Genomic DNA, 72,089 nt, shown 5'->3' with positions numbered 1-72,089 from the left:
TCTGTTTTCATACAATGCATATCATATATGAAAATTACATAACTTCTCCTACAAAACCTAATAACTGTCTACAATCAAACCATACATAAAATAACTTCTTCTAAAGTTACATAACTGAACCTAATAACTGCCAATCATCACACCATACATTAAATAGCTGATCCTAAAATACATAACTTCCTCTACAGATCTGCCACAAGGCAAATTTCGATGTCCTACACCTCTTTTTAAAATAAACCTTCCAAATGGGAGGTTTCTTTAGGCTTGGATCTGCCAATGGATAGAGTGGATCAAGTTTCTGAGCTCCATCAGATCTCCATGGCAAATCCTTGATTCCTTGTTAGGTTGCATTGTAGGCTTTTTGGGTCACATGTCAGACCAAGCCGAAAATTATACAAGCAACTTTATAACAATTCTTCTTCAATAGTATTCTCCCCCCTTCATCAGCATGGTTCTTCAACTCAGCAGCTCCACAATTTTTCCTTGGAAGGGCACTAATGGGTACCACTACCAGTTCTAACCCCATCCAAGCAATGCCAAAACTTGCTAGCTAGAAGAGCTTTGGATTATATTTGCTGGGTTCTCATGAGTAGAAATTTTCTGCACAACCGTCATACCCTGTGATATAATATCTCCAATGAAGTGATATTTAACAACAATATTCTAGGTGTACTCATGTACATTGTGATGTGTCCAGTTCTTTTAAAATCTAAAGCCACCTCAATATCACAAACAAACTGTTGTCTTCTTTATCAATCCAAAATCACTCATTAGACAATAGACCATACAAGTAGCCTCACCTTTACCCTCCGCTAGAGCCACACAAGTAACAACATGATTCAAATCACACTTCAAGAGAATTGAAAAGCTCAATTTTTCAACAGCATTCAATTAACCAGAAAGTAGGTTCTGTCTTGCTAAGTACATAAACAATGATATTACTATATTTAATTTATCTATAAGGCTTTTGTTAACTAACATATACCTTAAAAGTTTCAATTTTGATTCCTTAACCTATGCCCTAAGGGCATGCATTAAAAAAAGTTGATATGTAAAGATAAATATTGGTATATTTAATTACTCAATGTCAAAATTACATTAAACACAGATGTTTGTGACTTTGTATATATCTGCACCTTTCACCTTTTACAAGAAGTTAAAAAATTGAGGGGAAGGAAGGGACATGCCTTTTCTCTTATTATAGGCTTCTTCAGAAATTTTGTATTTTTCGACCAATGAAGTATCTTCCAGCCAACCACCCGATGTGACAGATGACGGATCAAGATCTATAACATGCAAACGGAACCTGCCACAGGAGAATAAAAAAGGTAACCAACCAGATTGCTGACTGCTTCAAATAACAGTGAATGCAAATCTAGAGAGATGCAGAAAGCAACAAGTTGCTGCTTCTATAAATTCCATACCGCAACATACAAGTCATGGAAAACCACACAATAACACAACTCTCAAAGTACCATTTTATGCATTACACCAACAATTACAATAGCAGAGTCACTCATTTAAAAAGGAAGACTCCTGATATGTAAACAAAGCAGCAACCATTAAAACCCCAAGCCACTAACCAAGCTCAGCAAACATTTACTCAGAAAATGAAAAGACAAATTATATAAGGTTAGATTAGCAAAGAATTGGCACAGGCTTGATCATCGACCCACGCCAACATTCAATTTATACAATTTCACCCAACGGGACACACACACACACGCACCAAAAACGAAGTGTTAATAAAAATTAAAAACACACTTAAGGAAAAGCAATTAAATTTTTCAGTTTTGAACTTCAAAAACACACATACATATTCAGTGACATACACTTAGAATATATAGAAAACGCAAGAATTATTAAAAAAAAGTGATGAAAGTGAGTAGTAACCCAGGGAGCGGCGAATAGAATCCGAGGGGTTTAGAATTATCGGTGAGATCAGCAATTTTTTTGCGAGCGTCGTCGTAGAGCTCAAGCTGCATGGAGTTCACCGAAGTGCCGCATTTCTTCCAGATCTTCTCTTTCACAGCTTCCACCGTCAACTATGAGAAAATGAAGAACTAAAACTTTGGAAGATTCGTTTGGTGTAATAAAGAAAGAGAGAGAGAGAGAGAGAGAGACCTGAAGCGAGAAGCGAATGTCAGAGTTGAAACTTTTGAGATTGGAATGAGTAACACGCAAGAGAACGGAATCATCGCTTTCGATCTTCTGCAAGCTTGATGCCATATCTGCCACTACCACTCACCAACTGAGCAAAGATGGGAAGAGCCTACACAACTCACTCAAAATGCCTTTTAAATCCCACTGTTCATTCACCCAATAAAAGCTCTATTTTTTATTCTAACTAGTAAACATACCCAAAGGATCCACGGTTTGTTTTTTTTTTTTTTTTAATTATTTTGTTTTAAAATAATTTTAAAAAATTATTTAAAAATATTACATAATTTATATTATAAAAAATAATAAATATTTTTTATTTTTTTAAAAATAAACTAATTTAAATTAAATTAAATAGTATATACTTTATTAAATTAAATATACATATTATATTATTTGATGAATAAAAAAATTATTAGTCAAGAGAAATTTTAAAAAAAATTAAATATGTTAAGTGATTTATTAAATTACATATTGTACAAGTTTATTTATATTTTTATTAGTTTAAAAATAAATTAATTTACAAAACAATTATGCATACAAATCCAGCATATGTAATACTTTATTTTCATTTTTAAGGTTTCTTAATTATTAAATGGTTTGAAAAAATTAAATATAATCAAATTTTTAGTTATTTTTTTATAAATTTAATAATTATATATTAATTATAATATAACTTATGCATATAATATTTAATATAAATATAAATATGTAAGATACTAAGTGACGATTTTTAGTAAATTATACGTAGATATATATATTAAAAATAAATTAAATATGTTAAATAATTTATTTTATATATATATATATATATTGTACAAATTTGTTTAAATTTTATTCAAGTATTTTGTTTAAAAATAATTTAAAATTATATCTTAAATATAAAGAAACATATTTTAAATAAAAATCATAATACATTTTTTATTTATTTTTATTAGTTTAGAAATATATTAGATTACAAAACTATCATGCATATAAATATAATGTACATGTAATTTTATTTTATTTTGTTTTAAAGGTTTCTTAACTGTCAGATAGTTTGAAAAATAAAATCTAATTAATTTTTTATAAATATTATTAATTATAGATTAATTACAATTTAGCTTTATACATAATAATATTATTTGAATATAAATATGAATATATAAAACACATGATGATTTTTAGTGAATTATATATGGATATATAGATAAATATATTGTTTGCTCAAAATAATTTTATAAAAAAAAATAAAAAAATAATTCTAAATGTAAATTTAAAATATAATAATTCATAAATATTTCCATAAATCAGCAAATAAAAATATGATACATATATTTTGAATATACATATTACTTTTATTTTGTCAATTTATATATAAAAATTATATTAATTTTGTCAAAATTTTTAAAAATTACATATAAAAATTAAAATTAAAACATTATTTTTAGTATTTTTTATTAATTTATATGTAATATATAACTAAGTATTTTATAAACTTTATTTTTTTATGTGTATTTTTTTATATTAGTTCTCGTTAATTTTATAAATTGTAATAATTCTAAAAAAATATATCTAATCAATTGTCAATATTCTTTTTTCAATTTATATTTTAAAAATATCATTAGATATAAAATAAATATTTTTTATCATATTTTAAAATTATTTTTTATAAATTAAGTTCAACTAATTATCGTTATTTTTATATTTTTCAGATAATTTTTTAAGAAAAATAGTAATTACAAATTAAATAGATAAACAAAGAGTTTTCATTTGGTAAAACATAATCACCAGACTCTTCTATATTTTAACAAGTTTTGGTGAAGTGAGGGAAGGGCAAAGAAATATAACTTTTAGTAAAAAAGGAGATGATTTTGTAATAAGTTTTTGAATATGCTATGAAAGAATATGATGGCCGAAAAAACTTGCCTTTTAGTAAAAAATTGGACGTTTTGAGAGAATTTCACAGATTTTATAATGAAAGATTATTGATGAAAAATGCAAACTTTAAAATAGTCAAAGTTGGTCGAAATAGAATATTCTGACGTATTTTTTAAAATTTGTCAAAAGTTTAAGTGTAAAAACTTCTAAGTCTTGATGATGAAAAAGGTATATAAAAAAATGATGGATTTATGTAAAAAAAAAATTCAAATATATTAGGAGTGGTTGCTAGTGATTACTAGCAAGTGTAAGAATAAAACACATGATAAATATCGTGTACAACATATAAGAATGGTTATAAGAGTATGTTTTCAGCCGTTATTAGAATTACATCTATAAATAGTTTTTCATTTTACTTGTTTGGAGTTATGACTTTAACACAAACATTCACACTCACTCATATAACATCCTTCTTTATAATTTGAAAATTTTCCTTTACTAAATATATAAATATAGATAAAATTTGATTGAAATACTAAAGGACAAGAATAGTTTTGGAGAAATTTACATATATACGAATTTGGAACCAATAAAAGTTAACAAAGTTTAAAACTTTTTATATACATAAGTCTCATTCATAATAGTATAAAATAACTTGCATCTAAGTTTATAATTAGAATAAAACTAACATTATAAATTTTAGCATCTTTCCTAATTCATGTTACATATAGATAAGTTTAAAATACAATTAATACTGCTTTTTGAAAAATTACATCTTTTAACAAAAGACAAATGTAAGTTGTAATTAAAATAGCTGACTACAAAATATTACAATTGCATTTCAAAATTATTATTTACAACAAGGTTTATCAAAATACTATAATCTCTAAATGAAAACTTAATCATTATTACTACATTCATCAAAATAAACTAGATTATATTAAATCACTTTATTTCCTTACAATCGACTACGAGTATGATCATAAAACAGATCCATCTTTTCTTATTTTTTCATTACCTGAAAAATGTTTGTAAGGGTGAGCATGCTCTACTCCATAAATTTTCATTTTTATAATACAATCAAAGTAGTGTGGGGAATATTTTCTAATATATTATGCATCAAAATATAAATAATTCATTTTTGTACAATATTAACTACAAAAACCATCCATACACATCATTTCACACTTAATCAAATACAATCATTTAATACAATATGCACTAAGATAATACCAACTCATATATTATATTAACAAGTGTTACAACAGATCAAATAGATTATCAATGATATTATCAGTACCTTTTAACATACACTATGTTCATATCATTTCATGCATTCTCACAATATCATAATACACGTGTTATAACCATATTAAATAATGCATTACAATACATGTATCATGATTACATCCGTTGATGAATTACAATACCTGTATTATAATCACACGAATCAATCTATTATAACTCACCTATTACAATCACACATCTTCCAATTTTACAATTATTGCCCAACGATCCCTTAAGGTCTTCCATAAGTATAGATAGTTGCTGGTTAGCAGCATCAACACGGATATAACGTATGCTGAAGGCCTCTTTTAGCAAAGGCATAGTCAGGAATCTCGTCAGAAAATGAGTGTGTGGCCTGTGAATGTTTTCAGTTTCAAAAATTCATGTGCACCCACTTACAAATAGCATTTGTCACCCTCATTTTTCTAAATTTTTTCTGAACTCTATACTCCTAGTGTATTTCTATAACCATCAATATATAGTCTTAACATTTTTTATGACACTTACTATAAGTATATATGTATATCATTAATGTTATAAAAATTGTAAAAATTTAATAATTTTAATTTTTGATTATTTATATTTTATTAAAGAAATCTCTTAAAATATATAAATATATTAATGACATAAAAATTTATTATTATTTTCAATATTTTAATTTTTTTTATAATTTTAAAAATATGAATATTTCTAATATACCAACTCAATAACATAATTCTATTTAATTAAAATTTATATTATTACATGTTGGATTAGTTAACAAAATGTTGACTAATATAATTCACTTAAATTAAAAAAAATTAATATACAATGTCACTTAAAAGTAATATATATTTATATTTACGTGACATATACAAAATTAAATATTTTAATATAATTTAAGAAAAAAATAAACATAAAAAGTATATGTATTTACTTGTTCAAATGACTCTAAAGAGTTTAAATGATTGTGAATTGCAATAATAAAATAAGATAATACATTTTTTTGACAAATTATAAAAAATTATATAAAAATTACTTATATAAACAAAGACCTCTTATTTATGATATAATAGAAAAATAATAATAAACATAATAAAAGAGGCAAATTTATTTTAATATTGTAATTTAAAAAACAATTTATTGGTTTATAGATCATTTGAAACTATTTCCCACTCTGGAGTTTTTCGGGCTACGTGGTAATCAGTTTCTCCATTTTGTTTGGCAAATACATTTTTTATATTATTATTGTTAATGAATTTCACCAAGAGAGTTGCGAAATTAACAGGGATTTGACACGCGTCGCGACGCGTGTCAAATCCCTGTTAATTTCTCACATTTGATGGCAAAAATGTCTTCGTTAATTTATTTTTTTAATAAATTTCGCTACAGAATTGACGAAACAAACGAGAGCCCGATATGTGTCAACATTTTGCTTAATTTCGCGAGTTTGGTGACGAAATTTGCCCCAAAATTTTTGCAAATTATATGGCAAAATTTAAACCTATATATACCCCCTTCTCTCATTTTTCCACCGTAGACAAGAGCAAATTAGAAGAAAATTAGGTATGTTTAATTAATAATTTTATTTTTTAATTTTTAATATATTAATTTAGTTATTTTTAATTAAAAAATTGTTAAATTAATTAATGAGTATTGTTTATTTTATTTATGTTAATTATTGTAAAATTTAAATATTAAATAAAGTTTATTTGTTAAAATGCAGGATGAGTGAGATTGTTATTATTATATATTGGAATGGTAGAATCTATGAAGGAAATGAAGGAGTGAGTTTGAAGGAAATAAGAAAGTGATTCAGATAAAACGAGGAATAAGTTATGAAACATTGAAAAGAAAAATTCATTTGAAACTTAATCTTAACCATAATCAAGTTATTTCTAAATTAATTTCTTGTTTTTGATTGATGAAAATATTAGACAATATACAGCTTTGGATATATGTGATGATGAAGATATTGATTGCATGATAAGTGCATTTCAACAACAATCAAGTAGAAATATTATTGAGTTATATGTAGATATTGCTATTGATGGAAGTTCATTAATGCCCTTACAGACGATGAATTTAAATTTATCACTTTCACAGCAAAATGATAGGACCCTTGTGAGTTGTGATTATAATGAAGGTAAAATTATTTATGTTGTAATATCTTTTAAGTAATATATATAGTTGATTGAATTATAACTGATAAATTTGTTGCAATAAAGAAGTTAAAAATGATGTTGATGAAGATAATGAAAACTCAGATATGAGAGTTACACTGATAGAGATGATAAACCAAAGATTTCATTAGGCAGTTCTTCTTCTACTGATGTTGAAGGCGAGTTTCATTCCAACTTAAATCTACAAGTAGTAAAAAATGTAGCAGGTAATGTGAAATAATTATTAAAATTTTGTTTTTTGTAGTTATATATTTATATATTTATGCTAAATATAATGTAGGAGATACTGTAATTCTTTTTTGGAATGTTACTCTAAAGTATAAGTATATTAATTGGGAATATCCTGATCAAGAAATGAATGAAGAACATCTTCAAGAAATCAATTCATGGGTTGAAGGAGATCCTTTATTTATTGGCTTATTATTTGACAGTAAAGAAGATGTGAAAAATGCATTAAAACATTACGCAATGAAGATTCATCAAAGTTATTTTGTGGCTGAGTCTAAACCAACATGTTTGTATGCTAAATGCTTAAACTATACCTCTGGTTGTCCATGGAGAGTGAGGGCTTCATTGTTAAAAAATTCAAACAAGTGAAAAATTACTAGGTGGGGTGGTTCACATACATGTGTCAATATGAGAATTTCTCAAGATCATCAAAAGTTAGATTCTGATTTAATTTGTTTGTGCATTCTTGGTAAGACATGTCATTTGTTTTTTGTATTTTTACAATGACACTCTTATTAACTTGAAACTTTTTTTTTTTATGTACGAATGGTGAACGAAGAGCCGTTGGTACACATTTCATTGATACAAGAGCGAATATGTGCTCAGTTTAAATACAAAATTTCATATAAACAAGCTTGGAAGGCGAAGCAAAAAGCCATTGTTAAAGTATTTGGTGATTGGGATGAATCATACGCTACATTACCTCGTTAGTTAGAATACATGCAATTACATTCTCCTGAATCTGTTTATAAAATTGAAACAAAAGAGTATGTGGTTGGTCATCAAGTGGATAATAGGTGTAGAGTATTTGAAAGATTATTCTGGTCATTCAAACAATGTCATGAGACTTTTAAATTCTGCAAACCTATATTACAAGTGGATGGGACGTTCTTGTATGGTAAGTATCGTTATACATTACTCATTGCAACAACTCAAGATGGAAACAATTGTGTCCTTCCAATAGCTTTTGCAATTGTTGAAGGAGAAACCTTGTTAGCATGGGAATAGTTTTTAGCATTGATTCATTTGCATGTTACCAATAAATCAGGAATTTGTTTGATATCAGATAGACATCAAAGTATAAAAGGGGCTGTGTCAAATCCACACATTGGTTGACAACCTCCCAATGCGTATTATATACATTGCATTCGTCATATTGCCAGCAACTTTAATCACCGGTTTAAAAATATCATTGAAGAAAGAGCTCATCAAATTGGGTATGTATTGGATTTTTTATCTAGATTATTGTTAAAGTATTAGATAGGCATTGAATCCATCTATGTATCTTTTAATGTTTCGAAAATTGTATATGAAAGTTATACACCATCGAAGGTCATATTTCAGCAAAACTTAACTAGATTTTGCAATGAATTTGAAGATATACAAAAGTGGATTGACTGCATAGCAAAGGAGAAATGGGTAATATCTTATGATGATGAAGGATGACGTTATGGACACATGACCACAAATCTTTCAGAATCAGTAAATAAGGTGTTGAAAGGTGCTAGAAACTTGCCCATAAATGCCCTAGTTAAAGCCACCTATGGACGATTGGTTGAATATTTTGTGAAGTGTGGAGAAGAGGTCATCTCTGACCTTCACAATGGAAGCATGTTTTGTCGTAAAGTGATGTTACAAATTCAAAAAAATCAACAAGAAGGTTCATCACACCAAGTTCATCGGTATGACATACAAAGAAAAAGTTTTGAGGTTGAAGAAGCTTTTAATCCAATAACACAAAGGGGTGGACACAAATGGACAGTTATATTAGATAAGAGATTCTGTGAATGTGGAAGATTTCAGTCTTATCGATTTCCTTGTTCACATGTGATAGCAGCTTATATAGCTGTGAGTATCAATTTTTGGCAATATGTAGACCCAGTTTATTCAATGCAATATGTTGTAAATGCATACTCTCCACAGTGGTTCCCCCTTGGAAATGAATGCAACATCCTTACAAATACTGAATGGAAGTTAGTACCTGATGTTGACAAAGCAAGAGGTAAAGGCCGACCAAAGTCAACTTGTATTAGGAATGAAATGGACTAGGTTGAGTCACAAACTAGACAAAGATGTTCCAAATGTAACGAAGTGGGTCATAATCGACGCCATTGTCCTCAAAAAAACAATGTTGGTTAACCATTTCAATCAAGTTGGTGTTTGTATTTTTTTTTTGTTAAATGCATAATTTATGTATTTGTTAAATGATATTGTTATTTATCCTAAAACGCATTAATTATTATAAAGAATGCATAAATGCTAGATCAAGTAAAGGTTGATTTCTAATTAATAACTAGAAACAACATACAAGTCACGAACAAATAATATGTGATCTAAAATAAAGTACTACACATAAAAATGTCATTGCTGCCCTCCCCTATGTGCCTGATGATCATGATCCTCTGGAGTCAAGATGCGTTGCCTCTGTCTATCTCGAGCTCCTCGATGAAGGTTCCGACGAGCCTCTCCTAAATCAGCAACCACACCAAACTCGACATTAAGATCAATACCAGACTCTATAGGACACATGTCTGATGGTACAGGCTCGTCTGGTATGTATGGGGCACCTGGAGTCAAAAGGGAATGGTGCTCGTAAGGAGGTGTCAAAAAGAAATCGGGTCGTGGGCTATAATCTTCTGATCCTATAAATGGTGAAGATAGGGGTTGTGATGGATGATGGGTACCCTATGATGAATGGAAATAAGTCAGGGCAGTAATCAAATGAGACGAGGGAAAAAGGAACTATGATGGTACAGGGAAAACACCTTCAGGTCGCTCTGGCATAGTCAGGACAACCCACTCTGCTGCCTGCACTTGTCTTCGTCGACGTGCCAAACCTCTTTCTTCTCTTCGTTGACGAGGATGGTCTATGTGTAAGTCTGGATCGACGAGATTACCACTTTGTACTGGAGGATCTAAAGATGAAACAGGCTCTAATATACGATCCTGCTACTTCTTCAGTGACAGGAAAGTCTCAGACAAGTCCTTTAATTCATTAAAGGTAAAGCAATCTTGTCCATCAGTACTCAAGTAATGCAATCTCTCCATCACATCACCCTAAAAATATAAAATGTAATCAGTAATGTAATTTTGTATATAAAAAAATACTAATAGTGAACAAAGTATATAATACTTTATCAACATACCGATAAAGCTAATAAAGCTGCATACCTGGTCATCCAATGATGAGTGTGACTAACATATCATCGCATGTACTCTAAATTTGAGCTCAACAAACCATACTAAGACTTATTAGTCATCACCCAAAGTCGTCTACTGTCCCAAATTTCTAACATAGCACTGAACTTGGCTGACCAATCTTCTCCAGTCTTCCTTCTAAGGGTAAGGTCATGTAGCTGGTCTGGCTGGTAAGGAGCCCTTGGTATATGCTGAACCATACCAAACTGATGCATTACTCTATCAGGTTGATGCCACTCACATACCTGAAAACATATAAGTGGCACCACTGCCCTCTATAAATCCATACCATCTCTACAAACAGGTGATAATATATTGATAAGTTCCATATTGTATGGCACCCACACAATCTGTATTATGACATAAAGTATGATTAATAACAAATCAAAATTAAATATTGTAATAGACCCTATTATTTATATCATGTTATTTAAATAAGTAATTCAATATGAAAGTTGGCCATAATACCTCATCACGTGCTAGACGATCAAAAATATATTTGTAGTATTGTACATCTTTCTTTCCCTTTCTCATATCATGGGATAACCATCTGCAAGTAATTTTTACAATAGATCATGAGGTAAAACAAATAACATTATAGAAAACCTAGAAATGCGTACTCAAACAGTCACAATAACAACTTACTTAACACCGTACGGAAGATAGGGACATGTATAGGAATGATTGGTAGGTGCAATCTGGAGAAATCTATCCCAAGCCCAAATCACAATCAATGCAGCAAGTCCTCCAATAGTAACACAATCAATGTTAGTGGCCATGCATAGCTCTCGGTACAAATAACCTAGAACTGCAGAACCCCAACTATATTGACCGGTCAGCTCAAAATCTTGAAGCAATGGCAAGTACCTCACAGAGACTCTACTACTAGAGTGGTCAGAAAGCATGAACCCTCTAATAAGCCTTAATATATATGCCCTAGCAAACCGAGTAATCTGTAATGGAGTCTGATTATGCATGGCAATATAAGTGAAGTGCTCGTCCAACTAGCTCATCTTTAAAAAAACTCCCTACAAAAGCATTTGATCCTGGTCTGATACCTAGGCTGTCTTCAACAATTTGTGCCCAATCACCTCTAGTGAGTGTTATAATAGGTCTCTTATCTATGCGTAATCCTAAGAGAATAGCAACATCCTGAAGGGTAATAGTACACTCTCTAGGGGGCATGTGGAATGTGTGCTTCTCGGTCCTCCACCGCTCTACTAATGCGTAACCAATCCCCATGTTTGGGTATGATTATTAGTGCCTAATGTTGGGTTGTGCAGGGGTCATTGGTTAACTTCATCTGTAAAATGGATGAAAACTAATTAATCAATCACATGGGTAGCCTTAGATATTTGTTATGGTAATTATTAATGGACTTTTGAAATGTTTGCCTAAAGGAGTATTAGATAGCTTTCTTACCATAGCCTTGGAAATCAGTTATATGAAGGGAAAGTCACATTTTGAAATCAATGCATGGCTATTATACTCTGAAATATTGGCAGTAAATTATAATTGTGTCCAGTGTTTCTATAAATACAGTTTACTAAGGAAGATGTTTTTGCAGGAAAAAAATTATCCTTGACAAATGTCAACTTTCCATAAAAAAAATTATTCATCCAAATTACTCTAAATATCCAATATATTTGTTTCTTCTCCATTCTTTCCGACCACTAAAATTGTAAATACACTGCGTTTTGAAGTTACTAACTAAAATCATCTGTTGGAGGGACATGTAACAAAGCTTTTGTAACTTTTAAAGCCTAAATTTTTCTTTTCAAAAGTGTTGTAATGTAAAATAATTATTAGACAAAAAAAAAATTGAAGACTTGAAACGTTTAAGATCTGTCATACGGTTTATTTATTTATTTTATCACTAAAAGCAAAATTATCACCGATCATGACTCTACTCCACTCTCCACAAAAATGTTGGATGGTAAAAATTATACTTCTTGGACTTCTAACATTTGTCTATGGTTGGTAGGACAAGAATATTGTAGAAACATCTTACTATAAAGGTAGATGATATATCAGAGATCAAACACTCTCAATGGAAAAAGATTGATGCTCAACTGTGTTGCATCATCAAATTCACATTTCTTCCATCGTGGAGTCCCATTTTTTGTGCACATGACATGAGACTTGTAATGTTGTTTAGACATAAGCAAATACCTTATACCCCAAAAGTATTCAACCTCTATGGAGTTTGTCATGACCTCATGACTATTATTAGTGTTTGTCGTGTTGACAATTCTATGACTAATTATTTGGGTAAGGTGTTTGGTCTCCTTTGTGACTTTAATGAGCTACTTCTTCCACCTTCTACGCCGACTTTTGAACTTGAACAGTGTCATCAATTTTTCATGATATTTGCTTTATATGATTTGCCTAAAGAGTATTCCCACACCTATGATCAGATTTTGGGTTTTGCCATAGTCAAGGTATACTCTTCTCAGTGTTCCATCCTAACACATCCTGAGATTGTTACACCTATCCTTATTGGCTCATTTGTTTTTATCTCTCAAGGTAACTGTACTCGATTTTGTACATCTATGAAATCTCACTTGAAATGTGATTATTGTCACAAGTTTGGGCACACCATTAACAGATGCTATGCTTTACATGGATGCCTTTCTCACACACCATTGGATAATTCTTTTGCTAGTATCTCACATTCCTCTTCTTCTTGTTCCCTAGGTACTTGATTTAGGGACTACTGACCATATAACTAGTAATCAATCCCTTTTTCCTACCTTTTTATATATGGATATTTACCTTTTGTCGCTATGGCTAATGTATCTCAAACTCAATCTAAAGGCATTGATACTATTCATCCTTTTTGCTTTTCTATTCACAATGTCCTTTACATTTTATTAGAAGTAATAATTAAAAATAAAGTGTTACATGGGTTATAAAGCTGAAAAGTTTTGAATAAATGCATGTTAGTGTGATTTATAGACCATAATTCCTTAGTTAAAGGCAATAATTTTTTGTTTGTAACCACTTGACATTTACAGAGCAATTATTCTTTGATGTAAGTTAAAAGTTATAATATCACTATTATAAATAGTGAATTATATTCATGTATTTGGTGTAACAATATAATAAAATCTTTCTATTATTATTATTATTATTATTATTCTTTTCTTTTATTTCTAGCAAAATGGTATTAAGAGCTCTGTTCGATATTAAGAGTTGAGAGGAACACTTTGAGAGTTGAGAGATGGCAAATAATGGCCTAAATTTATTTCAATTTTCATATCTCACTAGAGGAAATTATGATAATTGGTGTCGACACATAAAAGTCTTACTAGAATCTCAAGATGCTTAGGAGATTGTAAAGAAATGTTATGATAAGCCTCAAGATTAGGCTATTTTGTCACAAAATGAGAAAGATGCTTTGATAAAGTAAAAGAAGAAAGATCAACAAGTACTTGCTTTTATTCATCAAGTCTTAGATGAAGTCATGTTTGTGGTAGTGTCTAATACAACCATCTCTAAAGAAGCTTGGGAGATTTTGAAAACGAATCTTGGAGTTGACAAGGTAAAAAAATGTGCGTTTATAAACTCTACAAGGGGAGTTTGAATCCTTGCGTATGAAGGAATCCAAGCCTATTTCAGATTTCGGTACTAGAGTAATGGTTGTTGTAAACCAAATGAAATGATATGGAGTAAAGGTGAAAGATGTTTGCGTAGTAGAAAAAAATACTTCACTCATTAACCATAAAGTTTGACTATGTGGTTTGTGCTATTACAGTGTCAAAAGATTTAGATTCAATATCTATTGACCAGTTGATGGGTTCGCTTTAAGCCTATGAAAGATTTAATCGAAGACAAGAAGAGCTTTTGGAGCAAGTCCTTAAAACCAAAGTCTCTTTGAAAGAAAGTGGAGGAGAAAAAAATCAACGAGGACATAGATGTGGAAGGGGACGTGGTCGTGGTCAAGGAGGGGGAGGAAGAAGAGATTGTGAAAATTCTCATAACTATAAAGATAATTATCAACTCACCAGGGATCATGGAAAAGGAAAAGGCTGGGGAAATTTTGGTTAGACAAATGAAACGAGGTATGATAAATCTAATGTTGAATGTTTCAATTGTCACAAATATGGTCATTACTCTTAGGAGTGTATAACAAATGTTGAAGAGAAGGCCAACCTTATTAGAAAGAAAGAAGAAGAAGATGAAGAGCCAATATTTTTGCTAGCACTTAACAATGAAGAGAAAGGTGACAAATACTTATGGTATCTTGATAATGGAGTAGGTAATCACATGTGTGGTTACAAGGAAAAGTTTGTGGAACTTGATGATAAGGTGAAAGGAAATGTTTCCTTTGGAGATTCTTCCAAGGTGCAAATCTGAAGAAAATGTGCCATTTTAATTTCTTTGAAATATGGTACTCACAAACTTATCATGGATGTTTATTATGTTCTTAAAATAAAAAGCAATATTTTAAGTTTGGGATAACTTGTTGAAAGGGGATATGAAATTCTTATGAAATATTGTTGTTTGTGGCTTAAAGATAAAAATTCTAACTTGATTGCCTAGGTGTTTATGTTAAGAAACAGAATATTTATTTTAAACATTGAGGCCATTTAAGCAAAATGTTTGAAAACTAATACAAAAAATGAATCATGGTGTTGACATATGAGATTTAGGCACTTAAACTTTGTTGCACTTAAGGCTCTAGGAGATGAAAAGATGGTGATAGGGATACCTTTCATCAAACATCCTAATCAATTGTGGAAAGCATGTCTCATTGGCAAGCATGTAAGAAGAAGTTTTTCTAAAGAAGCTGAATCAAAAGCAAAAGAGCCTCTTGAACTTGTTCACACTAACGTATGTGGTTCAATCAATCTTGCATCATTTGGTAAAAATAAATATTTTTTTTATTGATGATTTTAGCAGAAAGACTTGAGTTTATTTTTTAAAGAAAAAAATCTGAGGCATTTGTAGCTTTTAAAAATTTTAAAGCACTTGTAGAAAAAGAGAGTGATTATGTAATCAAAGCTCTATGATCCGATAGAGGTGGCGAATTTACATCAAAAGAATTTAATGAATTTTGTGAAAACCATGAGATTCATTGTCTTCTAACAGTTCCTAGAACTCCCCAACAAAATGGAGTAACAAAGAGAAAAAATAAAACTGTTTTGAATATGGCAAGGTGTATGTTAAAAGCTAAAAATATGCCTAAGGGATTTTAGGTTGAAGCTGTTACTTGTGCAGTTTATTTGTCTAACCACTCTCCTACAAGAACTATAAAAAATCAAACACCATGGGAAGCATAAAGTGGAGTGAAGCCAAAAGTTGACCATCTTAGAGTCTTTGGGAGTATTACATATGCTTGTGTACCCGAACTAGGAAGATCCAAGCTTGATGATCGTAGTGTGAAGTATGTGTTCATTGGCTATGATGCAAACTCACACTTATGATTTTTTCCCATACTTTGAAGAAGGAGATCAAGAAGGAGGCCAACCAACGAATGAGTTTTCTACTCCACTTCTTGCACTAAATCATGAAATCTCATCATCTTCTAAAGAGAGTTCAAGTGAAAGGCCAAGAAAAATTAGAAGTCTCCAAGAAATATATGATGAAATTGAAATGATAAATGTTTTGTTTTGTTTATTTGTTGACAGTGAACCTATGAATTTTGATGAAGCTATGAAGAACCAAAGGTATTTTTGTCCTATGAAATGATAAATATATGAGGCTTATGTCCTATTACTTGGGATTAGAGGTAAAGCAAATAGAGAATGGTATTTTTGTCTCACAAGAGAGGTATGCAAAGGAAATTTTGAAAAAGTTTAAGATGTTTGATTGCAATCCTGTGAGCACACCTATTGAAGGTGGGTTCAAATTGTCAGAGTTTGATGATGGAGAAAAAATAGACCCCATTTTCTTCAAGAGCTTAGTAGGAAGCTTGAGGTACTTAACAAGTACAAGACCTAATATTTTGTATGCAGTTGGAGTTGTGAGTCGTTTCATAGAAGCTCTCATCTCTACTCACTTAAAAGATGCAAAGAGAATTCTTCATTATTTGAAAGGTACAATTAATATTAAATTATTTTATTCTCTTTATAATGACTTCAAGCTTGTGAGATTTTGTGATGGTGATTTTGCAGGTGATTTTGATGATAGAAAGAGCACTAATGGATTTGTGTTGTTTATGGGTGATTGTGCTTTTTCTTGAAATTCTAAAAAATAACCTATTGTCACACTTTCTACTTGTGAGACTTAGTATGTTCCTGCAACCTCTTGCACATGTCATGCTAATTGACTTAGAAGATTGTTGAAGAAATTTAATCAAATTAGAAGCAAAGTACTAAAATTAACATTGATAATAAATCTGCACGAACTTGTTAAGAACTTGGTATTTCATGACCGAAGAAAGCATATAGATACGAGATATCAAATTATGCATTGCCAAGAAAGAAGTGGAACTGATTTTTGTGAAGCCTCAAGATCAAGTTGCGGATATTTTTACCAAAACACTCAAGTTTGAAGGCTTTAGAAGATTGAGAGAAAGATTTGGAGTACGGAAGAATTTTTGAGAATTTTTAATTAAGGGAGGATGATAGAAATAATAATTAAAAATAAAGTGTTGCATGAGTTTCAAAGTTGAAAAGTTGCGAGTAAATGCGTGTTAGTGTGTTAATGGCAATAATTTTTTGTTTGTAATCACTTGAAATTATGGAGCAATTATTCTTCAATTTGAGTTGTAATATCACTATTATAAATAGTAAATTATACTCATGTTTTTGGTGTGATAATATAATAAATCCTCTTATTATTATTATTATAATTCTTCTCTTTTATTTCTAACACATTCTTGGATCTCCTTGATGAATCCACATTTTATTGGATTTTTACTTATCTTTTCAGTGTCTCTTGATAGAAAAAATAGACTTAGGAAGTGTAAATAACATAGAAATATCAATTTGGTCAAATATCATAGGTTTCTTAATTTTTTGTTAATTTACATTGATTCACATAGATATACTTTGCAAATTTGATCATTTGAATAATTGTGCAGAAATTTCTTGACTTATTCCATGGATTTTTAGCCCTTGAAAAAATTTGAAAGTGACCACTTTCAAAGTGATAATGGACACTACATAGACCCTAAATCTCAAAAGCCTGTGCATAGCTACTTTGAAATCCATAGTGACAACTATAGCAAGGGCCAAATTGATCCAGTGCTGTTCATAGACACTTTCAAACCATAGTAGCTACGCGTGCTATGCGTAGTCACTTTCAAATTCCATAGTGGCAACTCCAGAGAGGAATGTCAGGACTAGAAGGCTGCACGTAGCTACTATCGTTTTCATAATAGCTACTATGGGCGATGACCACTTCACTATAAATAGATTTTTTGGAAATTAGGGCAGAGAGTTTTTTTACACTCTTAGACTTTTGCCATTTTGGGAACACATGTAGAGCTTAGGTTAGCCTTGGGTGATAGCCAAGGATCTAACCTAGAGTTTGATTCATATTTCTCTTTAGTTTCCTTTGATTTTACATCTATGTCATTGAATTCTCTTTATTTCCCTCTTGTATTTGTGAGACTCATCCTCATGGAGGGCTAAATCCTTTGTAATCCTTAGTGAGTTCACTTGGATTCTTGAATTCATGGGCTATTAATGTTAATATAATTCCTTTTCCTTCATGAATTTCTTTTTTCCAATCCTTTGAATTGAATTAATGGTTGAATGAGGGGAACATTGCTTAATTAATCCTAATTTATTTTAATAAGATTCTTAAGTTGGTTTGCTTAATTCTAAGTTAATTTCTAAGGTTACATAATCTTGGAAAAAGGTGTTAGAGTCTATTGAATTTGCTTAAATTCATATAGAGTTTTAAGGTTAATTCTCAATTGTGAAAGAGGAAGAGTGTTAAATATTGAGAGGAATAGGGATAGAATCATGTGAATGAACTAAGATTGCTACATCTTATTGATTGAATTTGATAATCTCATTACTTGCTTTTTACATTGAATCTAGAAATCAAACAAACCCTTTTTTTTTACTTGCTTTTATAGTGAATGTTGGTAACATGTTTAATGCACATTTTTGACCAAAGTCATCAAAGACAACCTAGGCTTGCATCCTAGACTACACAAAATTTTCTGCATACTTTGATGAGGATTAGTGACAAATCTTTATGCAAATCTTTCGTTCATCAAATTGGTGCTGCTGCAGGGGACTGTGTTGTTAATTTTGCATTGAACCTGTCAAACACTCTGTTTTAGTGTTCTATTTTTAAATTTTCTGCATTTTGAATATTTTGGCATTGATATAGCTTCATAATAGATAGAATAGTTATGCATTTAGGTACATAACACTGCTATTTTTCTGCTGCACCTCTAAATTTTTTGCATTTTGCTATGTTTTGCTGCATAATTCTGCAAAATTAGTGAACTTTGTGCTGCGTTTTTCTTCATTTTACTGCACGTAGACGTTATTTTTCTACAAAATTGTTATCTGCACATCCTGCATTTTTGTTATTTTATTTAGTTTACTTCTTTTCACTACTCACAATTAGTTTCTAATGCATGACCAGATCAAATTCTGGAGACTTTTATCAACTTGATCTAGAGATTGATAGGACATTTCATAGTAACATTAGAACACATAGGCATAATTTTGAACATTTTAAGGAACCTTCATCTCCTTCATGTATCTATTCATCACCACATTCTTTAGATTTTGAATTGAACCAAATGGCTGACAATGAAAGAACATTAAAGGAACTAGCTGCACCTGACGTAACTTATCAAACTTTATGCATATTGTATCTTGACATTGATGCACCTTTTTTCCTTAAGACTGGACTGATACACTTGTTGCCTAGATTCCATGACCTTGCAGGTGAAGATCCACACAAGCACCTCAAGGAATTCCACATAGTTTGTTCGACCATGAGGCCACAAGGCATACTTGAGGAACATGTCAAATTGAAGGCCTTCCCATTCTCTCTGATGGATGCAGCCAATGATTGGCTCTACTATCTTTGTCTCAGATCTGTTACCAGTTGAGACAACTTGAAGAGACTTTTCCTAGAGAAAATTTTCCCAGCATCTAGACCTACATCTATAAGGAAGGAAATTTGTGGGATAAGACAGCTTGAAAGAGAAACCCTCTATGAATATTGAGAAAGATTGAAGAGATTATGTGCTAACTACCCTCACTATCAAATTAGTGATCAATTATTGATCCAATATTTTTATGAGGGACTACATCCCATGGATAGGAGCATGATAGATGCCACAAGTGGAGGGACGTTGGTAGACAAAACTCCGGTTACAGCCTGTAATTTGATTGAGAACATGGCTGCCAACTCCTTACAATTTGCAACAAGGCAAAAATCTTGTATTACTAGAAGTGTAAGTGAAATCCAAGTTGTTGAACCTAGCAAGCTGGAACACAAGCTTGATGAATTAGCATCCATGGTGAAGCAATTTGCTTCTATGCAAAAGAGTGCTGCTGCATCTTCACGTCCTCCACCATCCACTCCAGCCATGGTGTGTGACATTTGCTCAGCTATAGACCATTACACTGATAGCTGCCCCATTTTGCAAGAGTCTGACATTCTGGAAGGTAATCCTCAAGCTTATGCTAGAAATATTTATACTAATAAATTTCCATTTCAAAATTCGCAGCAACATCCCAATTGGGATATATCTTCCAATAGATACAACTCAGGTTGGAGGAACCATCCAAATATGAGATGGGAGAACAACTCACAACAACACAATTAGCAGCAAGGCAACCAATATCAAGGACATCATGTTGGATCAAATAGACCCTAAGAGTCCCAACATCAACCACAACAAGCCCAACAACATCACCAACCATCTTCTTCACTACTCAGTGCATCCCAGAAAAATAAGTCATCGTTGGAATAGCTCATCAAGCAATTGACCATGAACAACATCACTTTCCAGTAGAGAACCAAGGCTAGTATTAAGACTTTGGAGAATCAAGTGGGACAGTTAGCCTCCTCTCTGAACCAGATGCAATCTCAAGGTTTAAGAAATCTCCCTGCATAAACTGTTGTAAATCTAAAAAATGTGAGTGCAATCACCCTGAGATCCAGAAAAGTGATGCAAGAGCCCACAATGTCCGAGAAGAAAGAAGACTCAAGTTGTACTCCAATTACAACTGATCAAAATGGAGAGGAAAAATCTCAAGAACAACTAGAACCTACATCTGCCCAACCAAAGGTGGCAGAAAATGTTGAAAGAGTAGTTTCTCTACCATTTCCTCGAAGAGTCATCTAGCCAAGAAAGAAGCCTGAGGAAACTGAAAAAGAGATCTTAGAGACCTTCAGGAAGTTAGAGGTGAACATACCTCTACTAGATACAATCAAGTAAATACCCAAGTATGCCAAGTTCTTGATAGATTTGTGCACCCACAGGAGGCGTCTTAAGGGTAATAAAAAGGTAAACATGGGTAGGAATATTTCTACACTTTTTGAGAAACAAAGGTCCACAATGCCTAAGAAATATAAGGACCTAGGGACATTCACCATTCGATGCATCATTGGTAATAATAGGATTAAGAATGCTACGTTAGATTCAGGATCATCCATAAATGTCATGTCATTGCCAATTTTTACTTTACTTTCTCTTGGCCTTCTGCAGCTTACAAGTGTAGTTATCCAGTTAGCCAACAGGAGCATAACAAACCCAGCTAGGATTGTTGAAGATGTGTTAGTAAGAGTAAATGATCTCATCTTCCCAGCTGACTTCTACATTTTGGATATGTAAGAGGGAGAGTCAATGAAGAGTATTGCATCAATTATCTTGGGAAGACCGTTCTTGAAGACCGCAAGAACAAAAATTGATGTGCACACTGGGATACTCACTATGGAGTTTGGGGACAACATCGTGTGCTTTAACATTTTGGATGCCATGAAGCACCCATCTGGAGAACATTCAATCTTCCAAATTGATTTGTTTGATGCTTTGATAGATGAACAATTTTCTGAGTTTTTAGAAGAGGAATTTTCTCTTAATTTTTCTGAATGTATAGACACTTCTATTTGTGAATATTGTAATAATTTCTCTATGTATAATACTTGTATTTCTGACTTTTGAATGTAAATTCTGCAACCTCTGATATTGAAGATATTGAAAAATTTGCAGGAGAAGAATGTGATTTATTAAGTTTAGCAAGTACAATTGAATCTAACCCCTTTGATTTGAATGTTGCAGAAATTTCTTCTACTGAAAGTGCCAAATCATTTCTCTCTATGGAGCAACCTCCTATACTAGAGCTTAAACCCTTGCCAGAACATTTGAAATATGCCTATCTAGAGTCAGATGAAAAAATCCCAGTGATAATCTCCACCAAGCTAAATGTTGATCAAAAGAAGAGACTCCTTAAAGTGATAAAGAGGCATAAGAAAGCCATAGGCTAGATACTAGTCGATATTCTTGGATCAGCCCCTCTCTATGCATGCACAAAATATTATTGGAGGAGGGTGCTAAACCAATGAGGCAGCCTCAAAGGAGGGTGAATCCCATCATTTTGGAAGTGGTGAAGAAGGAAGTCACTAAGCTACTACAGGCTGGGATCATCTACCCTATTTCAGACAACACTTGGGTTAGGCCGGTCCAAGTGGTTCCTATGAATTCTGGACTCATTGTGGTGAGGAATGAAAAAGATGAATTAATACCCACCAGAGTTCAGAACAATTGGAGAGTCTGCATAGACTACCAGAGACTAAATCAAGCGACCCAAAAGGATCATTTTCTATTGGCCTTCATTGACCAGATGCTGGGGAGGTTGGCTGGTAAGTCTCATTACTATTTCCTTGATGGTTTTTCTGGTTATTTTCAAATTTGCATAGCACCTAAAGATCAGGAAAAAACCATTTTTACATGTCTTTTTGGCACTTTTGCCTATAGGAGAATGCTTTTTGGCTTGTGCAATGCTCTGGGCACATTTCAAAGATGTATGTTAAGCATTTTTTTCTGATTTAGTGGAGCATTGTATAGAAGTTTTTTTGGATGGTTTCACTATGTATGGCCTATCGTTTTCTGCATGCTTAGTTAACTTAGAGAAGGTTTTGAAAAGATGCATTGACACTAACCTTGTGCTAAATTTTGAGAAATGTCATTTTATAGTGGAGCAAGATGTAAAGTTAGGTCATATAATATCTGAAAAAGATATTGAGGTAGATCCTGCAAAATTAAATGTTATTGCACAATTGCCTTACCCCTCTTATGTCTGAGAGGTCCGTGCTTTCCTTGGCCATGTAGGATTCTACAGGAGATTCATTCAGAACTTCTTCAAGATTGCCATCCCTCTTTCTAAACTTCTGCAAAAAGAAGCTGAGTTCAACTTTGATGAAAGGTGCAAAGAAGCATTTAATATTCTTAAGGAAGCTTTAACCACAATGCCTATCATCCAACCCCCAGATTGGACTAAGCCATTTGAGTTGATGTGTGATGCATCTAATTTTGTAGTAGAAGCTGCCTTGGCAGAGCGGGTTGGTAAGCTTCCCCCAATTATTTTTTATGCCTCTAGAACTTGGACCTAACACAATGTAATTACACCATAATTGAAAAAGAATTGTTGGCTATAGTCTTTGCATTGGATAAGTTTAGGTCATATCTTTTAGGGTCAAAAGTTGTGATTTTTACTAATCATTCTGCCTTGAAATATTTGTTAAAAAAGACAGATTCTAAGCCTAGGCTAATAAGATGAATGCTCATATTTCAAGAGTTTGATTTAGAGATCAAGGATAGAAGTGGAACTCAGAATTTGGTAGCTGACCACTTGAGCAGAATAGAGGGAGTTCCTGACCCTATTCCACTTTTAGATGATTTTTTTGATGAGCAACTCTTAGAGTTGTATGCTTCACAAGCACCCTGGTATGCTGACATTGCTAACTTTCTTGTTGAAGGAGCCTTTCCAGTAAATGCACCAAGAGCTAAAAGGGAAAAGATTAAAAGTGATGCCAAACATTACGTTTGGGTATGACCCTTATTTATGAAAATTTTGTAATGACCAAGTCATCATAAGGTGCATACCTAATGAAGAGATTCCATCCATGTTACAATTTTGTCATGCCTTAGATGTAAGAGGTCATTAAGGACCCAAAGGACAACAAGACAAGTGTTAGATGTAGGACTGTACTGGCCTTCAATTTTCAAAGGCTCATGGCAAACATATTCCACCTATAAAAGATGCCAAAAAGCGGGAGGAGTAATTACTTGGAGCAAGAGATGCCCAAACAGCCCATCCTATATTGTGACATCTTTGATGTCTGGGATATTGACTTTATGGGACCCTTCCCCTCATCTTTTGGTTTTCTTTATATACTTCTTGCTGTTAATTATGTCTCAAAATGGGTGGAAGCTAAGGCCACCAGGACTAATGATGCTAGAGTTGTTGCAAATTTTGTCTGTAGCAACTTATTTTGCAGGTTTGGAATCCTTAGAGCCATTATTAGTGATCAAGGAAGTTACTTCTACAATAGGACAATGGAAGTCTTGGAGTTATACACAAAGTTTCCACTGCCTATCACCCATAGACAAATGGGCAAGCTGAGCTCTCTAATAGAGAAATAAAGAAAATACTTGAGAGAGCAGTGCAACCCCATAGAAAAGACTGGAGCCGAAGGCTTGATGATGCACTATGGGCACAGAACTGCATATAAGACACCCTTGGCAATGTCACCATATAGGGTGATTTATGGAAAAACTTAACATTTGCCAGTTGAGGTAGAACACAAAACATACTGGGCAGTGAAGACCTGTGACATCCATTATGACTTAGCTAGGGAGTAAAGGAAGTTACAACCGCAGGAGCTAGAGGAATTGCGTCTTGAGGCTTATGAGAACTCAAGAATTTACAAAGAAAAGACCAAGAGGTACCATGACAAGATGATATCAAGAAAAGAATTCTATGTTGGTCAAAAGGTCCTCTTGTTCAATTCTCACCTCAAACTCATGCTCGGTAAGCTCCAATCAAGGTGGATTGGACCCTTCACAGTCACGAAGGTATTTCCTCATAGTGTAGTATAACTCGAAAGTGACTCCACTAGCAAAAGCTCTTTGGTGAATGGGCACCGTTTGAAGCCATTCTTACAAAATTCAACCATTTTGGAGGAATTTGAGGAGATTGACCTGCACTCACCATGCATAAACCTCAACCACAACCCTTGGCCTGCATAACTCACTTCATACGTCAAGCTAGTGACGTTAAAGAAGCATTGTGTGAAAGGTAACTCACAAGTTCATAGGAGTTTCTAATTTCTTTTTGTATTCAATAAGAATTTTGCATTTGAACTGTAATAATTGCTGAATTCTTGGACAATTCTGCTGCTCAAAACTTCTCATTCTGCAGCATTCTTGTTAATTGACATGATTTTCTATATAATCTTTATCTTTGCAGTGGGAAATTGTGAATCTTGGACCAATTGCATGCATAAATTTAAGGAAATCCAAGTGCACAAAGGAATGATCATTTCCATCTCACAACATAGTCACTATGGGGAAGAAGTTTCGATTTCATCATGGGAGTGACCACTTTCATTTTTATAGTAGTCACTTTCAGCTAAGGTATGTGGTCTTACTCTCTATAGTTATCACTTTCAGTTTCATAGTAACCACTTTCAAAAGCTTTTGGGCTAACAAGAGAGCGCATAGCCACTTTCATTCTTATAGTAGCTACACACAGCTATACTGAAAAAAATTCCCAAGGAAGTGCTCTTTATAGTTGCCACTTTCAATTCCATAGAGGCTAGGCTGAGGCCTTTTTTTAGCAAACCTGTTGCGCGTAGCCACTTTCACTTTCATAGTAGCTACGCGCAACCCCATATTGCACTTTTGAAAAATTTGCGCTCTCTGTAGTTGCCACTTTTATTCTCATAGTAGCTACGCGTAGTGCGCGTGTCTACTATGATTTTGAAAGTGGCCACGTTCAAAGCCTATATAAACAGAGAGTCCCCACTTTCACCCTCACTTTCACTAGCATCTTCTGGGCGCTCTCACTATCGTCCCCAACCTCCCTGCATTTCTCCCCTTCATCTTTACTGTTTTGTGTTAAGACCTCTTTGTTTCTGCATTTTTGCATCAATTTTGAACTCTAATCCAAGTAATTTTTCAATTCTTCTCTCTCTGTGTTAGGGTTCATTATTGCACAAATAGGGGGTTTCGAATTGGGGCTTCATATATTGAAATTGCTGGATAAATTCTATCATTTGTAGTATAATTGTATGATTGAAGGGAATTGGGGGTGTTTAATTTAGTTAATTTGCTTCATCTTTCTCAGGACTGAACCCTAGGGTAGCCACCCTCATATGTAACAGTGATTGTTTTGTGCGTTTTGCTACAATGGTGCTTACCCTAAGTTTACTTTATGCAAATGGTCGTTACCTTGTCTTAAAATTCATCTTTCCATGGTTAAATTGCATTACACTTCACTCTGAATTAATCTACCATGCGTAGAAACCATAATGGTTACTACCATATATATACATGATCCCTTAAGGCTGTGAATTTTGATTTTAAAAAGCGTTTACTTTGGAACCGCATTGCATCCATAGACTGCTAGGTGTGATGTTTCCCTTAGTGCCTTATGCCTGACCATGTTAATTTGAAATCTCGCTGCTACAATGACCACAATCACTTGCCACACATTCACACACCTTTGTTCAAATTCTGCAGCTTTAGAGTACTCACTTTCATTTCCACAACTCTCACTTTGTTTGTGTGTGAATTGCTTTATTGAAAAGTAGCTAATCAGATTGTCTCACACTACTTACATGATGTTTGTGTAAATGGTTGTACACCCCGACCTGGAGCTTACATTTCCACACCAATTGCATGCATTTTGCCTGGACATCCTTCATTATAATGTTTATATTAGCTGCACAACTCCAATTTCCCACTACATATATACATATCTCTGTTTAAATTTTGCAGATTGGAAGTAATCATCCTTGCTGTCCGTAATGACCATTTTGATATTGCATTTTGAGTGATCTTTCTTGAATCTACAATTATATAGATGGTGGTCTGTCACATTACATTTGGGATCCTGCCGTTGTTTCCTCACTTTTCTACATTTCTTTGCACCTATGTTCATCTTGCTGCTGCATCACTATTTGTGTCAATTTTGCTACCTTAATGTTGTCATGCTTGAACCATAGAGTAGTTGCTTTGACACTATACTCCATCACAGCACATATTCTGGTTGACCCATTTCACTACCTGTTTGAACATTATTTTATCTAACATATACCTCTGTTGCATAATATCAGTGTGCATTCAACTCACTATTTCTTCTCTTCCTCCCTGCAGCAACAATGGTCAACACACCCAGGAAGACCCCTCCAAGACCCAAGAGGGCCAGAACAGCTAGTGCCTCCTCATCTAGACCTCCACCTGCACATGCCCCTAGATTCCGATCATTGGATCATGAAAGCTACTTCAAAACCAACATCCTCAGAAGATAATTGGTGCAGGACAGGAATTTCAAATTTCAAAATTCAAGAAGACATCTACCCTCAGTTCTAGGAGAAAATTCAGAGAAGAGGCTGGGACCTCTTCACTTCATGTGCTGGGAATGGGTGGAAGGAAATCACCCTAAAATTCTATGTGAACGCTATGAGGGTAAAAAGTGACACTCTTCCCCACCATCATAGCATGGTGCGGGGCAAAGAGATTGATTTCACACCCACCAATATCCAAAGGATCCTTAATATTCCAGCTGTGCAGAGACAAACTAGACAACTGGACTTAACCACATTCAGCCTCCTGGAAGAAAAGGACTACAAGCCTATCCTTCAAGCCATTTGCAAAGAGGGTGAGAATTGAGAGTTTGACACAAAGATGCAGCCCAAAAATCTAACAACAAGACATATTGTCAATGCAGCCAAAAGCTGGAGTGTTTTTATCCTTAGCTACTTCATGCTTATCATCCACTCATCCACCTTGGCAGTGAAGCGGGCAGAGCTAATATATGCCATCTTCACAAGCATGCCATTCATGTTAGAGAGGTGGTCAACAGTGCTATCATGGAGATTTTGAGCAGAAGTAGAGACTCAGTTGGTTTCCTATCCATCATCACCATGTTGTACTGGGATGCTGGGGTGAACTTTGGCGACTACCAGCAAAAAGTCAGAGCAACCCTTTCTATCTTCATAGTTATGGTGAGGAGCTATTCAAACCCAAGAAGATAGCAGATCTAGGATTATCACTACCAGCACAGTACAGGCAGGGCATACCACTGAAGATGGGAGAGCGGATAAAATAGTTTGCTTTGCAGCAGGATGCCATACATTTTGGCTAGAAGGCCTTCATGACTTTGATGGATACTATGCTGCTAAACATAGGAAAGAAGCTAGGGAAGACCACTGTACAACTCTATGATGCTCTCAACTTCAGTGCATCCTATCTTCGAGCAACGGTTTAGAATGATCTTCCACCTTTCACTCCCACTGCCCCAGGGAGCCTGATGTAGAGGACAACAACTCTAACTCTAGCTAAATGAAGATGTCATTTAGCTTTAGTTTCTTTTCATGTCATCTACCTTTCACTTACTTTCTTCTATTTCCCTATACATATTATTAGTTACCATTTCCATATAATTATCGTACATTATCGCCTTTATCTCCCCTGTTTTACTTTCATATTACTGCGTTTATGCTGAACAATTTAGAACATCTCCACTTTTATATATATCATTCGCACTCCACTTTCATATTTGCTCTCTATATTGAATCCTGTGTATATTTGTGCAGAAAATACCCTCAGTCCCATCAAGAGGAGTATGAATTTGACCCCTAAGTTGTGAATCTACCTTCTATGAAGGGGGTGATCTCTTTGCCTCTATTTCATGAGCATTTAGTCTAAATTCCTTGCACAGTAATAGAAAACAAGAATTTTCAATTGCTTTCTTAAATTAAGTTCCTGAAATATCATCCCACAAAGATTGTTTTCCAATTACTAAGAATTTCCTAATTTAATTGTTTAAGCTTCAAAGATATGAGATTAATTAAAACAAGAATTTATAAAATTAATTATAAACTAAGAGCAAGGAATACAATGCACGTCTTGATTAAACTTATCAGAGAGAAACCTAGGGTATATGGGTTTTCTCATTCAATCCTTTATGTTATTTTTCTGTTTAACTCTAAATTCAATTTCCTTGTAATTACCAATCATTCATACGAATACTATTAATACTCAGTGATCATGCAATATTAATATTCTTTTCTCTAAATTAACATCCCCAATGATCATGCAAGACATCAATTTAAGAGAGCTTAAAGAACCTATGAACTTGTTAATTTAATGACAATTAGAAGAAAAAGATTGGTTTGGTCCACCTAATCCTTTCTCTACTTTTACCCTATATATTTATTAATTAACCGATGTACGGTCACCTGACAGTATAATTAATTAGGATTAAGAGAAAAGTGCAATAGGATAAAATCTAATCACAGAACGGAATTCAAATTTAGATTCAAACATCAAAATCCCATAAGTTCATGAATAATAGTTCCCATAGCCCTAGCTATGGACTTAGTACTAAAACAATTATAAACAAATCCATAATCAAAAGAAATAGCAAACTAGAGTATGAGATGTGTTCCCGGTCTTCAAGTATGATCGCTTAAAACTCCAAGTCTCGTCAAGCATGTGCCAAGGATCCCGTGCAAGAGAGACGAGATGAGAAGTGTATCCGAAAGCCAAAGACTAGATGTAAAAAATGGTGTCCTTTACGATGCTTGAGATCTCGTTTTAATAGGATTTAAAAATCCTAAAGACTCTTGATAATTGGGTTTCTCGCAGATGAGCACGGCTATGCAAGGCCTTAAGCACGACCGTGCATGGGCTCGAAGCACCCTCGTGCTTGTTGAAAGGGTCTGGGCATGCTGATTGCTGTGAAGCTCTAATCTTCTATCAATTTAGGCCCAAAACACACCAAATAAAATAAAGGTCAAATATGAATATATGGGTTGTAAAATATGGCCTAATTATAGACTTATCAGTCCCGTTAAGAGGAGCATGAATTTGACCCCCGAGTTGTGAATCTACCTTCTATGAAGGGGGTGATCTCTTTACCTCTATTTCATGAGTATTTAGTCTAAATTCCTTGCACAGTAATAGAAAACAAAAACATACAAATACATTTCCCCTTTATTCTTTTGTTTTTAATTTAGTCCAGTTTTGTAGTTTCAATTTTATATTCTGATTACACTTCCCATTCAGCTTATAATCATTCTCTGTTTTGTATATATTTACCATTCCTACCATATTGAATATATTTTCTTGTAAGGTGAATTGTACTTATATGTTGCTAAGTAATTATCACCTTTTACCATGGTAGAGAATTGGGCCTTAAATTTCTTTTATGTGTCCACTTTACATGTATTTTTGCATCTATCCTCTAGAACTTGTCCTGTTTCTTAATTGAATATGCATTGTGCAATTTTTCATCTAGATGATTGAGACTTTCCTTCCACATACCCACTCACCTTAGAACACCCTTGCACCTAATTTTCCTTGTTCCACATTTCCTTCTTTTACCAAACTTAGTTTGCGAACATACTTTTCCTTACCTTAAGAAAGAAATTTCTTTTGAGTAGCACCAAGAGTGAATGCAAGAAACTAAGTTTGAGGTGCTGATCATGACTGTATTTGCTTGAGGACAAGAAAATTCTTAAGTTTGGGGTGGTGAGCATCATACATGTCAATATTACATGTAAAAAAAATGCTTGAATTTGAAGAAAAGAATGATTGCCAAAGTCCAATAAATCACAAAAATGAATGAATGGAAGTGAAAGAAAAAGAAAAAGAAAAATACAACAAGTTATTTTGATAGAAAAAAGAATTTTCAAATAAGGCAAAATAATGAAAAATATGGGGAAAGAATGCTTGAATCTCATTTGTTGCATCATTTAATGCATTCCACTCTAAGTTGTTGTACGCACTCACTCAAAAGAACTTCCTTCTCTTGAAAAACCTACTTGAGCTTTTGACCCTCCTTGATCAAAATTAAACCTAACCTAACCCATTTGTGACCAACAAAGCCCTCATGATAGGTAGTTCATTGTATCTAGACAAAGGAGATTAAGAATATGGGCAAACATATGGTAGGGTGAGGCAAAATGCATGAATTAAGGGAAATACTTAGCTTGAAACACTGATGATTGAAGAGTGAAACACCATCCTGTGAGTTAGATAATCTCTTCGAATTGTGTGAATTACATGAAACCTTGATGAATTTTTGTTTCAGTTTAGTGGGACTTTGCATGAAAACATTTGATATGAGTATGATTTCTTTGTTGAATGAATCCATAATTGGAAATATTGGGAGTGCCAATTAGAGTCTAACATTGGAATGAAAATTTTGAGAAATTTTTTTAGATAAATCCAACCCTTTTTACATGCAACTTTCTTGAGTTTTGATTTGTTTGAGGATAAGCAAAAGTTTAAGTTTGGGGTTGTGATGAATCCACATTTTATTAGATTTTTACTTGTCTTTTTAGGGTCCCTTGATAGAAAAAGTAGACTTAGGAAGTGTAAATAACATAGAAATATCATTTTGGTCAAATATCATAAGTTTCTTAATTTTTGGTTAATTTACATTGATTTACATAGATATAATTTGTAATTTTGATCATTTGAATAATTGTGTAGGAATTTCTAGACTTATTCAATGGATTTTTAGCCTTTGAGAAAAATTGAGACCAAAGTGACCACTTTCAGAAGTGATAGTGGACACTACAACAAGTTAGATCTAGAAGGCAGACCAAAGTGATCACTTTCAAAGTTATAGTGAACACTACAGAGACCCCAGATTGCAAAATGCCTGCTCGTAGCTACTTTGAAATTCATAGTTACAACTACAACAAGGGCCAAATTGATCTAGCGCTGCGCGTAGCCACTTTCAAACCATAGTAGCTATGCGCGTTGCGTATAGTCACTTCTAGATTCCATAGTGCCAACTCTAGAGAGGAATGACAGGATTAGAGGCTGCGTGTAGCTACTATGATTTTCATAGTACCTACTATGGGTGACGACCACTGCACTATAAATAGATTTTTTTGAAATTAGGGTGGGAGAGCTTTTTACACTTTTAGATTTTTGCCATTTTGGAAACACTTGCAGAGCTTAGGTTAGCCTTGAGTGATAGTTAAGGACTCAACCTAGGGTTTGATTCACAATTTCTCTTTACTTCCCTTTGATTTTTACATTTATGTCATTGAATTCTCTTTGTTTTCATCTTGTATTTGTGAGACCCATCCTCATGGAGGGATAAATCCTTTGTAATCCTTAGTGAGTTCACTTGGATTCTTGGGTTATTAATGTTAATACAATTCCTTTTCCTTCATGATTTTCTTTTTCTCAATCCTTTGAATTGAATTAATGGTTGAATGAAAGGGACATTACTTAATTAACCCTAATTCGTTTTAATGAGATTCTTAACTTAGGTTGCTTAATTCTGAGTTAATTTCTAAGGTTGCGTAATCTTGGGAAAAGGGGTTGGAGTCTATTGAATTTGCTTAAATTTGTATGGGATTTCAAGGTTAATTCTCACTTGTTGAGTTAATCTAATTCAAGGGAAGAGGAAGAGTGTTAAATGTTGAGAGGAATAGAGATAAAATCATGTGAATGAACTAAGGATTGCTACATCTTATTGATTGAATTTGATAATATCATTACTTGCTTTTTACATTGAATATGGAAATCAAACAAACCTTCCCTTTTTACTTGCTTTCATAGTGAATGTTAGTAACATGTTTAATGCACATTTTTTATCAAAGTTATTGGAGATAACCTAGGCTTGCATACTAGACTATGCAAAATTTTCTGCATATTTTGATGAGGATTGGCGACAAATCTTTATGCAAATCTTTCGTTCATCAAGGATAAATAGTTGTTAGATCCTAGATTATGCCAAATTGTATTTCTTTTGGGCACAAATTGCGTAGTTGGTTTCAATGAAGATGCTGAAGGTATTCTTCGATATCATGATCGAGTCTGTATTCCTAAAGGGGCTGAGTTAAGGAGAAAGATTTTAAAGGAAGGACATAAGGGCAATCTGAATCTTCATCATGGAGTGATGAAAATGTATCAAGATCTGAAGCAGATGTTTTGGTGGCTAGACATGAGTGGTGAAATAGCAAAATTTGTCAAAGCCTGTTTGACTTGTCAAAAGGCAAAAGCAAAGCGTCGTTGTCTTCCTGGAGAACTGCAAACCATGGAGATCCCTGAATGGAAATGGGACAGTGTAACTTTAGTCTTTGTGTCCCATTTGTCGAAGACTGTTAGGAACCATGATGTTGTGTGGGTCATAGTTGATCGATTGACTAATTATGGTCACTTCCTACCAATTAAGATGACCTATACCATGGAAAGACTTGCTAAGCTTTATATCAAAGAGATTGTTAGGTTACATGGAATTCCTGGTAGCATCATCTCTGATAGGGACCCTTGTTTCGCTTCTCAGTTCTAGCAGAGCTTTCAAGAAGCTTTGGGTACCCAGCTGAGGCTGAGTTCATCATATCACCCTTAAACTGATGGTTAGTCAAAGCGTACTATTCAGACCTTAGAGGACTTGCTGTGAGCTTGCGCTATTGATCATAAATGAGATTGGAAGGACATGCTTTCTCTTGTGAAATTTACCTACAATAACAACTATCATTCAAGTATAGGCATGGCACCATTTGAAGCCTTGTATGGCAAGAGAGGCCGAACTCTGGTTTATTGATTTCAAGATGGGGTTCATTTAATGGTTTGATCAGAAATGCTTTAGAAAACCATGGAGCAAGTTAAGCTTATACAGAAAATATTGAAGGCGACTCAAAGTCGTCAGAAGTCTTATGCTGATCAACGTCAGAGGCCTTTGGAGTTTAATGTGAGTGATCACGTTTTCTTGAAAATATCATTAACCTCGGGTGTAGGATGAGCCCTAAAAGCAAAGAAGCTGACACCTAAGTTTATTAGACCATATCAGATATTACATTGCAGAGGACCAGTAACTTATAAGTTAGCTTTACCACCTCAACTAGCAGGGTTACATAATGTCTTTCATGTGTCACAGTTGAGGAAGTACATCCTGAATTCAACTCACGTGATCGAACTGGATTCTGTGCAGATACGAGATGACTTGTCGATTGCACTTCTAGCTGCACGTGTGAAAGACACTAGAATTAAAGAACTCAGAGACAAGTCAATTCGGCTTGTGAAGGTCATTTGGGATCCAGTTACTGGTGATGCTATGTGGGAGTTGGAGAATCGAATGAGGGAGCAATACTTTCATCTTTTCCATGAGTGAAATTTTCAAGGACAAAAATTTATTTTTAGGAAAAGAATTGTCAAATCAGTGTATTTATGTGTTTATTATTCCTTTTGAATTGTGTCGCGTATACCTAAAGTGTATAAATTTTCATATATTGAAGTGTATATATATAAGGGTTGTATGTTTGCCAGATTAGGAGCAGTGTGATCGCTGCGCTGTGTGGTAATGTTGTTCATTGTGAGCTGAAAAACGATTATTAAGTGTGTCATATGTAGGATAATCTAGAAAGTATGGTTAAGAGTTAGTATTATTTCAATCGGGAAAGAGAATTGGAGTTATAGGTGTAGAATGTCTCGGTCAAGCGAGGGTAGTCTCACTCAAGCAAGAATTAGTCGTACAGGATTAGGTATCCTGAAGTGTTCTCACTCAATCTCGCTTGAGCAAGACAAGATAAGATTGTCCCAACTATCCCCTCGTCTAGGCGAGAAGGGATCTGTTATGTAAAATTTGAGAGAGATACTAACTAGCAAGTGCACTAGGTAGTTGTAGTAAGTAATAAAATTTGGAATTCAATATGAGTCCCAAGTATCTTCCACAATGATCTTATTTCAATTACCACTTCACAATTTAACAATTAATTTGAGAGGTTTGTAACATGTAAAAGTAAGAAATAAAAACAATAAAAAGTAATAAACTTGCTGTAAAAACAGAGTACGAATTTTGTATTAAGAATGCTATATGGAAAATAGTTAGGAATTACTTCACCAGATTTTCAATTGCAATGTAATCATATTCTGAACTCTTGAGAATTTTAATTGATTGATAATCAATTTTACTTCTTTAACCAAAGGACAATTCCTTGCTTAATTGATCCTATATCTAATTAAACCTTCCTAATCCCTTAGGTGAAATTTAATCAAATACTGCATTAAGTTCTGGAAATTATAGGATTACTAGATCATGATACTTATTCCTAAGATCTCAATAACCTAGGCATATGATTCAGATATGAGAAATAAACTCAATTTCCATTGATGAAAATTCCTCTAAATTCAATTGAATGAAGGATTAGTTCACAACTGCATTAAGAACAGAATCATATATGCAATTCAATTAAAATCTCAAGATCCAATCCATAATTACATCACAACATCAAATTTGGATCCATAGATCCCTAACCAAAAAAAGTTTAGAACAACATTACAATGGAAGAAGGAGAAGTAAGAGAAGAAGAAGACAAGAAGCAGAAGAACATCTTCCAAGACCCAATCTTCACACTGATTCCTTTAGCAATGAAGCTAGAAAGTCACTCCCCATCTCTCTCTCTCTGACTTTCCTTGGAAGTTAAAACAGTTACAAAGTGAAAAATAACAAAAATGAACCAAAATCCCATTTTCTGAACCTCTAACTTCTATTTATAGTGTTTTTCTCGCTTTTTTCCGTTCCATACATTAATCTCTGAAAATTCTAGCATAAAAGGTCTTCTAGAAGCTTCTATAACTGAATAAGGAACTCAAATCATTCAAAGTTGACCCTTAGAAATGATATTTAAAATTCTGTTACTTTTGCATAGACACTTTAAGTGATTGAAGTGTCTACGCGTAAGTGTTCTATATGGGAAGATCCTCACGCGTAGCTACTCTCAGTGCTTGGAGTGGCTACGTGTTTACTGCATAGCTACTCTGAGCACTTGAAGTGGCTACGCGCTTAATTGCGTAGTTACTTTGAGCACTTGAAGTAGCTACGCGCATTGTGCATGAGTGAATTGGCCTTGGGCATAACTACTCTGAGCACTTGAAGTGGCTACTCGCTAACTGCGTAGCTACTCTGAACACTTGAGGTAGCTACTTTCTTGATCTTCATGAATTTTTTTCTTTAAAGTGTTCACTCTATGAAATCAGAGTGATTACGCCCTACACATAACACTTGATTCTTCATCTTTTAAGCTCAATTCCTCTACTTTCTTCACTTTAATCTTCAACTCAAATTCTCAGCTCAAGCTTCTGTACAAGGATTAAGTCATTTTAAGTCAAATTGTTCAGAATTGGACTAAAAGTCTAAAAATCAAAACTATTTACACAATTATGAATATTGATGCAATTTTTATGATATTTTCAAGTTTACTTAGCACTTTACGATTTATTTATTAACAAAACTATACTAAAAATTACGGTAAAATGTAGATTTATCAGGATCTCGCTTAGGCGAGAGGCGACCTCACTTAGGCAAGAGAATCTCGCTCAAGCAAGGAGTCGAAGGAAAAATGGATAGCTCTTTGGACCCAATCTCGCTCAGGTGAGAATGCTGCTCGCCCAAGCAAGGTGTTCCTCGCTTAAGTGAGAATAGTAGAAATCTGAGAGGTTCCAATGTTTGGTTTTCTCGCCCAGGCGAGAGAAAAGCTCGCTCAAGCAAGAACGCGCGAGCCTAGAGGGGAGCCTTAACGCCTAAAAACATTCATTTCTCACTAGATAACTTCTCTCTCATTTTCTCTCTGTTCTCTCATCATCTTATCTTAAAGAAACTTTCTCAAAGCTGAATTTCTTCCCAATCCAAGTAGGAACCGCTGCATAGTGTGGATCTAGGTGAGATCTCAAGACCTTAATCTTTAACTCTTGGTTTTATTTCTTGGGTTCCTCTTCTCTAAAGTCTCAAACTCTTGATAGTGAGAAAATCTATACCTGCGAGCATTGTTTCTTTTATTCAGGATCCATGTGAAGTTTGATATGAGGAAAACTCATTCCAATTAAAGGGAGCTTATCTGAGCTAGCTTATTTGTCTAGTAAATGCTGAGTTATCTAGGAATTTAATTCTGTTTTAGCTGAGAATAAGCTATTGAATGGTCAACTTTAGGTTAAAACCCAGAATAGGAAAAATGACTGGATCTCTCCATTGCTTAACGAGTACTTAAAATGCTGTAAAGAGGTGTGATATTCCAAAATACTGTGAGATATGTGCTGAGAATGTTGAGCCTGATGTGTTGTGATAGAGTTTGGTTGATTTACATGTGTAATATAAAATTATTTATGTTCTAGATAATTGTTGAAATACGGCTGTACAATAGGCTGGGACTAGTTGATATGAGTTATGAAAGATGTATTTAAATGCTTATTATATGATGGTGTTGAAATCGTATGAAATGGTTATAGGCAAACGTGTCGAGTGGTAGACAATCCTAATCGTCGTCCCCAAACCAGCCCTTTATCTCTGCTAGCTCCTCTACAGTCAAGTCCTCATCTTCTTCGAGGTCTCAAGAATCAGCCACAACCTCAGTGCCAGTATCTAGCTCTTGAGTAAAGGTACGTTGTCTACCCATCTAGTCATGGTCATGGAGGGTATACATATAGTTCACCGTATTTGGCGTTTGAATAGTCCTTGATATATGTGTAAGCTGAGCGTATGATGAATCTTACGACTAGCTGAGTAATCAGAAAGGATACTATACCCTATATCCATTGCTAAGGTAAATACATCACCAAGTTCATTATTTACAATAAACTTATAGTGACAGAATCGTTGCCACTCTCTAAATATATAATTAAATCTACTACCTACAAAACACTCTGACAACCTAATGGGTCTCTGTAGGTCTGTCATCCTGGTTCCCTGAAAACATTTACGAGAATAAGTTCTTTCCTTATCATTAAAAACATATGGAGTTTTCAAATATCACACTTTTGCAAAGTATCAAATATAATAATAACACATCAAAATGTCACCATAAATATATTTTCATCACATAATCAATATATGTCTCTCTCATTTAAGCACCTTCTCGTGCATTATGATCACAGTTATTAGTTGCCTCCAATATTTCATGAGGTCTTACACAAATAGGTGAATAGTCACCGATTAGTCCTTACACACAGATAAAACATATACAATATAGGGCCCTTTAGCAAAAGTATAGGTAGAGGTGTTAGTCTAGAAATGAGTGTGAGACCATGTGATGCATTCGCTCTCGGATAAGTTCTGTACACTTGGGCAAATGTCATTCACCACCCTACATTTCTCCCAGATCACTATAATAGGCCCTATATTCCATACTCCAAGTGTATCTCTATAACTACTCACCCTAGTTCCTTTATCACTTTTTATTTATAATATCCCTTCTTTCATCTCATTCTTATCATAATACAATTTCATCATTTTTAAACATACTCAACTTCCAAACCAAGATCCCTAATTACACTAACATGTCATTTATATATAATCAATTTATTAACCAATTTGCCAGAGGTCAGACACCTCTATACTCAGCCTAAATCATAAATTACAGCAATTATATTTCATATCATACAGAGAATAATCAAGTATACATCAACTCTTTGCAACATTTAAAATCTCATTCAAAGATACATTCACAACAAGGAAAAACACACCATTGTGCTCTCAAGAGTACAAAATATCTGTTATGTTTTAATGATAGGATATAGCTCTCTTTACCTCAATGAGATGATTTTGTAAAGGGTTTTGCAAAAGAGACTGTCCAAAGACTAAGTTCTTCTTGGGGTTGAAAGAAAAGAAAATTCGGGCTTGGATTGGAAGTAGTTTGGAGCTTGAGAGGGGTTTCTCTGAGTATAGGAGGTGGAGAACAGAGAAAGAAGTGAGTGAGAGGTTTCTTGGATTACAATACAAGTTTTAGAGTGAAAAACCCTTAAATACTTTTTAAAAGTTGGAAATTCTCGCTTGAGCAAAACCATTCTTGCTTGAGCGAGAACATCAAACAAAAGTTGCTACTCTTTTGCTAGTATTTTTGCTTGAGCAAGAGTATTTTTGCTTAAGCGAAAACACAGTAGAGAGCTACCCCATTTTTGTTGCAATTTTTTGCTTGAGCAAGAATACAATTGAGAAAATCTAATCCATTCTTGCTTAAGTGAAAATTTTTTGCTTGAGCTAAAAGGAATATTCCTTTTTTTTTTTTTTAGGAATGTTACAAAGGAAACCTCAAAGAGAAATTAGATAGATTTGTATCTAATGACTCTTGGCACCTATCTTTTACCAATAGCTCTGTAATCCACGTTGAATTACTTAAACTAGAATCATATTTCCAAACCTTGATGTGGGAGTGAACTGCTCATTAGGACTTAGTATGTTGATTTTACAATTATGTAAATTAAGTCCTAGTGTATATTTTTAGGGTTATGATCCATAAATATCTAACCTTTGTATCTAATTGAAAGTCAATATATGTATATTTTCTTATAGTTCAAGTGTAGATTTACTTAGTAAGTTATAATGCAATGGTAAATATTTATCTTATATCGTTCTAAATATCTTTGCAGTTTCATAAATTGAATGATAAGAGCGAAAATTTTAATTTTTTGATTTTCACATTATAAGTAAAAATAAATTCACTTTATTTTTCCTTTCTTCATTAATAAACTATTAGATAAATCAAATAAGGAATTAAGAGCATCACATAAGTTATGTAAAGCATTACATAATAATTTACAATGAATTTTATATAAATATATAGATTAATAAATAAAAATAAAAAATAATGAAAATAAATAAATAAATAAAAATGATTAAAGAATTGTGACATATGATCTACAGCCAAGACTTTCTGCTAGAGTACACAACTGAAGCCTAGTAACCTCACCCCGTAGGTTTACCTAAACCATGCTTTGATACACTAAATGTCACAACTTCTTTTTGGAAAAGATTTATGACTTATTTTTCACTTATAACCTGTATAAATTTTAGGCATTTAAAAGGATTGAAATTTAACTTCAGACAATTGACGAAAAATAAAACTCACATTTCAATAATAAAATAGGATCTCAATACATTGTTATAAGATTTTCTATATATATATATATATATATATATATATATCCTTCAACAATGTTTGCAAGAGTTGCTCAAGATGGAGATCAAAAGAATAAAAAGTTACAAATAAATATTACATTCCATAATCAAATTTGTAGCAAAATAGTCTAAACTCATGACTAAGATTTAGATTGGCATACTAGAGCTACAGATCCAAAAAAATGTTAGACTTGAGTCTCTCCTCAGTCAGACCCTCAAACATGGGAAGTGGATGCACCACATGTTACACTTGCTTACATACCACTGTATAGTCATCATAGCAAACACACCAACATAAACAAATGCAAGGGTGAGCTTACATAGAAAATAGTTACAAGAATGCAGAATATAATATAATTATTTATAATATTTAATATATCAACAGTTTCCAACAAATCAATGCAACATGTTTTACCCATTCTCAGCCCATCTAATGAAAATACAACAGCTCAGTTTCAACTAGTTTCACAGCTCAAATAATCTAGAAGGAACCTACAATTTTCTGGTCTGAGCGCGACCATCCTAGTATTTGGATCCAGACACAGCACAACACAGCTTAGCATTTTTCCTATGTTACATATCTAACCACCTAAACATGTAACTCGGCTCTAGAATGATGAAAATTAGCATGATGCAGCTCAACTATATATATACATATTTTCTCAACCAGTATAAACATTTAAAACACTTATCACATCCATAACTAGTATAAAATATCAGCATTTACCAACTAATTTCAGCATTTTCAACATATCATATCTCATCAGAACATTTCAAACATTTCTTCCACACATAACCTATAACGCCCCAAATTTTGTAATGTAGCTTGTTTATTAATATAAGTGTTTAAGTGGACGTTGATGTGTTGTGTATTTATTATATATGTACATATATGTATGAAGTGAATGGATTGGGTTAACTGGACTGGATAGATTGAATATATATATATATATATATATATATATATGTGTATGTATGTGTGTGTATAGGCTAAGTGTGGATGTTGCTCCAGGGTATTCTCACTGTAGCGAGAGGGCCCTGGGCATGAGGCATGAAATTGTGCCATTTTTGCTGTAATGAGAAAGCATTGGGAGAAAGGGGTGAAACTGTCGCCTTGTTGCTGTAGCGAGAAGTCCCTCACTGTAGCGACAAAGCCATAGTTTGGGCTGTATTTTTTGGTGCAGTCTCGTTGTAGCGAGATTCTGCAAAAATTAGGACGCAGTTTTCTCTAATATTTTCACTGTAGCAACACGGGCATCGCTGCAGCGAGAGATGCCTCGCTACAACAAGAATTTCTTATTGTAGCGAGAGTGTCGCGAGTAGAGAAGTATTTGAAGGGGATAAGGTTAGGAAAATTCATTTCCTATCTTCCTTCTTCAAAATCTCTTCAAATCTCTCGATGCAAAACCCTATTTCACCGATTAAATTGTCTCCAAAGCCACTCGTGAGTTAGATTGAATGTTGGATTTGTGTGGAAAACGCTTGGAGGTGAGTTTTAATAGTTAGGGTTTCGGTTTCTCATCCCCATCCTTTGTGCTTTTGGTTTCCTTGATTCTCATAGGGTCCTTCCATGTATTTAGGTCAAAGTTCGTGTGAGGAACACTTCTTAGAGTGAAATTCATGTGTGGGTCTTCAATCCGAGGTAAGGGGAGAACTCTATCCTATCTCATTTGCTTGAAAATCTGTTTAGTTGCTATGTTTTTGTAATGTGATTGAGATAGGATGTGTAGAATTGTGTATTTTGATGGATAATGTGTGGTGGGTGTCATTTTGATAATGTGAAAGCTAATTATGAGTGAATTATTAGGAAGAATTGATGATTGAAATGTTGTATTCATGAATATGGGTCTATATGCCGTGTGTTGTAAATAAATATGGACACTTGTGCGGTGTGTGCAAATGAATGTGGGTCTATGTGCCGTGTGCTGTGAATGAGTAATGTGTGTATGAATGGGGTATGTTGAATGTCGATGTAATGATGCTGTTAATGGTTCAGCGATACATTAGAGGTATGGGAAATAGGGATGGTAGAAATACCTTGGGAAAGAGAGAGTGGTGGTGACACCAACAGTGAGCGTGGGTGCACCACCGGACACATACTCTCCTCTTGACTAGATCTCTAACCAACACCTTTGTTGAGCGACCCATGACTGCCCACGCAGTATTCGTGAGGCAAGGGTAACTGGCGACCTTCATGGTGTGAAACTGTGATCACACTGCCACAGTGAGCGTGGCTAGGTGCGGTAAATGCACGTGTGTTAAATGTTGGTGCAGTGAATGCATCAATTGTATTTTGAATTGGAATAGATGAATGATGATTGTGACCGAGATGCTTGTCTTGTGAATGTATGATTTAAAATATGTTAGTAAATGTGTAGTATTTGAAGTGAATCTCTATATTTATGTGTGTTGGATAGTGTAGAGTACTCACCTTTATATTTATTTTTCAGGTGACCAAGATGATTAGCACCGGACTCAGTGAAGGAAGGATGAACTGCTATAGGACTTAGATTGTATTTTGGAAATCATTATGTAATTGAATTAGTCCTGTAGCAGTCTTTGATGTAAACTTGTAATCCTTTGTTGTTTGAACTGTTTTATGAAACTCTGTGATGAGATCTTTTATTTAAATGAAAATTTGATTACTCCCATTTTACGAAATTATTAATCAAAAATTAAATTAAGGTGTTACATAACCAGCTTCATACCATTCACCAAAACAACTGAAAATCCCCTCAGCCATACATACTTTGGGTCCTTTCCTAGGGTTTGTTCATACATCAACTCATTCTCAACTAAAACAAGATTATATACAATATCACAACACTTAAGTGAATAATAAAGGCCATTTAAGGTAAGTTCCCTTTACTTGGAATGGGTTTCTAAGATCGCATACCTTGTGAGTCCCAAAGAGAGATATGACGCCCAAAAAACTTAGATCTCCTAGATCTGTACAAAATAGATGTTTACACTCAGATCTGGAAGAAGTTCGACTTTGAGTAGGTTTTCTCTGAGAGAAGAAGGTGAGAGAATAGAGAGAAACAGAGAGGCAAAAGTTGTCTGATGAGAAATGAATGTTTTTGAGGGCTGGAGTTCCTTAAATACCCCTCTAAATCCGTGTGTTCTCACTTGAGTGAGCCAACTCTCGCTTGAATGAGCCTTGCTCTCGCTTGGGCGAGAAAACAAGATAGTTGCATCTACCCAGATATCTGTTATTTTTGCTTAAGAGAGAGACATCCTCGCCTGAGTAAGATACATCTTGCCTGAGCGAGAGACATTCTTGCATGGAAGAATGGGTTTAGAGTGTTCTCCATTTTTCCTGTGATTCCTTGCTTGAGCAAGCTAACCTTGCCTGAGAGAGGTCGCTTCTCGCCTAAGCGAGATATCTTTTTTCCTGGGCAAAAGAATAGTTGAGGTGGTCTTATCCTATCTCGCTTAAGCGAGATCGCTCTAAAATGTCCAATTCAGCGCCACTTAGTCTCGGTTGAGCAAGATATTAAATGAAGGCAATACTAATCCTATGCTATAATCCCTATGTTAGTACACATATAAAACACTTAATGATTAATCATGAACCCTCACTGCTAATTACATCAAACAAAGTAACCACACAGCATTACAAATGCACAGCTCTTTATTCAAAAACTATACAGCTTACATATTTCATTTTAATACATAAATTCAAACAATTACAACCTGAATGAAAAGGAATAATACATATACACATACTGAAATGAGTAAGTTTACGATCACTATATTCATTAGCTAGGTGCTAATCAAATGCTTAACAATTTATTAGTTTGTTTATTATCTTTGTATGTAGATGGATTTGAAGAACTTTTGGTTGGTGTGTCAAAATGGAAAAGAAAAACACAGATAGTGTTAATCTATAGCTTTTATATACAACAACTTGGATAGTTGGTCATATTGTAATACAATAAAACTTTTCTTTCAGCTTGATAGGTGCTTTACGATCACAAATGGCTCTTAATATCTTTCTCCACTTTAACCACCTAACTTGTATTCGGTCAGTAACATTTTCATTAAATTCTCTATCATTTTGTATGATTGATCTCAAGTACATGAAATTGGAAACTTATGGCATAATATAATCTCTAATTTTAACTTTCAACACATGATCCTTGTTTTCTACTAAACCTATAATGTATATACTTTGTCTTACTTTTACTCAAGTGGAAACCCTTAGATTCTAAAGTTTGCCTCAATAACTCAAGTTTAACATTAATCTCTTTTTTTTAATCCTTAACTAATACTATATCATCTATAAAGAGAATGCACTTAGGGATAATGTTTTGTATATCATTTGTAAGCACATCTAAGACTAGATTAATTAAGGGTTCAAAGTTGAGCCTTGATGTAAACTTATTCCAATTGAAAAGTCCTTAGAAACGCCTACAAAAGTTCTTATACATGTACTTATCCCTTTGATATATGTCTTGTATAGCCTGAATATATGCTATATGGATTTTTTTTTCTTTTTAAAGCTTTTATTTCATAGCACTTCTATAGCTCTGCTAATATATATTTGACAAAAAAAACTGATGCTTTTATTCTTTCTTAAACTTTCTGCTCTATAAGTGCCATGATTGATGGATTTAAGGATGATATTGTTTTCAGGTTTATTCTTTTTAATTGAATGACTTTTGACATAGGAAGTATAAAAGTCGAAAAACTCTTGCCAAATATATTTTAACTTTAGGATCATGCCATTAGTTTATATGGGATGGCTGGAATTTTATTTTATTTTATTTTATTTGTTCTTAGAAATGTTGTATTTCATAGTTGTTGGATGGAAAACTTCAATTATGTTTTGAAAAATAGGCTCTATTCTTTACGTATAATATCATTAGTGAAGCTGTAGGCATGTTCCGACTCAATCTTCGTTTTTTGGCATGGTAGGTTAATAATGCTTGCCTTAGGCAATTAAAAACAAGCCATATCTTATTTTATAAATTGTTACTTTTTTAAGGGAGGGAGGTGTGAGGCAAAAGTATGGTTGCATTAAGCCATTAACCATTGCATATAACGAATTAGGAAAGTGCTATATTTATTTTATACTTTACTGCCTATCTTTTGTTATCACTTTATTATTTTTGTAAGATCATAAAATGTTCATAGCTGATTAACATATCTTTATGATAACAATGTGGTTGAAAACTTTGTTTGATTAAATAGAGAAAGCAGTTGAACCTCTGTCTCTCCCTCTTTCTCTATAAAAACCATAAAAATTTTGGACTGATGACTGATTTGCTAATGACTATAACATTTTTCCCCTTCCGCTCTTATAGACTCAAACAACAACACCACATGGTGGGACTTGCAGCAGTCACATGTCAAATAGTATATTCTAGTCACTCCCAAACTGCTCCCATAGAGGCTTCAAGCACAATGGCTATAGTCGTAGCTTAACTAGAACTTCCAAGCAGCCTCTTGTCTTTCTAGGTAATTTCCCTTACTTGATTTGCATATCAGCTAGCTCCACATACCCATCATCTACAATAAATATTCTGGGTGATCCAAATGTAGTAAATTAAGCAAGTAATTGATTACATGAAGCAGTCTTCCATTGCTTGGAACCACCAAGTCTGATAAATGATGAGGATGTCCAGATGATTTCAGCCGAAGATGGGGTCATATTTGCTAAAGCATAGGCATTAACTCTGTTAGTATTGTTGGATCTGCACTGAAGACAACTAGAGCATTCCAACTTTTGGAAGTACTAAACCTTTTCAGCATTCAAATACATAAACTTTAAACCATTGGATTGAGTTTAGGTACGTAAGGCATTGACATAGGTCAAGTCTAATCCGAATAAAAACATCTAATGTATTCAAGCTTGAGGTGCTACTTGATCAACTAAAATTTGGTTCAAGATGACCACTTCCTTTTACTTTATTAATGGTCTTTTTTTATCGTGACTTTATGAATGTTTTGAAGAGTTCACTTTGCGTACTTGTTAAGACTCAAAATAATAACAATATTGTCTAATATGTTAACCTCGCGTCAATGCTGGTAAATTCTCGTTAAAGACAAAAGAGAAGGGCTAAAATGCAAAGAACTCCCTCAAAGTATTATTAATTGTCAGAAAACTCGTGAAGTTTGGAGCCCAACAACTAAAATTTCTTAAGTTATTAAATGCATGCTTGAAAATAAATAAAATTTAACATGAAACTTATAAATTAAAAATATATTCATATTTCAGTAGATATTTTGTTTAGAAATAGTGAGATAAATATTGTTTTATTTGTGTAATACTATGTGTTTTAACTACGTAATGAAGCATATATTTATATTGATATAATAATAATAATTATAAAATATTCAATTTTCTAATTAACATAATTATAAAAATAGACTTATCTTACTATTATAATTACACATATTTAACAACATTAAATGTCAGAGAAAAGAAATGAAAAAAGATATTCAAAAATCATTAATTTAAATTCAAATATATGAGTACAAAGAAAATAATTAAAAATAAAAAGGTAAAAAAATAAAATACAAGAATGAGACGAAAAAGATGGGTTGTTTGGATGACTAGAAATAAAAGAGAAAAAATGCAAAAATTTACTTTATATATTTAGATGAATGAAAAAGAGACTAACAAAATAGTTACTTTATATAAATTAATGTTTCACCAAAATATAAGGCTTCAATTATATAACCATCCAAACACATTAAAAATGTTATTTTTCTATATATTTGTAATTCTTACTTAATGTTTCACCAAAATACACAATAAATTAAAGTGATTTTCTCTCAAATATAAGACTACTAAAATTGTACGTCTTTATCGTATTAAAACCTGACATCTTGGTGCTTAATGTAAGAAAGGATTGATATCATTGAACGTCATAAGAAGTTGTCTGAAGATACACAAAACAATAAAAAATGCGAAGGGTCGAGGTTGTTTGAAAATCACTGATCTTTCATAACTTATCATGAATGTTAACATGGGACAGAGCACAGTATCTTATCAGAATATAATTGGAAGATGATTTTTGTCCATACAATATGTTTGTGGAGTGTTGATTTCTGGTTCAACAAAACCCAGTTTTTCCCCATTGATTGACAACTGAGATTTTAACATGTTAGGCTTCTTTTGTCTCCCGACTCCACATGCAACGAATCCTTTACAACATGGTAATTTCGCCACGCATGCTCCTTTTCGGTGTTCAAACACTTCCCACGTGTAGTTACATAACTGCCAATCAATTTACGCCACGTGCACACATTCCCCCTTAGTGATACAAAATTTAAGTAATTTTTTTGCTTAGTTTTTGTCATATTGAAGCCTTGCCTTATCCACAACCACATTGATTCTTTGGATTCCAGAGAGATTCACGACCAATGAAACATTTTAGGCATTGGAATCGAATTTAGAACTTAAGATAATGTTGAACCTGACATAATCTGCACACTTATCTTCAATCTAAACATCAATTCAATTACGTACATATTCAGCATTCACATATTCTAATTTTGAATATTTTATTTACTTGTACATTTGTTTCCTGCACAAGCACATTGATCATGCAGAGGGTAATCGGAGGTTGCTAATGGGAAAAGAATCTATCTCTAGGACAAATGAAAAAGAAAAGAAAAAAAATTGATTATCTTTCAGGGACAAATTGCTTTGGCCCCACTTTCTTAGCATTTTATGAATTTATTTTTGATAGGTCTGAATCTTCAATTTCACGTAAATATCTTGTTCCTGAGTGTTATCTTCACTGGTAATCCATGTTTGGGCACAGGAAAAGGACCGTATTGGATTCCATCCTCATTTCCCATGACTTGCCACCTAAAGCAACCATCAAAATCCGTTTCAAAATTTGACACTTTTGGCAAAACATAGTTTAGTCCATATGCTTCCAAATCATCAGAATTAGTGTCACATATTGGAAACTTACATTGTGTACATATATTTTATATTAAAGTGAATATGATTATGCAATAACGATATATTTTGGTTTGATCAAATTGACAAAATCATCCATCATGTCAATGCAAAGTACTGATCAAAATGCTGGCATCGCATACATTCTAACATTCTCCGACTAAACAATAACATTGTTTCAAATGTAAGAGCAAAACGGGTAGGTGGGTCAGGGTCGCGCTCAAATTAATATCTATGATGAGGACAAGGTGAAATATGATGTGGTGTGTGATTGTGCAGATCTTCGTGTGGTGTCAAGCAAAACATCTTCCATTGAAATTTGACTGCTAACTATCTAACATTATGGACTTTTGTCTTGTTAGTCAGAGTTCTTGTCATTTGATCAAGCTGGCAAATTTCGTGGACTAATTTTATTCTATATCTATATATATATATATATATATATATATATACACACACACACATGTTTAGATAATTAAAAATATAAAAAATGGTTTAACATATTTGACACATTTTCTCGGGAAAGTTTTTTTAAAATTACATGGACAACCTGTATATATGTTCATTTTATTTTGAGTAAACTGAATTCCTCGCATTTGTTCTTAATATTACAAGTTGATAGCTTGTAAAATATTAACTCTTAACGTGTTGATTACTTGGTTATTTTATTATTTAAGTAAGAAGTGTAAATAGAAAAGGTCTTTTATTGAGTCAAAATAAATAATATTTGAGTAACATACAAGTGATACAAAAATATGGTTTGATATCTTAAAATTTTTGGATTAAATAAGATATCTATGTTATTCGTAATTCATAATTACTTATGGCTTGTTTGTCTTTGCTTTCTAGATGGAGTTGGTTAAAAGTGAATATCTATTTTTTCCATTGTAAAAACATTGACTCTTGAATTCAAGGGTTAATTGAGTAGAATAAAATAAGATTCTTTTGAAACTAGAGCCCTTAATAAATATATTTTTTAAATTAAGAAATTTTCTTTACCTCTAATTAAGGCTTATTCTTTTTTCTCTCTTCAAAACTTTTCTTTACCAAAAAATACATACAAACCCATGCACCAAAGGCTAACTTTTCTAAACTATAAACTGCTAGGTTTAAGCATATGTAAATTAAAGAGTTGATTAGTTTTAGAGTTTTTTTTGTTTTTGTGTTTTTTATTATAAAATTATCACTATTTTTTATTCTTTTTATTTTTAAATATTTATGCGATAAATAGTAAAATAAAATATATTTTCATTATTTTTGTATAATTTTTTAAAAATAGAAAAAAACAAGAATTTTATAATTAAAAATTAAAATAAAACTTTTTTTGTTTAAGCTAAATAGTCCCTAAATTTTCAATGAGTTTAGATTTTTTAGGTTGAAGCAGTTAAAAGATATATCACGTAACAATTTCCTATTTCCATATCTAATATTTTACGCAAATTAAACATAGATAACTTTTGATCGATTAAATTTATTGTTGGCATCATTTGAAAAAGAAAGGCAAGTCTACTTTATTCACAGTGCTATTCTGTGATTGAGAGGGTGTCCTATGAGTGTGAAGTTTTGAGTATTTCTGGACCAGGTTTGCTTGGGAAACTAAAGGACAATTAATCCTTATTGGCCGAGATAGTAATAAAGATCAGTGTAAGGTCACACTCATTGATTAAGTGGCTATGAAAAGAGAAGGATTTTTCATTTGAGTAAAAAAAATTTATTCATTTAAAAATATAATTGTTATTGTTTTGATTTTTAAAAAAATTAAAAATAAATTAACTTTTTTAATAATAGAAAATAACATCAAAATGATCTTTGTGTGTACTAGATCATTTAGAAACTAAAAGTTTATATGAGTAAGGGACTAAATTAGTGTCAATATATCCTTAAGTTAATATATTTGATATCACTGATTAATATAACGAAAAATTACTTAATTAAGAGGACCAAAATAATTATTGTTATACCTCTAAAGTACTAAATATACAATTCACTCGTTGATATATACACACACTCCTTGCATTCAACTCTTGGATACATATTTAAGATTATTACACTACCTTTAATTGAGTTACCTTGGTAGTAAAATTATATATATATACCTCTTTTCATTATAAAAATATATTTAGTGTGCACTTGATTTAACTTATTATAAATAAATAACTGTTTTTGAACCTATTAAATATATATCTACACCTTTTTCATTAAAAAAATATATTTAGTGTGCATTTGGTTTAACTTATTATAAATAAATTAGTGCTTTTTGAACCAATTTTTGGAACAAGCTTAAACAAATGCTTGTTACTGTTCTCTTATTTTGTCATTTTAAGGGTATATTATGTGTATTATTTACACATAAAATAAGAAATTATGTGGTATTTAATTTAAAAAAAGGATGTTAATGTGTAATAATAATATATAAAATAAGAAAAATAAATATAAATAAGTATAACTAACACTAACTTTAGCAAAGTGTAAATAAAATACTTCCTATACACCATAAATTTAGCAAGAACTTTGTTTTATGGTCTCTAGGCAGCTAGGAAGATGACAAATTAGTGAAATACATGTGCAGTAGTCTTATGAATACGTTTGGCAACAATACCATGCATGTGTGCCACGTATACGTATGAAATACATGGTTGTTGATGAGATATATGCTCCCTAGTTAACTAGCTAATACTTTAAAAAGGACCACTTCCACATCCTGTGGAACACACTAATTAGGACCACCTTCAATGATCAATCAATCTTCTAATGGTCAATTGAGGGATCTCGAGTAGCAGACAAACTAATTGTGCAAAAAAGTTCACTCAAGATCCATATACTAATTGTTTGGTCGTAATGGACTCATCTAAAATCCAAAGGTGTTATATACCTACAAAAGTGAGGGTTAAAGTCATAATTAAGTTTCGAATCTATCATCATTTGCTCATCGCTGTGACAAACTTATACCCTCATTTTGTATATAATAAACTTAATTAATTATAATTTCATACATTATAAAAAATATTATTCATTAACAAATACAAAATTGTTATACCTTAAGATAATCTTTATCAGTATAGTTTTTATCAAACCAAAATTAACATTTTAATAATTTTTTATGATTAATATCATAATATTTGTGTATTTATATCAACAATATAATGAACAAAGTTGCATTAATTTGAATAAATGATACTAATCAACATTCATGTGTGTGTGTGATATTGATGATGGAAGAAATGTTAGACCTGTAAGAAACGGTGAGGTGATGGAGGAGGACAAGAAGCTCAAGCTTAGCCAGCTCACTGCCTGGACAAGAGTGGACTCCATTTCCAAATGGCATGTATGTGTTTGGTCTCGGTGGCACCTGCATCATCACATAAACTAAGTCAACCCCATATCCCTTTAAGGCCTCTTGTTTCATGTCCTAGTACTACTATATATATATATATACACACATTATATACAAAGGATATAGAAATTTATTTTATATTCTACTAGCCTACAAACTTAGATCACGTGCTCTGATATTAGCAGGCCTGTGAAGACACATGATCACCTAAGTAGAGGGAAGATTCAAATAGGTAATGAAAGGGACTTTACATCATTGATATAACCTTATGTTTCTGACATAAAAGATAAAATATAACCCTTCATCACCCCCTTTCTATAACCCTTGGTCCCGAAATCTTTACTTGAGTTTTTATTGATTTGTTTTGTGCCCACGAATCCAATTAGATAATGGGATATTTTGTTGGGTGTTTAGGGACCTCAAAATCAAAGACATTTTCATCAAGTCAGATATAATCATAGTGCTCATCCAAATAAAGACTAGAACAATAATAACCTTTGACCACACATCTTAAGATTATTAGATGATCACTCTGTGCACTTTATATGGCCTTCAAGTAATTTATTTTACATTTTTATCATATTTTACCTCGAATCTTGAGGGGTCGAACTTCTCTGGTTGAGGGAAGAAATCAGCAGAATGATGAATGCTTCTGAAGAGTGGAAGGACCTTCCAACCTTTAGGAATCGAGTAACCTTCCAGCTCAACATCTGTTACTGCTTCTCTGAATGTGAAAGACAGTATGCTTGCACTTCTCAATGTTTCTTGGATTACCTGAAATCTCATTCTCAATTCATCACAATTATTTCACAACCTTTTTGATATTTAACTTAATCATGATTTAGATATTAAACTTCCCATTTAAAAAATAAAGTAAAAGGAGATTTAAGTTGGGCCTAGGAGCTGAGCTAAGTCTAATAATTTAGACGAGTTTAACTCATCACAGTGATACTTTAATTTACCACAAAAAAAAATGGAAAAAGAAAAAGAAATCAAATATCCAGTTCTTTTTCATGCCTACCTCGTATAATATCTTGTTTAATTTTCCGATTTTATAGTAACATCAAATTGGTCGATGTCAATTAATGTCTTCCAAGTGATTTTTAGTGAACAAAATTGATGACATTATTTGTCATTGAAAAACTAATTTGATTTTGACCAAAATCAACATACAAATCATCTTTTAAGAAACAGAAAAGAGAAAACAAAATCACGCAAATTAAAATTTAATTTACCCGGGTAGTGAACGGCATCTGCCTGGTATCATCCCATGAAAGTCCACGATTTTCCATAGATAGCTTGTTTTTTATTCCTTCTTGCTCTTTCTGCACCAATTAAGATTTACAGTAAAAATAATCTAAATCAGGAATAATGATCACTTAACACGTCTTGGAATATATATACTTAATCGCAAAAAAAAAAAAAAAAAAAAAAAAAAAAAATAAATGTGATAAGTGATATATTAAAGTAAAAATGAAAGAGAAATATTAAATAAGTGAAAAAAATTAAGTATAAGGAAAACATAATTGGATTATGAATGAGAGAAAAAAGTATGATAATGTTGTGATAAAAGCTAAAACAATACAAGTGATGCGATAAAAAAAACTAAAAGCTTTTATTAATCTTAAATTCTTAAGGATGATTTTAAATATTTAAAAATAGTAAAATTTACTAAAAACATGATATTTATTATGTTTTTATATTCTTAACTAAGAGTAAAACGAGTAGAATTTGTAATTGTTTAACAGAAGTTAACATTTTGACAAAATAAAGAACTGAAAATTGAATAATAGAAGGTAGTGAGGGAGAGTGTGACCGTGACAGCTTCCAATAGGTTAACGTTGTCGTGCAAGTACTTTAGGACCCATGTTAGAGCACTGGCTGTGGTATCATGTGCAGCAAAGATAACACCAATTAGATTATCAGCGACTTGAGAATCAGTGAGTTGGTATATCTTGTGACCTCTCGCTTGCAACAGAACTCCCAATAGTCCCCCACCATAGTTCTCCCCTTCTCTTCTTCTCTCTATGATCCTCCTTATACTCTCACTTAGAAGCTTCCTTGCCTTCATATAATAGTTTTTACCAATATATTAATTATTAAGAGAGCACTGCTTTATCATCATAGATCTTTCAAAATAATTAACCACATAAGTACAGTCAAAAGTAATTCAAGTATCTTTAATTATCAGTCATACTCCAATGCATTAATTGTCATTGTTATATAAGTTTTGTTAATATCTCGTGACTAATAATTTTAAACAATTAAAAGTGATCAATTTTTTATCAGATAAACTGTTACATTAAAATTATAAAATTTATCACTTTCAATTAATATATTTAAAATTTATAATAATCATTGCTTAAAATGTATTCTAAAAATTAATTTAACATTTTTAATTTTGGGTAAACAACAACTTAATTATATTCATTTAATAATTTTTATTCTATAAAAAATATATATAACAATTAGATTATAAAATTTATTGACATAAGTCGAAAAGAATTGATGAAACTCATGGACTATTTTAATAAATTCTTTCAAATACACTCTCCCACCATCATAAAAGCTAGTTATTATTCGTTTAAATATATAACAGTTGATTACTAATTGCACATAAATTAAAAAGTAGTACAATTAATTAAGATATAGTTCCTTAAATTTCAGAAAATATCTTCAAAGTTGGAATTATAAAGTTATTAAATTGTACATATTTCGACAAAAAACTGTGTATCAGTCATGCTATACTGTACGAAAAATCTCAACACGAAGCCACCAACCGAATCGGAATCAACGTTAGCTTTCATTGTTAAATAATAAGTCTTACTTCTGTATACGAAGCATCGTTGCGTGACTTGTGTCCAAATTATTACTTTCATTCTCCTAACTTATTGTTTGGTTTGTTAAACTAATAAAATGAAGGCACGTTCTCTCTTAATGGATTCGTACGGAAAAAATCTCTCGTAATAAATTCGTATCAAAATCTTTCGTATTATGCAACGATTTGTGATAATTATTTAGTCCTGGATTACATATTCATAAATGCTAAAACAGTAAAAAAAACAATAAAAACAAATAAAAAGAAAATGCATTTTACCTTCATTGCTTTCCAGTAGGAAGTCCCAGGAAGATGTAATGGATAGGAGTTATAGCCCTTCTCCAAACAACGATAAAGCTCTCTGATTTCCTCCATTTCTAGCTCCTTTATTTCACCAAAGGCCGAAATTGCAGCTACTTCAAATGCATACTATTCATCATACCAAGAAAATTTCTTGAGATTCTTGATGTATAGAATGAAACAAATATTTTAATATATGGTTTTTTTATCAGTTATAACCGACATGTATATGAGGTCATTAAGTGACAAATTTTAAAACTACCCATTTGACATCTTTATCTCTATAATTTTTCCTTTTTGTCACGTTACGTCTCTTCTCAAATCTAATACTATTTTTCTTTTTTTTGTCAAACATTTTCCCTAGGTGATGTAATGAATATGTAACATACCTTTTTCATCTCTTGCAAGGTGTTGATGGTTGTGTTGGCCCAATTTGGCACCATTTTGATGACAATTTGGTCGACCTCAGAGACTGAGTTCTTAATTGTGGATGGTAAAAATGAGGCTTGAACTAACTTTTTGAGCATGGTGTGATAGGCACCTTGCTGAAAGAACACCGCCTCTGGCCCTATCATCTTCTCTTTGCTTGGAGGGTATGTTGGCTTGAAAAGATGAGCTTGAGTCACAAGCACAATTCTAGCTGCCTCCGGGCTTGATATCATCACACAAGGACAACCCAGTATGTGTGTCTTGAATATATCTCCATACCTGTACGTACAATTCATAATTCATGACACATCAAAATAAAATCATGGTTTCCTTTTGAAATCATGTCAATTTATTTTATATTTTATATTTTACAATTCAACTTAGAAATAAGTTTATTTAGTCAAGATTATTATATGAATATCTGATAAAACTGGTTATCTAAAGACACCCTTTTATATACTATATAATATAGTTTGCTTTGTTTCTTATATGTGAGATGAGAAAGTAGATATACAAGTCACATGCACACATAATCAATACCGTTTTTGCCTGTTGGAGAAGAAGGAATTTGGGTTTTCAGTGTAAAGTCTGAGGGTCTCTCCTAGGTAGGGCCAACCCATGGAACCAGGGGGTAAGCGTTTGTGTTTGTGGTGGTGCCACCATTGGAGGAAAGGAAGGAGAAAAAAGAGTGATATGATAACAAGAATGAAGTGAGAAGAGAAGAAAGAAAAGGAGGGTGATGTGAAAAGTTGCATGGTGTAGGAAGAGGTATAATTAATTTGGACACAATAATAAAAAGAGGTTGTGGTAGCAATATAGGGAATGAGATTGGAGGTAGCAGATAGTGATATGTATTAGTGAAACTCAAAAATAAATAAAAGGGTGTCGGTGTGTGTTGTGCTTTGGGTGGAAAAAGGCTTTATAGAGTGGCAGGTTGGGGTTGGGACAAGCGTCACCAGCATCATGGGAACACCTTGATCTTCTCTGCCTCTTTTCTAATGCCACAAACACTCCAATACTATAAACTATTAAATAAACACAAAAATCTACAAAATTTGTCCAATTTTTGTCTTGTTGAGGAATAAAAAATGATAAAAACCCCTGTTTTCTCTTTAAAAAAAGAAGATTTTTTTGAAAGTTAACAATAGTACCAAAGTAGCTAGCTATTAACAAATCTCATACATGAAATTGTGAGATTTATTTTTAAATTCTTAATATTATAAGTAAAATTTAATTATTTGAATCGTGGATTATTTTATTTTCATTAATATTATTTTTAATAATAATAATAATCTGTAAAAATTGTAGTGCATTGACAAATATTAGTTAAAATTATTATATAATTTATCTTACAAGAAAATATCCTATAATTAGTGACAGTCCAAAGTTACAAATAATGGTGTTGCCCACAGTTTTTTAACAGTAAAAAAAATTGTCAATAATTTCTCTATTAGTAAATATTGTCAATGGCTAAATTTAAAGTCTGAAGTACTAAACCATTCAAAAATATGTCATGTAGGATTTGTATGTCTGAGGAGAAAATATTAAAAAGAAATTGGAGGAAAGAAAATAAGATTAAGATATTTGGATGAGGAAAAACAAGGGAGAAGGAAATAGAAAAATGTGGGATTTACTTAAAAAACACTTCCCCTATAAAATAGGGGGAATTTGGAGGAGGGCAAGTAGAAATTTTTTAAAAAAAATATTTTTTATTTTAAATAATATTTTAATATAATTTAATGAAAATTTTACAAAAATTAATAAATATTTTTTAATAATTTAAAATATATTTAAAAACTCATATTAATAAGAATACACAAAAAATAGTCTTATAATATGTGTTAGAAGATAAATAAAACTTATAATTTAATGTAATGAAGAAAATGGATTTAATTACTTGTGTTATAGCTTGAGACTATTAGATTTTCTTATTTTATTATGTAATTTCTATTTGATATGACTATTATCATTTTTCATTTATGATTTTGAATTACGTTGTTCTCACAATACCATACATGGTGCTCACTTGATCAAAGGTTTAGAGAATACTAACCTGAATCCATTGTTCCTTGATGCTACCTCTCTCTTTGATGTTGTTGATCCCTTTGTATTTTTCCAACTCTTCCTTCCTGTTTTAGCTTTTCTCAAATGGTTGAGAGAAGTTCCTTTCTTGCGTTTACCATGAGCACACTTAGAGACCATGAAAGTGATAGAGAATAGAGAATGCCATAACCTCTATTTGGTAACCACTCTTTTATTTATCTGAAGGGAGAGGGGAAGGTTTCCTTATAATTATATTTACAATTATACCCTCAATGATTTTATATTTTATATTTAACCACTATCACATTAAATCATTAATTAGAGTCATGTCATAAGTTACATAGGTCACTATAATAAAATTATTAATATAATCTAACAATCTCTCACTTGGCCTATGTGACGACTTGAAGATTCAATGAACTGTAAATGCACATATCATTGATATTATCAAGTCATCATCTTTCAATGATTTGAATTGATCTGATTATGGCGGTCACAAGTCATTTAACGACATGATTCCTTTCAAGTATCATAGAATCAACTCAAATCAAGATAGCTTTAATCAGTCATACTACAGACTGTAACTATGATAAGTCACTAACTCATCTAGAAAATTAATAGTTTTTTGCATATTTCATTGAATTTAAATTATAAGTTAATGCAATTAATTGAAAAATTCAATGGAATGTTGTAAGTGTTGAAAAATAGATGAATCAATTATATTTTGATGGCTGACAGTTTAATTTTGAAGGGAGTTAAAAGAAATTGGCACTTTGGACTTAAGGAGGTGAAGTTGTGTGTTGCAGGACACTTTTGTGGGGACACAGATTCCTGATTATGGGGACACGATGTTGACTAAGCATATAAAAGCAAAAAATTTCTGAAAAGGCAACATCTTTTTCTTTCTTTTTTAGTACATTCTAGAGGCGCATAATTCTAGGTTTTTTCATACAGTGTACGTAGAATATGGTAGCTAGGTTATTTTTTTTACATTTTTGCTAGAGGATCTTCATAGGAACTTGGACTTCATCTCACTTTCTCTGGTTTATGTAATAGAACAGTAACTTCTCATTTCTTCTACTTGTTGTAAACGTTTCTGTGAACATGAACTCTATTTCTGCAATATATTTCAGTTTTATATTACTTGCTTTCCTTATGTCTAGCTAAATATCTTGGAGTTGAGTGAGAATGAGCTTATACCTTCACCCTTTGCAATGAACTAACCTTGGATATAGCTCAAGATACAAGCTTTATTCTAACATTTTGATTCTGAACTTAGTGCCTCACTGTTCTCCGTGAATGGGGTTGATGAAAAGGGGTTCATTGCTGGAAAGTTGTGAGCTTTCTTGGACTGGAACCAAAATGCTTATTATAAATTGTCTAGGAATAGAAGTTTATAATGATGTGGTTTGTTGGATTTTAAATCTTAATGTTGAATTTTTTTAGTTGTATCTAAGGAATTAGGACACTAATTTCATTTTAGAACCAATTACCAAGGAATTGGGATTGGGTATTTTAGAAAATATGACCATTAGATGAAGTTGTATTTTGAGTTATGCATATACTTGTAAGCAAAGGAAAAGGGATAGGGGATTCCGAACTCAATCTATTTTGAATTATGTTTAGACCCATCTCCAGTAATTTAGACATTTACATTTTGTAATTATTTTAATTATTACTCCACTTTTAGTCTTGTAGTTTTTGTTCATTTATAAATATTAATTCCACCACTTTTATTTCCATTTTTACAATTATGTAATTAAGTACTTTTTATTCTGTTATACACTATTTTTGGTGATCCAACTAGTGCTATTCTTATAGTTTGGTACTTAGCATTAATTCCTGTGGACGATAATCTTTTGTTACTTCAACAATTTGGTGCACTTGACAAACAGTTTATCAAGTTTCTGGCGCCGTTGCCAGGGATTAATTGTTAATATCAATTGTAATGAGAATCTGCTAGCTTGGGTTAATAATTTCTATTGTGTTTGAAGTGTTCGCAGGAATTTCTAAGTGCAGCAACTAAAACGATTGATGCGAGGCAAGGAGAAGATCAAAAAGAGTGATTCATCTACAAAACTTGATCAGCCAATTGTTAATTTCAAGAAAAAGAACAAAAAGAAAGGACAAACTTCAGAAAAAGAAAAAGACCTACAAGAACAGAATTCTGCAGAAATGGCAGGAAATCTCACTGAAGAATGGAGGACCTTGGACGACTATGCACGTGCAAGATTGAGAGGAAACCTCACCTCCATTGTTCGACCTCCCATTCAAGCAAACAACTTTGAGATTGGGTTAATAATTTCTGTTGTGTTTTAAGTGTTTGCAGGAATTTCTAAGTGCAATAGCTAAAACGATTGATGCGAGGCAAGGAGAAGATAAAAAATAGTGATTAATCTACAAAACTTGATCAGCTAATTGTTAATTTCAAGAAAAAGAACAAAAAGAAAGGACAAACTTCAGAAAAAGAAAAAGACCTACAAGAACAGAATTCTACAGAAATGGCAGGAAATCTCACTAAAAAATGGAGGACTTGGACAACTATGCACGTGCAAGACCGAGAGGAAACCTCACCTCCATTGTTTGACCTCCCATTCAAGCAAACAACTTTGAGATCAGACTTGACCTTATGAGAATGGTCCAACAAGAACAATTTGTTGGGCATCCTTCCGAAGATCCCCACTTGCACATTCAGAATTTTTTGACCATTTGTGGAATGATTAGAATGAATGGTGTGAGTAATGAGGCTATCCGGTTATATCTTTTTCCATTTTCTTAAAGGGATAAGACAAAGAGCTGCTTGTTATCCCAACCGGAAGGAAGTATCACTACTTGGGATGATTTAGAGAGCAAATTTTTTATGAAGTATTTTCCAGTCTCTAGAACAACCAAGTTGAGGCAAGAAATTCTGTCTTTTTCTCAAGAGGAAGATGAAACATTGCAAGAGACATAGGACAGATTTAAAGAACTTTTGAGAAGTTACCCTTACCATGAGCTACCTAAATGGCTTCAATTAAGAACTTTTGAGGGCTGAATGTAGCAACAAAAATAATGGTAGATACAGCAGCTAGAGTTTCATTTGTTTAAAAGACCTTCGAAGAAGCACGCCAACTTATTAAAGTCATGACATCCAATAATTACAATCATAGGGAGAGGAATTCTTCAAAAATAGGTGTGCTAGAACTGAACACATTGGATGCATTGTTGGCTCAAAACAAAGTAATGTCACAACAACTAAATTTCCTCAATGCCAAGCTTGAAAACATGAAGTTAGAAGGGAACAAACCAGTATACTATGTAGCCCCCACTAACCAAAAGGAATACCCTGAAGGAACAAGTGAAGACAAAGTTGAATATATGCAGCAACAAGGGGCTGAACAAGTGAATTTCATGAATAACATGCCAAGGCAGCAGAATTTTAATTCAAAACTGTAGTGGCAGCAGCAGAATTTTCAGCAAAAGCCTGTTTATCCACCTCAACAGCAACAGTTCAGATCAAATTCCAACTTAAATACCAGGCCATCGAACCAATCATACTATACTCCACCTGCACAAAGGAAAAATCAGCAAGGAGGACAGTGGCAGCAACAAAACTTTCAAAATGCAGGACGAATGCAGCCACCAAACCAACCAGCAAATGATCAGGTATCATCTCTTGAAAAAGAACTTGTGCAATTGGCTCAAACTACAAATTTATTTATGCAGGATTCAAGCACAAGGATGGCTAATCAAGAAGCATCCATCAAGAACTTGGAGAATTAGATGGGCCAAATTTTGAAGAAAATAAATAAACCAACTCAAGGCTCTTTTTTTGGGAATACAGTGAAAAATCCAAAGGAATTCTGTCAAGCAATTATTACAAGGAGTGGAAAGGTGGTAGAGCCACAACCTAAGAAGAAGCCACTTGAAAAAGAAGATAATGCAAGTGTTGGACAAGAAGAAGAGGTAGCAAAACAGCAACTAGCACCAAAATTGGAGGATGAAAAAGAGGAAGAAGAGGAGAAAAATCTACCAAAACAGAAATTAGTGGTGGATGAGGCATATTGGAACAGATCTAAGAAACAAATTTTGGAAGATTCATGCAAGCCTCAAATCCCTCCCCCCTATGTTAAGCTACCATATCCACACATTCCTAAGAACAAAAGGAAAGAAGAGCAATTTTCTAAATTCCTGGACATTTTCAGAAAGCTGCACATAAATATACCACTTGTAGAAGCGCTGGAACAAATGCCTTTGTATGCTAAGTTCATGAAGGACTTGCTTTCAAAGAAGAGGAAATTGAAGGAGGATGCTACGATTGCTCTTACTGAAGAATGCAGCGCAATATTGCAGCAAAAGTTGCCTCCAAAGTTGAAAGATCCGGGTAGCTTCACCATCCCCTGCACTATAAGGGATGATTTACCCCATTTTCGACAGTGAATGGGTTAGCCCAGTGCAAGTGGTACCCAAGAAGGGAGGACTCACTATGATAAGAAATGAGAACAACGAGCTCATTCCCACCCGCACTATGACTGGTTGGAGGATGTACATCAACTATCGGAAGCTGAACCAAGCCACGCGTAAGGACCATTTCCCACTTCCATACATGGACCAGATGTTGGAGTAGCTGGTCGGACAAGAGATCTATTATTTTTTGGATGGCTATTCTAGGGTACAACCAGATTGTTGTTAACCCGGAAGACTAAGAGAAGACTTCCTTCACCTACCCATTTGGTGTTTTTGCATACCTCAAAATGCCTTTTTGACTTTGCAATGCTCCTGCAACATTACAACGGTGCATGTTTGCCATATTTTTTGATATGATAGAGAAGTCTATAGAAATTTTCATGGACGATTTTTCAGTCTTTGGGCATTCATTTGATCTTTGTCTAATAAATTTATCTTGTGTGTTGCAAAGATGCATAGAGACTAGCCTAGTTCTCAACTGGAAAAAATGCCACTTCATGGTTCAGGAGGGCATAGTGCTGAGACATAAGATTTCTGCAAGAGGAATTGAAGTGGATAGAACAAAGGTGGAAGTCATAGAAAATCTGCCACCTCCAACCAGTGTTAGAGGGATAAAGAGTTTCCTGAGCCACGCTGATTTTTATCGCAGATTTATTTAGGATTTTTCAAATAGTGTTAAACCCCTCTGGTCACTTTTGAACAAAGACACTCCCTTTATTTTTTATGAAAACTGTCTGCATGCTTTTAATGTTATAAAAAAGAAACTGATTACTGCACCTGTTATCACTGCACCTAATTAGTATCTTCCATTTGAAGTTATGTGTGATGCTAGTGACTTTGCAGTAGGAGCAGTTTTAAGGCAGAAAATAGGCAGAGTTTTTCACACAATTTATTATGCAAGTAGGATTTTAAATAAGGCATAAACACATTATGCCACCACAGAAAAAGAATTACTTGCAGTTATGTTTGCTTTGAAAAAATTCAGATCATATCTTATAGAATCCAAAGTAATCATTCACATAGATCATGTTGCTCTGAAATTTTTATTTTCCAAGAAAGAGTCTAAACCAAGACTAATTCGTTGGGTACTATTGCTGTAGGAATTTGATATGAAAATTTGTGACAAAAAGGGAAAGGATAATGTCATTGTAGTCCATTTGTCAAGGCTGGAAGGAACTCAATCACCATGTGTAGCAGAAGAGATACAAGAAAATTTTCCTGATGAACAATTGTTAGCCATAATTGAAAGACCATGGTTTGCTGACATGGCCAATTTTAAAGCCTTCAATATCATTCCAGAGAATCTGACATGGTAGCAAAAAAAGAAAATTTTCAAGGACTCAAATCAGTACATATGAGATGACCCTTTTTTGTTCAAAATTGGAATGGATCGAATACTTGGGAGATGTGTGCCACAATATGAAGTTCAGAGTATTTTATGGCACTGTCATGATTCTCCTTATGGAGAACATTATAATGGGGATAGGACAGCTGTAAAGGTGTTGCAGAGTGGATTTTTCTGGCCAACAATTTTCAAAGACTCCTTTGCTTATACAAGAAGGTGTGATAAATGTCAGAGGATGGGAAACATTACTAAGAAGAATGAATTGCCACTGAACAACATCTTAGAAGTTGAGGTATTTGATTGCTGGGGCATAGACTTCATGGGACCATTCCCATCATCATTCCAGAACAAATACATTTTGGTGGCAATTGAATATGTGTCCAAGTGGCCTGAAGCAGTTGCAGCACCCTTAAAAAATGGCCAGACTGTGATTAAGTTCTTAAAGAGAAATATTTTTGTGAGGTTTAGGGTGTCAAGGATTTTAATTAGTGATGGTGGCACTCATTTTTGCAACCAGCAGCTTCAATCTCTCCTCAACAAGTACAATGTCAAGCATAAGGTGGCAACACCTTATCACCCACAAACAAGTGGGCAAGTTAAGGTGACAAATAGAGAAATCAAAAGAATATTGGAGAAAACAGTGGGCAACACTAGAAAAGATTGGTCAACAAAGTTAGATGATGCTTTGTGGGCCTATCGGACAGTTTTCAAGAGCTCCACTAGAATGTCTCCATATCAGTTGGTATATGGAAAAGCTTGTCACCTTCCATTGGAATTAGAGCACAAAGCACATTGGGTAATCAAGTATTTGAATTTGAATGAGAAAGTGTCACAAGAACAAAGGAAATTGCACCTCACTGAGTTAGAGGAATAGAGGAATTTGGCTTATAAAAATGCTGCAATCTACAAGTTGAGAGCCAAGACCTATCATGACAAGGCCATCAAACACAAAGTCTTTCAACCTGGACAACAAGTCTTATTATTCAATTCTAGACTGAGGCTGTTTCTAGGCAAACTAAAGTCAAAATGGTCTGACCCATTTTTTATCAAGGAAGTCTCTTCTTTCGGAGCAATCACCATTCAAGATCTTTCTTCTGTCAGAGTGTTCAAAGTTAATGGACAACGCCTTAAAATATATCTTGGAGGAGAAATTCAGAGGAAGAAAGAAATTGTTCATTTATCAGACCCTCCATAAATTGGGATACAAGTAGCAGTAGAATAATTTAGAATAGAATTATTTTTCTTGCAATTTTAATTTTATTTCTTTAAGTTTAGTTGTTAGAATTTTAGTAGGTGTTGTTTTAAATTTTAGTTATTAATCCTTAATTTCAGGGTTGATAAGCAGCACAGTGTTAATTGATCTAAAAGGAATGGCCACATGAAAAAGTCATTTGTGAGGACACGACACTAGGGATGGGCTCTTTTTCTAGACCTATGGACTTTAAGAAATTTCTAAGTTAAAAATCCCATGCAGAATTTCAAGAAGGAGCGCCACACAGGTTCTATTTGTTGTTTAGCAAGCATTTAAATAAGTATTATTATATTAAAAAATTAAAAAAATTTATATATAATATAATAATAATAATAAAATATAATATTTTAAGGTTATATTTTTTAAAAAAAGAAGAAGGAAGTTTAAAAGGGCAGTAAGGTGTGCTCAGTTTCTAAGCAGTTACTCACCACATCTTTGCAACTTCCATTTTAATGCTCCCTCATTAATCCATCAGCACCCATTCACTTTACTTTTCATTTTCCTAACCCTTTTCATTCCCAGTTTCTCTCTGCACCCTCATTTTCCCCTTCCGGTAGCCATTTTTGAAAGTTTAGAGCTTCCAAAGATACGTTATTTTGCACTTTCTTGCTCTGTTTTTGGTACACTTCTTCATCCCTCTTATTCTCCATTCTTGCATCTGTGTTGTACAATTTATCCTCCCAAGTTTCTCATTTGTTATGTATTCTTTATGGGTCCTTGCTAGCACGTTGTTTCTATTTTAATTTCTGGGTGCATTTCTAAGTTGTGAAAAAGGTGATAATTTGTGTTTTTATGCTTGTTGTGTATTGTGTGTAATTTAGGGCACAAAATTTTTCCCCTTTTTCTATTTTTGCACCGATGAATGACCCTTCAATATGCTTTGAGATATTTTGCAAATTTTGGCATGCTCCTCTAATTTTATTCACCGAAATTTCTTGAAAATCATTTTAACAATGACGCTGTGAATGCCTTGTTTTTCTGTTTGCAATTTTTTCTTATTACTTTGTTTTGTTTAATGTTCCAGTTATTCGATAATGTGCAGTTTTCATATTTTTTGCTATCCTTTCTTTTATGCAGTCTTTAAAATTTCTGGGTCTCCATTATTTCCTCAGTTGAATACACATTTTGCATGTTTTGGGTAATGAATAGATTCCCTGTTCTGCGCAAATTCTATGTTGTGAATTTTGGTGTGTTTTGTTTTGTGCTTCCCTATATGAACTCCCTCTTGAAATTGTTATTTGCTCCTTGAAATTCTTGTTTTATGTCAATATCTTTATGAGAGCATTCAATTTTTTTCAAAGGGATTTTACATTATAATGATGTGGTCTGTTGGATTTTAAATCTTAATGCTGAATGTTTTTAGTTGTATCTAAGGAATTAGGACACTAATTTCATTTTAGAACCAATTACCAAGGAATTGGCATTGGGTATTTTAGAAAATTTGACCATTAGATGAAGTTGTATTTTGAATTATGCATATACTTGTAAGCAAAAGGAAAGAGATAAGGGATTCCGAACTCAACCTATTTTTAATTGTGTTTAGACCCATCTCTAGTAATTTAGACATCTACATTCTGCAATTATTTTAATTATTACTCCACTTTTAGTCTTATAGTTTTTGTTCATTTATAAATATTAATCCCAACACTTTTATTTCCATTTTTACAATTCTATAATTAAGTACTTTTTATTCTGTTTATATATTGTTTTTGTGACCCAACTAGTGTTATTCTTATAGTTTGGTACTTAGCATTAATTCCTGTGAATGATAATCTTTTGTTACTTCAATGATTTGGTACATCTGCCAAATAGTTTATCAAACTCTAATGTGTTTTTAACACTCAACCTGTTATTAAACTCAAATTATACATGTACATTAACACAATTCAGATAACAAGTAAACAAGCAAAAATAATACTCTTATTGAATGCCCAAAAATGTCTACAATAATATGAGCAAAACAATTTATACACATATAAGTGAATCACACAATCATGCTAACAAGAACTTGTCTATAATGCTCATTCTTCCAACAGAGCCAGAAAACGTTTTAGGGGGTAATCCCTTAGTTAGCGGATCCGCTATCATCAAATCAGTACTAATATGCTCAATAGACACTTTCTGTTTTCGTACTTTTTCTTTCACTGATAAGTATTTTCAGTCCATATGCTTTGCTCCCTTTAAATACTTATCATTCTTAGAGAAGAAGACAGCTGCAGAATTATCACAGTACATTCTTAGCGGCTTTTTTATACTATCAATAATACCAAGCCTTAAGACAAAGTTCCGCAGCCACAAAGCATGAATAATGGCCTCAAAGCACGCCACAAATTCCGCTTCCATGGTAGATGTAGCAATAATGGACTCATTTATGCTCTTCAATGAAATTGCACCTCCAGCCAATAAGAAAATGTTGCCAAAGGTCGATTTCCTTGAGTCTATACATCTAGCATAGTCTGAATCCAAGTAGCCAACCACTTGCAGGTGACTAGATTTCCTATAAGTAAGCATGTAGTCCTTGGTGCCTTGTAAATACCTAAGGACTTTCTTTGTAGCCTTCTAGTGGTCCATTCCAAGATTACTTTGATATCGATCTAACATTCCAACAACAAAACTAATATCAGGCCAAGTGCATGTCTGAGCATACATTAAACTCCTAACCACTAATGCATAGGAATATATTCCATTGCTTTCTGTTCCAACTCATTCTTGAGACATTGAATTTCACTAAACTTGTCTCCCTTTTGAATTGGAACTACTCCTGATGAGCACTTTTCTATTTTAAATCTCTCTAATACTTTGATGATGTAGCCTTTCTGAGACAATCCCAGTAATCCTTGTGATCTATTATGAAATATTTCTATTCAAATCACATAGGATCTCACTCATATCTTCCATCTCAAAGTTCCTAGATAGAAACTCTTTTACATCATCAGCAACCTAACATCATTAGTAGCAAGAAGAATGTCATCAACATATAGGACTAAAATGATGAACTTGCTCCCACTAACCTTCATGTAGATACACCGGTCAACGGTGTTCTCTACAAAATCATATGACGTGATGGTATCATTGAACTTAAGATATCATTGTCTCGAAGCCTGTTTTAACCCATATATTGATTTCTTTAACTTACACACCAAACTTTCTTTGCCCGTGGTCAAGAAGCTATCTGGCTTATCCATATAAACTTCCTTTTCTAAGTCACCATTCAGAAAAGCGGTCTTTACATCCATTTGGTGGAGCTCTAAGTCATAATGAGTCACTCAAGCCATAACAATTCTTAAAGAGTCTTTCTTTGAAACTGGAGAGAAGGTCTCTTTATAGTCTATGCCATCCTTTTGAGTGTATCCTTTAGCAACAAGTCTAGCCTTATATCTCTCAACGTTGCCTTTTGAGTCACGTTTGGTCTTAAAGACCCACTTGCAACTGACTCGTTTTGAACCTTCAGGTAACTCGACTAGATCTCATACCTTGTTGTCACTCATTGATTTTAACTCTTTTTTCATGGCATTCAACCACTTTTCAGAATTGTTACATTCCATGGCTTGCTTAAATGAGACTGGATCCTCCTCATCAATACTCAAGTCACATTCATGCTCAAGTGAGTAAACCACATAATCATTTAAAATAACAAGTCTTTTCTGCCTTGCAGACCTCCTTAATGTTATCTCTTGTGGTTCACCTTCCTCTTGCTCGTTTGTGACTTGCGCATTGTCAGTTGGTTCATCCTCTATAAGTTGTTCTTGTGGGTTTGGAAGATTAATTTGTTGTCTCTTTATGTTGTGTGACCATAATACAACAAGAGGAACAACAACTTGAGAAGAGACACCAACTACAGGAGTTTTCGCATGTCTCTTTAATTTTCACTTTTCATGTTTCACCACTCCCACTAAACTGACCATTTTCAATGAACCTTGCATTTCCAGACTCAATTATTCTCATACTATGGTTAGGATAATAGAATTTGTATCCCTTTGATTTCTTAGGATAACCGATGAAATAACCACTAATAGTTCTAGCATCAAGCTTTTTTTCATGTGGATTATATACTTTTACTTCTGTTGGACAACCCCAGACATAAAGATGTCTTAAACTAGGTTTCTTTCCTGTCTACAGTTCATAAAGAGTCTTTGAAACTGCCTTACTAGGAACTTTCTTAAGCAGATACGCAGCAATCTTTAATGCATACATCCACAAAGATATAGCTACAGAACTGTAACTCAACATACTCCTAACCATTTCCATGATAGTACGATTCCGCCTTTTAGTCACACCATTTTGTTGTGGTGTACCAGGCATAGTATACTATGCACATATGCCTCGACTTTTTAGAAGTTTCGCAAATGGACCTGAACATTGTCCACTTTCATCATATTTTTCATAATATTCACCACTTTTATTTAACCTTACAACCTCTACCTTTCTATCTTGTTGCCTTTCCACCTCATCAATGAACACCTGTAAGACATCCACTGATTGAGATCTTTCATGCAATACATACAAATAGTAATAATGTGAGTAGTCATCAATAAAGGTAATGAAATATCTTTCACTATCCCAAGATGGGATGTCAAACAGACCACAAATATTAATGTGTATCAACTCTAAGAGTTGACTGCTTCTTGTGGCTGGACTCTTTGATGTGTGTTTGGTTTGTTTTCCTTTAATACAATCCACACATACATCCCAGTCAGCCAAATTTAACTAACGTAAAAATCCATTTTTCATTAACCTTGTCATCCTTTCTTTGGATATCTTACCTAACCTTTGATGCCACAAGAAAGTAAAGCATTTATTACGCACATTCAAATTACTACTAACAACATTCTCAACATGAAACAAAGATACAGCAAATTTAAAATTAAGATTGAAACGATATAAACCATCAATTAATGTACCAATCCAAAATAGTATAAGTGTTTATACAAATAAAAAGTACCATTTCTAATCTTAAAATTAAAACCAAATTCGTCCAACTTTGTAACAGAAACCAAATTTCTAGCACATTTAGGAACATAAAGACATTTTTCTAGATCTATGCAACAACCAATATGCAAGATCAATCTGTAAGTCCCTATTCCTTCTATTCGTGCCTTCAATCTATTCCCCATGTACAAGAACTTTTCAGTTCCGCTTATGAGCTGAATTGAAAGAAATCCCTACATTACATGTCACACATGAGTAATTGCACCAAAATTTAACCACCAGGTGTTTTTAGGTACTTTAGTAAGATTTGATTCAAAGTATACAAAAACATAATATATACCTTTCCTCTCGAACCAAACCTTTCTCTTCGGACAATTTTTCTTGAAGTGACCAGTCTTCTTGCAGAAGAAGCACCTTTGGCCCTTTTAGATCCAGCCTTCACGAACCTTTAATAAGACCTTATCCTTCTTGTCCTTGTTGTTCTTCTTACCTGGCTTAGCCTTGCTAATACTAGCTCGTTCATGAAATGTGAGACAGACGAAGTGTTCTTTCACCTTCTTTAACCTCTCTTCCTCCTGAACCAATATGACCTTAATTTCCTGTATGTTCCATTTATCTTTAATGGTGTTGTAATTCACCTGGAACTGACCAAACTCATGAGAAAGTGAGTTCAAAATGAACTGTACTAGAAAGAATTCCTCTACTCCATGGCCATTGATTTCAACTTTGTCGCTTGATTGATCATGTCAGTCACATGGTCATGAATAGGCCATGACTAATACATGGTCATGAATAGGCCGTGACTAATCAAACTTCTCAGTAGTCAGCTCAGTCAACAGGGTACCTGAAACGGACTTGTCAGTAATGTCCGATTGTGCATACTCTTTTACCTTTGCCATAAATTCTCTAACATTTTCAGTCTTTGGCATTGATGGCTTCACATTTTCAGCCATAGTCATTTTCAGCAAGCTCAAGCTCAGCCTGTTTGACCTTTCCCAAGCCTCACAAAGAGTCTTTTCCTCTTTAGTACTGGTCTCTGATTTGGCTATAAGATCTTGTTTTATAATGATTGCTAGGTCTAACTCTATAACACCTAGCTGTAATTGAACTTACTCAGCCCAATCATCATAATTAAGTCTATTGAACTTGACTACACCATTGCTCATGCGATACGTACTCATAAGGACTGAAATATTTAACATATGCTTAAATATTTACGCTTGAATAAACTTAATAGATTTAGACAACTAACCATCATCAATTATGCATCTAAGTTTACCTTTGGGTGACGACTAAATACATAATTTATCTATAATGATGCTAAATATATAACTTTAATTGACAACCAGTCACTCAAACCAATATGCAAGTTATCTTTGGATATACAAACATATTATGAAGTGTTTTTATGTCTCCTTAATGTCATTAATCATATGCAATGATCCACCTTTGGGTGATCTTCTACTGTTATAATTAATGAGCTAAATTGTTCACCCTTTATGTTACCACATAGCATCAAACAATTTTAAACAATTTACAATACACAATTAAATGTATGAACAAACTTTTAAAGCCAGGCCACTTTGGTAACTAACAAGCTACCCTTAAAATTAAGCACTAAATTATGGGATTTCCATTATGATCATACAATTTAGAATTAATTAATTTGAGAATTTAATCACTTTAGTGAGTAAAATCCACTTTGATGTAGTTCTAAAGTAATCTATAACTTTAATGAATTATGTTCCTCATTCTGCCATGAAATCACTATGCACAGTCGTGCTTATAATTGATACATGGTCATGCTTCCGTTATGCAACGTCGTGCTTTTTCTTGATGCATGGCCCTGCTCCCTAATGCATGGCCTTACTCACTGATATATGCCCATGCTCATATTACAGATTCAAAACCTAACGTTTCTAGCTTCCAAAACTTTAGGGTTTTCAATTATTCAATCCAAAATAATTATTTAACATCAAAATTATGTCAATCCATCATATAAAATACCTAGGGTTCATGCAATTTGGAAAAACTTTAATGGAGAACCAATCTTTTATGGAGAATCAACAAAATTCACAACCTTACTCTGATACCAACTGTTAGATTTTCTTATTCCATTATGTAATTTCCGTTTGATATGACTATTATAAAATTACCATTTCCCACTTCTGATCTTGAATTACGTTGTTCTCACAATACCATACATGGTGCTTACTCAATCAAAGGTTTAGAGAGCACTAAACTGAATCCATTATTCCTTGATGTTACCTCTCTCTTTGATGTCATTAATCCCTTTATATTTTTCCCAACTCTTCCTTCCTCTTTTAGCTTTTATCGAATGGTTGAGAGAAAGTTCCTTTCTTACGTTTACCATGAGCACACTTAAAGACCGTGAAAGTAATAGAGAATAGAGAATGTCGTAACCTCTATTTGGTAACCACTCTTTTATTTATATGAAGGGAGAGGGAAGGGTTTCCTTATAATTGTATTCACAATTATACCCTCAATGACTCTATATTTTATATTTAACCACCATCACATTAAATCATTAATTAGAGTCATGTCATAAGTTACATAGGCCACTATAATAAGATTATTAAAATAATCTAACAGAGAAAATAAATAAAGCCAAACATAGATTGTTTTAAGATTAAACAATGGTAAAAATTGTAAAAAGATTAAATGTGAGCAATTAACTTAAGAGAACTAAAATTATACATAAATTGAATAATGAAGATTAAAAGTGGAATTAAGCCAAAAATAAAATAGTTTTCTTCCCTATTACGGGTAGGATCATCGCAAATTGGCCACCTTTGTTATCTTAATGTCCTCATCCATGTTTTCCTGGTTGTGATGGGCTTTAATGTCATCATAGATTTCATGATGAGGCAAGTTTGATAGGTGGCTCTTCCATAATTGTTAACTCATTTACATCATCAACTCGAGCATCATAAATGCATCACAAAACCATTTGATACATTGGAACAATTTTTTCTTGGTTATCCATTGTTACTTTGTTGTTTGAAGCACCTGTATAATTTTCATTAAAGTTCAAGTCAACCTATAATTCCACTTCATCAAGTTAACGTCCAATGTAGTAATTCACTATAAAAAGCCTTCCTTATAACACAAGCAATTACCTTTGCATTTAATTCAAGGACATCCATTCCCTTCTAATCATTTAAATACAGACAAATATTACACATTCTCTTATTTTACAAGGAGCATCAACCGGCACCATTTTACACAAATAGTAGAAAAAACACCAACCCACTTCTTTGAACTATCCTTGTGTAAATTAA

General features: G+C 33.1%; 2 protein-coding genes across 5 annotated transcripts in view; both read right to left on the bottom strand.

Moving 5' to 3' along the window:
- Positions 1 to 2,324, bottom strand: part of LOC113868948 (tubulin-folding cofactor B) — a 15,503-nt gene extending 13,179 nt beyond the window's left edge. For 2 of the 3 annotated variants that reach the window (XR_003505441.1, XR_003505442.1), the window contains exons 1-3: positions 2,125 to 2,265; positions 1,894 to 2,045; positions 1,188 to 1,306 (exon numbers count right to left, since the gene is read on the bottom strand). Coding sequence is in view for 1 of the 3 variants with exons in the window: in XM_027504968.1 (XP_027360769.1) it covers positions 1,188 to 1,306; positions 1,894 to 2,045; positions 2,125 to 2,229 (376 nt within the window). In the remaining 2 variants the exon portion in view is untranslated. Of the gene's footprint in view, positions 1 to 1,187; positions 1,307 to 1,893; positions 2,046 to 2,124 lie in introns of all 3 variants that reach the window. The other variant, XM_027504968.1, reaches the window with a different exon arrangement.
- Positions 2,325 to 47,569: 45,245 nt separating this feature from the next.
- Positions 47,570 to 55,786, bottom strand: LOC113868441 (abscisic acid 8'-hydroxylase 2). Of its 2 annotated transcripts, none has more exons than XM_027504024.1 (8): positions 55,313 to 55,784; positions 54,733 to 55,051; positions 54,323 to 54,472; positions 53,042 to 53,290; positions 52,461 to 52,550; positions 51,814 to 51,999; positions 51,122 to 51,240; positions 47,570 to 47,795 (listed from the first exon to the last, which is right to left on the bottom strand). In XM_027504024.1, exons 1-8 carry the CDS (start codon positions 55,525 to 55,527, stop codon positions 47,690 to 47,692), a joined length of 1,434 nt encoding a protein of 477 aa, XP_027359825.1. In that variant the 5' UTR covers positions 55,528 to 55,784; the 3' UTR covers positions 47,570 to 47,689. The 2 variants fall into 2 exon arrangements, with proteins under 2 accessions (XP_027359825.1, XP_027359826.1); XM_027504025.1 differs by lacking the exon at positions 47,570 to 47,795 and adding an exon at positions 50,354 to 50,763 and having other exon boundaries at positions 55,313 to 55,786.
- Positions 55,787 to 72,089: the final 16,303 nt, after the last annotated feature.

Source organism: Abrus precatorius, unplaced genomic scaffold, assembly GCF_003935025.1.
Source record: "Abrus precatorius isolate BTA unplaced genomic scaffold, Abrus_2018 Scaffold6, whole genome shotgun sequence".
Classification (NCBI taxonomy): Eukaryota; Viridiplantae; Streptophyta; class Magnoliopsida; order Fabales; family Fabaceae; genus Abrus; species Abrus precatorius.
This window is presented reverse-complemented; position numbering and strand designations above follow the sequence as displayed.

Excerpts from the sequence above, each read along its gene's own strand:
- LOC113868441 (XM_027504024.1), bottom strand. The coding sequence starts at position 55,527 with ATGCAACTTTTCACATCACCCTCCTTTTCTTTCTTCTCTTCTCACTTC. Across the intron at positions 53,291-54,322 it reads CCTACTGGAAAGCAATGAAG|GCAAGGAAGCTTCTAAGTGA; the intron begins GTAAAATGCATT and ends TATTATATGAAG. Across the intron at positions 47,796-51,121 it reads CACCTCACCGTTTCTTACAG|GTGGCAAGTCATGGGAAATG; the intron begins GTCTAACATTTC and ends TGGTTGCTTTAG.